General features: G+C 43.4%; 3 protein-coding genes across 3 annotated transcripts; 1 reads left to right on the top strand and 2 right to left on the bottom strand.

The window, feature by feature from the left end:
• Positions 1-25,104: 25,104 nt before the first annotated feature.
• On the bottom strand, positions 25,105-46,310 carry LOC123127695 (uncharacterized). The gene is made up of 18 exons (XM_044547483.1): positions 45,731-46,310; positions 44,813-45,218; positions 44,649-44,720; positions 44,497-44,559; positions 43,446-43,631; positions 41,262-41,634; positions 40,307-40,395; positions 34,938-35,672; positions 34,422-34,700; positions 33,521-33,676; positions 30,008-30,267; positions 29,491-29,920; positions 29,073-29,414; positions 27,552-28,356; positions 27,372-27,430; positions 26,069-26,530; positions 25,563-25,601; positions 25,105-25,454 (listed from the first exon to the last, which is right to left on the bottom strand). The coding sequence occupies exons 1-18, from the start codon at positions 46,111-46,113 to the stop codon at positions 25,272-25,274; spliced, it is 5,322 nt and encodes a 1,773-aa protein (XP_044403418.1). The 5' UTR covers positions 46,114-46,310; the 3' UTR covers positions 25,105-25,271.
• Positions 46,311-46,436: 126 nt separating this feature from the next.
• LOC123127696 (pentatricopeptide repeat-containing protein At4g36680, mitochondrial) lies at positions 46,437-48,246 on the top strand. Its single transcript, XM_044547484.1, has one exon. It carries the CDS (start codon positions 46,513-46,515, stop codon positions 47,899-47,901), a length of 1,389 nt encoding a protein of 462 aa, XP_044403419.1. The 5' UTR covers positions 46,437-46,512; the 3' UTR covers positions 47,902-48,246.
• Positions 48,247-68,842: 20,596 nt separating this feature from the next.
• On the bottom strand, positions 68,843-71,489 carry LOC123127694 (probable metal-nicotianamine transporter YSL12). Its single transcript, XM_044547482.1, has 4 exons — positions 71,062-71,489; positions 70,795-70,958; positions 70,606-70,703; positions 68,843-70,485 (listed from the first exon to the last, which is right to left on the bottom strand). Exons 1-4 carry the CDS (start codon positions 71,381-71,383, stop codon positions 69,048-69,050), a joined length of 2,022 nt encoding a protein of 673 aa, XP_044403417.1. The 5' UTR covers positions 71,384-71,489; the 3' UTR covers positions 68,843-69,047.
• Positions 71,490-72,089: the final 600 nt, after the last annotated feature.

Raw genomic sequence — 72,089 nt, 5'->3', positions numbered from 1 at the left:
ATTTGTCTCTTGTTTTCCTCTCCCCCACTTCACCCTTGCCATTTTATTCGCCCTCTCTTTCCCAATCTTCTTCTCCTTCTCCTCCCTCTCTTTTTCTATTTGCCTCTTTTCCCTCGCCATGTCAGAACCAAAAAGAGTTGGGGGTTCTCTCCCAAGTTCTAGTGCTTTAGACAATCCTGCTATCTTATCTAAACTCATAAATCAGAATGCTATGGAACAACTTGCCGGAGTTATCAATGAGAACCTTCGTAATTTTGATGAAGATGGTTCTGGAATTTTTCGTTACTTACTTTATGAATCTTTGAAAGATGCTTGGGATAGGCTGTTAAGGATCTGGGCTAGCTATGTACCCCAATATCAAATTGAGGTTTATTTAAAAAGCTTTTATGTTGGGCTACCCGCTTCGTTCAAACAAGTTTTAGATTCTATTTTTGAGGGACGTTTTCTTGAAGGGGACCCCATAGATACCTATGAGAGTATGAAAACTATATTTGGGCACCCCATTAACGAGAAAGCTGAAATCACATCTCTCTTGCTTTCTTACCAAAACGAATCTATTAAAGAGATAAAAGCTAGCCTAGATGCCAATTTCCGCAACATTCTTAATATTTATTCTACCATTAATGGACATGTACTTTATCAAAATAGAAATATTAATTCCATAGATAACAAGTTTGCTCTCTTCTAAAACCAAAGATGGCAATATCTAGATCTATCCTCGCTTTTATGCCTAGCTAGGGGCGTTAAACGATACCGCTTGTTGGGAGGCAACCCAATTTTATTTTTATTCCTTGCTTTTTGATCCTGTTTAGTAATAAATAATTTATTTAGCCTCTGTTTTGGTTGTGTTTTTTGTGTTTAATTAGTGTTTGTGCCAAGTAGAACCATTGGGAAGACTTGGGGAAAGTCTTGCTGAACTTGCTGTAAAAAGCAGAAACTTTAGCACTCACGAGAACTGCTGTCATTTTTATTTGGAAAGTGATATTTAGTTAATTCTTTTTGCAGATGATTAATAGATAAATTCCTAACGTCCAGAAATTTATTTTAGAATTTTTGGGGTTCCAGAAGTTTGCGTTAGTTACAGATTACTACAGACTGTTCTGTTTTTGACAGATTCTGTTTTTCGTGTGTTGTTTGCTTATTTTGATGAATCTATGGTTAGTAAAATAGTTTATAATCCATAGAGAAGTTGGAATACAGTAGGTTTAACACCAATATAAATAAAGAATGAGTTAATTACAGTACCTTGAAGTGGTCTTTTGTTTTCTTTCTCTAACGGAGCTCACGAGATTTCTATTGAGTTTTGTGTTGTGAAGTTTTCAAGTTTTGGGTGAATTCTTGTGATGGATTATGGAACAAGGAGTGGCAAGAGCCTAAGCTTGGGGATGCCCATGGCACCCCCAAGATAATCCAAGGACACCAAAAAGTCAAAGCTTGGGGATGCCTCGGAAGGCATCCCCTCTTTCATCCACTTCCATCGGTAATTTACTTGGAGCTATATTTTTATTCACCAACATGATATGTGTTTTGCTTGGAGCGTCTTCTATTATTTGTGTATTTGGTTGTTAGTGTGCCACAATCATCCTTTCTGTACACACCTTTTGAGAGATCCATACATGAATTAAAATTTGATAGAATACTCTATGTGCTTCACTTATATCTTTTGAGCTATGTAGTTTTGCTCTATGTGCTTCACTTATATCTTTTGAGCGTTATAATTTTGCTCTATGTGATTCACTTAGATCTTTTAAGAGCACGGTGGTGGATTTGTTTTAAAGAAACTATTGATCTCTCATGCTTCACTTAAATTATTTTGAGAGTCTCTTAATAGCATGGTAATTTGCTTAATAATAATATGCTTGGTATTCAAGATTTGTGAAACTTTCTTTTGAGTGCATTGAATACTAAGAAAAGATTGAAGCATGATAATTGTTTTGAGATATGGAGGTGACAATATTAGAGTCATGCTAGTTGAGTAGTTGTGAATTTAAAGAATACTTGTGTTAAAGTTTGTGATTCCCGTAGCATGCACGTATGGTGAACCGTTATGTGATGAAGTCGGAGCATGATTTATTTATTGATTGTCTTCCTTATGAGTGGCGGTCGGGGATGAGCGATGGTCTTTTCCTACCAATATATCCCCCTAGGAGCATGCGCTTAATACTTTGCTTTGATAACTTCTAGATTTTTGCAATAAGTATATGAGTTCTTTATGACTAATGTTGAGTCCATGGATTATATGCACTTTTTCCCATCCTTCCACCATTGCTAGCCTCTCTAATACCGCACACTTTTCGCCGGTATCATACACCTACCATATACCTTCCTCAAAACAGCCACCATACCTACCTATCATGGCATTTCCATAGCCATTCTGAGATATATTGCCATGCAACTTTCCACCGTTCCGTTTATTATGGCACGCTCCATCATTGTCATATTGCTAGCATGATCATGTAGTTGACATCGTATTTGTGGCAAAGCCACCGTTCATAATTCTTTCATACATGTCACTCTTGATTCATTGCACATCCCGGTACACCGCCGGAGGCATTCATATAGAGTCATATTTTGTTCTAAGTATCGAGTTGTTAAGTTGTAAGAAAAATAAAAGTGTGATGATCATCATTTTTAGAGCATTGTCCCAAGTGAGGAAAGAATGATGGAGACTATGATTCCCCCATAAGTCGGGATGAGACTCCGGACGAAAAATAAAAATAAAAAGAAAAAAGGCCATAAAAAAAGGAGAAAAGTCCCAAATAAAAAAAAGATAGAGAGAGAGAGAAAAAGAGAGAAGGGACAATGTTACTATCCTTTTACCACACTTGTGCTTCAAAGTAGCACCATGATCTTCATGATAGAGAGTCTCTCGTTATGTCACTTTCATATACTAGTGGGAATTTTACATTATAGAACTTGGCTTGTATATTCCAATGATGGGCTTCCTCAGAATGCCCTAGGTCTTCGTGAGCAAGAAAGTTGGATGCACACCCACTTAGTTTCTTTTGATGAGCTTTCATATATTTATAGCTCTAGTGCATCTGTTGCATGGCAATCCCTACTCACTCACATTGATATCTATTGATGGGCATCTCCATAGCCCGTTGATACGCCTAGTTGATGTGAGACTATCTTCCCCTCTTTTTGTCTTCTCCACAACCACCATTCTATTCCACATATAGTGCTATATCCATGGCTCACGCTCATGTATTGCGTGAAGATTGAAAAAGTTTTGAAAATTTTAGAGTATGAAACAATTGCTTGGCTTCTCATCGGGGTTGTGCATGATTTAAATACTTTATGTGGTGAAGATAGAGCATAGCCAGACTATATGATTTTGTAGGGATAACTTTCTTTGGCCATGTTATTTTGAGAAGACATAATTGCTTTGTTAGTATGCTTGAAGTATTATTATTTTATGTCAATATAAACTTTTGTCTTGAATCTTTCGAATCTGAATATTCATATCACAATTAAGAAGATTTGCATTGAAATTATGCCAAGTAGCACTCCGCATCAAAAATTCTCTTTTTATCATTTACCTACTCGAGGACGAGCAAGAATTAAGCTTGGGGATGCCTGATACGTCTCCAACATATCTATAATTTTTTATTGATCCATGCTATATTATCAACAGTTTTGGACTATATTGGGCTTTATTTTCCACTTTTATATTATTTTTGGGACTAACCTATTAACCGAAGGCCCAGCCCAGAATTGTTGTTTTTTGCCTATTTTAGTGTTTCGAAGAAACGGAATATCAAACGGAGTTCAAACATAATAAACCTTTCTGGAACGTGATTTTCTTCCCGAATATGACCCAGGAGACTTGGACCCTACGCCAAGGAAGCTTCGAGGTGGGCACGAGGTAGGGGGCGCGCCCTATACCCCCAGGCGCGCCCCCACCCTCGTGGGCCCACCGAAGCTCCACCGACGTACTTCTTCCTCCTATATATACCTACATACCCCCAAATGAACGGGGACGGAGCCAAAAACCTAATTCCACCGCCGCAACTTTCTGTATCCACGAGATCCCATCTTGGGGCCTGTTCCGGAGCTCCGTCGGAGAGGGCCGTCATCACGGAGGGCTTCTACATCACCATAGCCTCTCCGATGAAGTGTGAGTAGTTTACCTCAGACCTTCAGGTCCATAGTTATTAGCTAGATGACTTCTTCTCTCTTTTTGGATCTCAATACAAAGTTCTCCCCCTCTCTTGTGGAGATCTATTCGATGTAATCTTCTTCTTTTTGTGGTGTTTTTGTTGAGACCGATGAATTGTGGGTTTATGATCAAGTCTATCTATGAATAATATTTGAATCTTCTCTGAATTCTTTTATGTATGATTGGTTATCTTTGCAAGTCTCTTCGAATTATCCGTTTGGTTTAGCCAACTAGATTGGTAGTTCTTTCCATGGGAGAAGTGCTTAGCTTTGGGTTCGATCTTGCGGTGTCCTTTTCCAGTGACAGAAGGGGCAGCAAGGCACGTATTGCATCGTTGCCATCGAGGATAAGAAGATGGGGTTGATTTCATATTGCATGAATTTATCTCTCTACATCATGTCATCTTGCTTAAAGCGTTACTCTGTTTTTAACTTAATACTCTAGATGCATGCTGGATAGCGGTCGATGAGTGGAGTAATAGTAGTAGATGCAGAATCGTTTCGGTCTACTTGTCACGGATGTGATGCCTATATACATGATCATGCCTAGATATTATCATAACTATGCTCAATTCTGTCAATTGCTCAACAGTAATTTGTTCACCCACCGTAGAATACTTATGTTCTTGAGAGAAGCCACTAGTGAAACCTATGGCCCCCGGGTCTATTCTCATCATATCAATCTCCATCACTTTAATATTGCTTTGCTTTTTACTTTGCCTTTTACTTTTCACTTTGCATCTCTATACCAAAAATACCAAAAATATTATTGTTGGAAAACGTAGCAGAAATTCAAAATTTTCTACGCATCACCAAGATCAATCTATGGAGTAATCTAGCAACGAGGGGAAGGAGAGTGCATCTACATACCCTTGTAGATCGCTAAGCGGAAGTGTTGCAAGAACGCGGATGAAGGAGTCGTACTCGTAGCGATTCAGATCGCGGTTGATTCCGATCTAAGCGCCGAACAATGGCGCCTCCGCGTTCAACACACGTACAGCCCGGTGATGTCTCCCATGCCTTGATCCAGCAAGGGGAGAGGGAGAGGTTGGGGAAGACTCCGTCCAGCAGCAGCACGACGGCGTGGTGGTGGTGGAGGAGCGTGGCAATCCCGCAGGGCTTCGCCAAGCACCGCGGGAGAGGAGGAGGGAGAGAAGCAGGGCTGCGCCATGGAGAGGTCAAAACTCATGTGTTGGCAGCCCCAAAGTCCTCAAGTATATATAGGGGAGAGGGAGGGGGTGCGCCCCCTTTAGGGTTTCCACCCCAAGGGGTGCGGCAGCCCCAAACCCATCTAGGGTGGCGGCCAAGGGAAGGGAGAGGGGGAAACTTGCCCCCCAAGCTAGGTGGAGGCGCCCCCTCCCCAAACCCTAGGCGCCTTGGGCCCTTGTGGGGGGGCGCACCAGCCCACCTGGGGCTGGTCCCCTCCCACACTTGGCCCATGCAGCCCTCCAGGGCTGGTGGCCCCACTTGGTGGACCACCGGGACCCTCCCGGTGGTCCCGGTACATTACCGATAAAACCCGAAACTTTTCCGGTGACCAAAACAGGACTTCCCATATATAATTCTTTACCTCCGGACCATTCCGGAACTCCTCGTGATGTCCGAGATCTCATCCAGGACTCCGAACAACATTCGGTAACCACGCACATCTATTCCCTATAACCCTAGCGTCATCAAACCTTAAGTGTGTAGACCCTACGGGTTCGGGAGACATGTAGACATGACCGAGACACCTCTCCGGCCAATAACCAACAGCGGGATCTGAATACCCATGTTGGCTCCCACATGTTCCACGATGATCTCATCGGATGAACCACGATGTCAAGGATTCAATCAATCCCGTATACAATTCCCTTTGTCTTTCCGGTATAGTACTTGCCCGAGATTCGATCGTCGGTATTCCGATACCTTGTTCAATCTCGTTACCGGCAAGTCTCTTTACTCGTTCCATAACACATCATCCCGTGATCAACCCCTTGGTCACCTTGTGCACATTATGATGATGTCCTACCGAGTGGGCCCAGAGATACCTCTCCGTTTACACGGAGTGACAAATCCCAGTCTCGATTCGTGCCCAACCCAACAGACACTTTCGGAGATACCTGTAGTGTACCTTTATAGCCACCCAGTTACGTTGTGACGTTTGGCACACCCAAAGCACTCCTACGGTATCCGGGAGTTGCACAATCTCATGGTCTAAGGAAATGATACTTGACATTAGAAAAGCTTTAGCATACGAACTACACGATCTTTGTGCTAGGCTTAGGATTGGGTCTTGTCCATCACATCATTCTCCTAATGATGTGATCCCGTTATCAACGACATCCAATGTCCATGGTCAGGAAACCGTAACCATCTATTGATCAACGAGCTAGTCAACTAGAGGCTTACTAGGGACATGGTGTTGTCTATGTATCCACACATGTATCTGAGTTTCCTATCAATACAATTCTAGCATGGATAATAAACGATTATCATGAACAAGGAAATATAATAATAACCAATTTATTATTGCCTCTAGGGCATATTTCCAACAGTCTCCCACTTGCACTAGAGTCAATAATCTAGTTCACATCGCCATGTGATTAACACTCACAGGTCACATCGCCATGTGACCAACATCCAAGAGTTTACTAGAGTCACTAATCTAGTTCACATCACTATGTGATTAATACTCAATGAGTTATGGGTTTGATCATGTTATGCTTGTGAGAGAGGTTGTAGTCAACGGGTCTTGCCATATTCAGATCCATATGTATTTCGCAAAACTTTATATCGTAGATGCTGCTACCACGTTCCACTTGGAGCTATTCCAAATTATTGCTCCATTATACGTATCCGGTATCTCTACTCAGAGCTATCCGGATAGGTGTTAAGCTTGCATCGACGTAACTCTTTATGTCGAACTATTTATCACCTCCATAACCGAGAAACATTTCCTTATTCCTCTAAGGATAATTTTGACCGCTATCTGGTGATCTACTCCTAGATCACCTTTGTACCCTCTTGCCAGACATGTGGCAAGGCACACATCAGGTGTGGTACTCAGCATGGCATACCGTATAGAGCCTATGACAAAAGCATAGGGGACGACCTTCGTCCTTCCTCTTTCTTCTGCCGTGGTCAATCTTTGAGTCTTACTCAACTTCACACCTTACAACTCAGGTAAGAACCCCTTCTTTGACTGATCTATTTTGAACTCCTTCAAAAACATGTCAAGGTGTGCGTTCTTTGAAAGTATCATCAGGCGTCTTGATCTATCTCTATAGATCTTGATGCCCAATATGTAAGCAGCTTTATCCAGGTCTTCCTTTGAAAATCACTCTTCAAACAACCGTTTATGCTTTCCAGAAATTCCTACATTATTTCGGATCAACAATATGTCATCCACATATACTTATCAGAAATGTTGTAGTGCTCCCACTCACTTTCTTGTAAATACAAGTTTCTAACAAACATTGTATAAACCTAAAAGCTTTGATCACTCCATCAAAACATATATTCCGATTCCGAGATGCTTGCTCTAGTCCATAGAAGGATTGCTGGAGCCAGCATACCTTTTAGCATCCTTAGGATCGACAAAACCTTTATTGTATCACATACAACTTTTCTTACGAAAACTGGTAAGAAAACTTGTTTTGACATCCATCTGTAAGATTTCATAATCGAAAAATACAGCTAATGCTAACATGATTCCGACGGACTTAAGCATCGCTACGGGTGAGAAATTCTCATCGTAGTCAACTCCTTGAACTTGTGAAAAGACTCTTTCCCACAAGTCGAGCTTCATAGACGGTAACATTACCGCCCACGTCCGTCTTCTTCTTAAAGATCCATTTATCTCAATGGCTTGCCGATCATCGGGCAAGTCCACCAAAGTCCATACTTTGTTCTGATATATGGATCCTATCTCGGATTTCATGGCTTCTAACCATTTGTCGGAATACGGGCCCACCATCGCTTCTCCATAGCTCGTAGGTTCATTGTTGTCTAACAACATGATATCTAAGACAGGATTACCGTACCACTCAGGAGTAGTACATATCCTTGTCGACCTACGAGGTTCGATAGCAACTTGATCCGAAGCTTCATGATCACTATCATTAACTTCCTATTCAACAGACGTAGGCGCCACAGAAAACATCTTTCTGTGTTGCATCACTCTCTGGTTGAAGTAAAGGTTCGACAACCTCATCAAGTTCTATCTTCCTCCCACTCAATTCTTTCGAGAGAAACTCCTTCTCGAGAAAGGACCCGTTCTTAGCGACAAACAATTTGCCCTCGGATCTGAGATAGAAGGTATACCCTACTGTCACCTTTGGGTATCCTATGAAGATGTGTTTGTCCGCTTTGGGTTCGAGCTTCTCCGGCTGAAGCCTTAAGCATCGCAGCCCCAAACATTAAGAAACGACAACTTTGGTTTCTTGCCAAACCAATGTTCATACGACATCGTCTCAACGGACTTAGATGGTGTCCTATCTAAAGTGAATGCAGCTGTCTCTAACGCATAACCTCAAAATGAAAACGGTAGATTGGTAAGAGACATCATAGATCGCACCATATCTCATAGTGTTCGATTACGACGTCCGGACACACCATTACCTTGTGGTGTTCCAGGTGGCTTCAACTGTGAAACAATTCCACAATGTCTTAAGTGATTGCCAAACTCATAACTCAGAAAATCCCCTTTTGATCAGATCGTAGGAACATGATCTTATTGTTATGATGATTCTTAACTTCACTCTGAAATCGCTTGAACTTTTCAAATGTTTCAGACTTGTGCTTCATTAAGTAGATATACCTATATCTACCCAAATCGTTAGTGAAGATGAGAAAATAGCGATATCCACCGCACGCTTCAATTCTCATTGGATCACACACATCAGCATGCATGATTTCCAACAAGTCACTTGCCCGTTTCATTGTACCTGAAAACGGGGTCTTAGTCATCCTGCCCATGAGGCATGGCTCGCATGTGTCAAGTGATTCAAAATCAAGTGACTCCAAACATCCATCGACATGAAGTTTCTTCATGCATCTTACGCCAATATGACCTAAGCGGCAGTGCCACGAGAAAGTGGTACTATCATTATTAACTCTACATCTTTTGGCGTGAACATGTGTATCACCACGACCGAGATTCAATGAACCATTCACATAGGGTGCATGACCATGAAAGGTATCATTCATGTAAATAGAATAACCATTATTCTCTAACTTAAATGAATGACCGTATTGCACTGAACATGATCTAATCATATTCATGCTCAACGTATACACTTGATAACATTTATCTAGGTTCAATACTAATCCCGAAGGTAGATGGAGCGTGCGATGGTGATCTCATCAACTTTGGAAACACTTCCAACACACATCGTCACCTCGCCCTCAGCCAGTCTCCGTTTAGTCCATAGCTTTTGCTTCAAGTCACCAATAATAGCAATTGAACTGGTATCCAATACCTAGGTGCTACCAGGAGTACTGATGAGGTACACATTAATAACATGTATATACTTTGTTGAAGTTGCCAGCCTTCTTATCTACCAAGCATTTGGGGTAATTCCGCTACTAGTGACCGTTCCCCTTACAATAGAAGCACTTAGTCTCGGGTTTGGGTTCAACCTTGGGTTCCTTCACTGGAGCGGCAACTGGTTTGCCATCCATGAAGTTTCCCTTCTAGCCCTTGCCCTTCTTGAAACTAGTGGTCTTGTTAAACCATCAACACTTGATGCTCCTTCTTTGATTTCTACCTTTTGCGGTCTTAAGCACCGCGAACAGCTCCAGGATCAACTCCATCCCTTGCATGCCATAGTTCATCACGAAGATCTAGTAGCTTAGTGACACTGTCTAGAGAACTCTATCAATCACTATCTTGTCTGGAAGTTTAACTCCCACTTGATTTAAGTGATTGTAGCACCCAGACATTCTGAGCACATGCTCACTAGCTGAGCCATTCTCCTCCATCTTGTTGGCAAAAGAACTTGTCGGAGGTCTCATACCTCTCAACACGGGCATGAGCCTGAAATCTCAATTTCAGCTCTTGGAACATCTCATATGTTCTATGGTGTTCAAAACGTCATTGGAATCCCGATTCTAAGCCGTAAAGTATGGTGCACTAAACTATCAAGTAGTCATCAGGACATGTCTGTCAGGTGTTCACAACATCCACAAACGACGTTGTAGGGGATTGCACATCGAGTGGTACATCAAAGACGTAAGCCTTCTGTGTAGCAGTGAGGACACTCCTTGGACTACGGACCTAGTCCGCATCAATGCTTACAATATCTTTCAACTTAATCTTTCTCTAGGAACGTATTTGAAACAGGGAGCTACAACATGAGCTATTTATCTACAACATATTTGCAAAGACAATTTAGACTATGTTCATGATAATTGAGTTCATCTAATCAAAATTTTTAATGAACTCCCACTCAGATAGACATCCCTCTAGTCATCTAAGTGAAACATGATCCGAGTCAACTAGGCTGTGTCTGATCGTCACGTGAGACGGACTAGTCAACATCGGTGAACATCTTCATGTTGATCGTATCTTCTATACGACTCATGCTCGACCTTTCGGTCTTCCGTGTTCCGAGGCCATGTCTGTACATGCTAGGCTCATCAAGTCAACCTAAGTGTTTCGCATGTGTCCCGAGGCCATGTATGTACATGCTAGGCTCATCAACACCCGTTGTATTCGAACGTTAGAATCTATCACACCCGGTCATCACGTGGTGCTTCGAAACAACGAACCTTCGCAACGGTGCACAGTTAGGGGGAACACCTTTCTTGAAATTTTAGTGAGGGATCATCTTATTTAAGCTACCGTCGTTCTAAGCAAATAAGATGTAAAACATGATAAACATCACATGCAATCAAATAGTGACATGATATGGCCAGTATCATTTTGCTCCTCTTGATCTCCATCTTCGGGGCTCCATGATCATCGTTGTCACCAGCATGACACCATGATCTCCATCATCATGATCTCCATCATCGTGTCTTCTTGAAGATGTCTCGTCATCTATTACTTCTACTACTATGGCTAACGCATTAGCAATAAAGTAAAGTAATTACATGACGTTTATGTTGACACGCAGGTCATAAATAAATTAAGACAACTCCTATGGCTCCTGCCGGTTGTCATACTCATCGACATGCAAGTCGTGATTCCTATTACAAGAACATGATCAATCTCATACATCACATATATCATTCATCACATCCTTTTGGCCATATCACATCACAAGGCATATGCTGCAAAAACAAGTTAGACGTCCTCTAATTGTTGTTGCAAGTTTTTACGGGCTGCTATAGGTTTCTAGCAAGAACGTTTCTTACCTACGTGAAAAACCACAACGTGATATGCCAATTTCTATTTACCCTTCATAAGGACCCTTTTCATCGAATCCGATCCGACTAAAGTGGGAGAGACAGACACCCGCTAGCCACCTTATGCAACTAGTGCATGTCAGTCGGTGGAACCAGTCTCACGTAAGAGTACGTGTAAGGTCGGTCTGGGCCGCTTCATCCCACGATGCCGCCGAATCAAGATAAGACTAGTAACGGCAAGTAAATTGACAAAATCGACGCCCACAACTTGTGTTCTACTCGTGCATAGAAACTACGCATAGACCTAGCTCATGATGCCACTGTTGGAAAACGTAGCAGAAATTCAAAATTTTCTACGCATCACCAAGATCAATCTATGGAGTAATCTAGCAACGAGGGGAAGGAGAGTGCATCTACATACCCTTGTAGATCGCTAAGCGGAAGTGTTGCAAGAACGCGGATGAAGGAGTCGTACTCGTAGCGATTCAGATCGCGGTTGATTCCGATCTAAGCGCCAAACAACGGCGCCTCCGCGTTCAACACACGTACAGCCCCGTGACGTCTCCCATGCCTTGATCCAGCAAGGGGAGAGGGAGAGGTTGGGGAATACTCCGTCCAGCAGCAGCACGACGGTGTGGTGGTGGTGGAGGAGCGTGGCAATCCTGCAGGGCTTCGCCAAGCACCGTGGGAGAGGAGGAGGGAGAGAAGCAGGGCTGCGCCATGGAGAGGTCAAAACTCATGTGTTGGCAGCCCCAAAGTCCTCAAGTATATATAGGGGAGAGGGAGGGGGTGCGCCCCCTTTAGGGTTTCCACCCCAAGGGGTACGGCAGCCCCAAACTCATCTAGGGTGGCGGCCAAGGGGAGGGAGAGGGGGAAACTTGCCCCCCAATCTAGGTGGAGGCGCCCCCTCCCCAAACCCTTGGCGCCTTGGGCCCTTGTGGGGGGGCGCACCAGCCCACCTGGGGCTGGTCCCCTCCCACACTTGGCCCATGCAGCCCTCCGGGGCTGGTGGCCCCACTTGGTGGACCACCGGGACCCTCCCAGTGGTCCCGGTACATTACCGATAAAACCCGAAACTTTTCCGGTGACCAAACCAGGACTTCCCATATATAATTCTTTACCTCCGGACCATTCCGGAACTCCTTGTGATGTCCGAGATCTCATCCAGGACTCCGAACAACATTCGGTAACCATGCACATCTATTCCCTATAACGCTAGCGTCATCAAACCTTAAGTGTGTAGACCCTACGGGTTCGGGAGACATGTAGACATGACCGAGACACCTCTCCGGCCAATAACCAACAGCGGGATCTGAATACCCATGTTGGCTCCCACATGTTCCACGATGATCTCATCGGATGAACCACAATGTCAAGGATTCAATCAATCCCGTATACAATTCCCTTTGTCTTTCCGGTATAGTACTTGCCCGAGATTCGATCGTCGGTATTCCGATACCTTGTTCAATCTCGTTACCGGCAAGTCTCTTTACTCGTTCCGTAACACATCATCCCGTGATCAACCCCTTGGTCACCTTGTGCACATTATGATGATGTCCTACCGAGTGGGCCCAGAGATACATCTCCATTTACACGGAGTGACAAATCCCAGTCTCGATTCGTGCCAACACAATAGACACTTTCGGAGATACCTGTAGTGTACCTTTATAGCCACCCAGTTACATTGTAACGTTTGGCACACCCAAAGCACTCCTACGGTATACGGGAGTTGCACAATCTCATGGTCTAAGGAAATGATACTTGACGTTTGAAAAAGCTTTAGCATACGAACTACACGATCTATGTGCTAGGCTTAGGATTGGGTCTTGTCCATCACATTATTATCCTAATGATGTGATCCCGTTATCAACGACATCTAATGTCCATGGTCAGGAAACCATAACCATCTATTGATCGACGAGCTAGTCAACTAGAGGCTTACTAGGGACATGGTGTTTTCTATGTATCCACACATGTATCTGAGTTTCCTATTAATACAATTCTAGCATGGATAATAAACGATTATCATGAACAAGGAAATATAATAATAACCAATTTATTATTTCCTCTAGGGCATATTTCCAACAATTATATCTATCAGATCTCACTCTCATAAGTGACCGTGAAGGGATTGACAACCCCTAATTGCGTTGGTTGCGAGTAGCTATCGTTTTGTGCAGGTACGAGGGACTTGAGCGTGGCCTCCTACTGGATTGATACCTTGGTTCTCAAAAACTGAGGGAAATACTTACGCTACTCTGCTGCATCATCCTTTCCTCTTCGGGGGAATCCAACGCAAGCTCAAGAGGTAGCACTCGTCGTAAACGGTTACATCGATGCAAGCTTTGACACTGATCCGGATGACTCTAAGTCACAAACCGGATACGTATTTTTATTAAATGGTGGAGCTATCAGTTGGTGCAGTTCCAAGCAGAGCGTCGTGGCGGGATCTACATGTGAAGCGAAGTACATAGCTGCTTCGGAAGCAACAAATGAAGGATTATGTATGAAGGAGTTCATATCCGATCTAGGTGTCATACCTAGTGCATCAGGTCCAATGAAAATCTTTTGTGACAATACTGGTGCAATTACCTTGGCAAAGGAATCCAGATTTCACAAGAGAACCAAGCGCGTCAAGAGACGCTTCAATTCCATCCGCGATCAAGTCAAGGAGGGAGACATAGAGTTTTGCAAGATACATACGGATCTGAATGTTACAGACCCGTTGACTAAGCCTCTCTCACGAGCAAAACATGATCAGCACCAAGACTCCATGGGTGTTAGAATCATCACAATGTAATCTAGATTATTGTCTCTAGTGCAAGTGGGAGACTGAAGGAAATATGCCCTAGAGGCAATAATAAAATTGTTGTTTATATTTCCTTATATCATGATAAATGTTTATTATTCATGCTAGAATTGTACTAACCGGAAACTTGGTAGATGTGTGAATACATAGACAAACCGAGTGTCACGAGTATGCCTCTACTTGACTAGCTCGTTAATCAAAGATGGTTAAGTTTCATAGCCATGGACAAAGAGTTGTCATTTGATGAACGGAATCACATCATTAGGGAATGATGCAATTGACTTGACCCATCCGTTAGCTTAGCACGATGAACGTTTAGTTTACTGCTATTGCTTTCTTCATAACTTATACATGTTCCTATGACTATGAGATTATGCAACTCCCGAATATCGGAGGAACACTTAGTGTGCTATAAAACATCACAACGTAACTAGGTGACTATAAAGATGCTCTACAGCTGTCTCCGATGGTGTTTGTTGAGTTGGCATAGATCGAGATTAGGATTTGTCACTCCGTGTATCGGAGAGGTATCTCTGGGCCCTCTCGGTAATGCACATCACTATAAGCCTTGCAAGCAATGTGACTAATAAGTTAGTTACGGGATGTTGCATTACGGAACGAGTAAAGAGACTTGCCGACAATGAGATTGAACTAGGTATTGAGATACCGACGATCGAATCTCGGGCAAGTAACATACCGATGACAAAGGGAACGACGTATGTTGTTATGCGGTTTGACCGATAAAGATCTCCGTAGAATATGTAGGAACCAATATGAGCATCCAGGTTCCGCTATTGTTTATTGACCGGAGATGAGTCTCGGTCATGTCTACATAGTTCTCGAACCCGTAGGGTCCGCACGCTTAACGTTCGGTGACGATCGATATTATGAGTTTATGTGTTTTGATGTACCGAAGTTTGTTCGGAGTCCCGGATGTGATCACGGGCATGACGAGGAGTCTCGAAATGGTTGAGACATAAAGATTGATATATTGGAATCCTATGTTTGGACATCGGAATGGTTCCGGGTGAGTTCGGGAATATACTGGAGTACCAGGAGGTTACCAGAACCCCCGGGAAGTATATGGGCCTTATTGGGCCTTAGTGGGAGAGAGGAGAAGGAAGCCTAGGAGGGGGCGTGCCCCCCAAGCCCAATACGAATTGGGTGGGGGCCGGCCCCCCTTTCCTTCCTCCTTCCTCCCCCTTCCTTCCTCTCCTAGTCCAACTAGGGAAGGGGGGAAATCCTACTCCCTGTGGGAGTAGGACTCCTCCAGGGCGCGCCATAGAGGGCCAGCCCTCCCCCTCCTCCACTCCTTTATATACGGGGGAGGGGGCACCCCATGGACACACAAGTTGACAATTGTCTTAGCCGTGTGCGGTGCCCCCCTCCACCATAATCCACCTCGGTCATATCGTTGCAGTGCTTAGGCGAAGCCTTGTTCTGGTAGCTTCATCATCACCGCCATCATGCCGTCGTGCTGACAAAGCTCTCCCTCGACACTCAGCTGGATCAAGAGTTCGTGGGACGTCACCGAACCGAACGTGTGCAGATCGCGGAGGTGCCGTACTTTAGATGCTAGGATCGGTCGGATCATGAAGACGTTCGACTACATCAACCGCATTGTCATAACGCTTCCGCTTACGGTCTACGAGGGTACGTTGATAACACTCTTCCCCTCTCGTTTCTATGCATCACCATGATAGATCTTGCATGTGCGTAGGAAATTTTTTGAAATTATTGCGTTCCCCAACACTAGGGACCTTTTCCGGCACCCTGCGGAGGGGGATTCAATCACGGAGGGCTTCTACATCAACTCTATTGCCCTTCCGATGAAGCGTGAGTAGTTTACCATAGGCCTACGGGTCCATAGCTAGTAGCTAGATGGCTTCTTCTCTCTCTTTGATTCTCAATACCATGTTCTCCTCGATGTTCTAGGAGATCTATTCGATGTAATACTTTTTTTGCAGTGTGTTTGCGGCGTGTTTGCCGAGATCCGATGAATTGTGGATTTCTTATCAGCTTATCTATGAATATTATTTGAATCTTCTCTGAATTCTTTTATGCATGATTTGATATCTTTGTCATTCTCTTCGAACTATCGGTTTGGTTTGGCCAACTAGATTGGTTTTTCTTGCAATGGGAGAAGTGCTTAGCTTTGGGTTCAATCTTGTAGTGTCCTTTCCCAGTGACAGTAGGGGCAGCAAGGCACATATTGTATTGTTTCCATCAAGGATAAAAAGATGGGGTTTTGATCATATTGCTTGAGTTAATTCCTCTACATCATGTCATCTTACTTAATGCGTTACTCTGTTCTTCATGAACTTAATACTCTAGATGCAGGCAGGAGTCGATCGATGTGTGGAGTAATAGTAGTAGATGCAGAATCGTTTCGGTCTACTTGACATGGACGTGATGCCTATATTCATGATCATTGCCTTAGATATCGTCATAACCTTGCGCTTTTCTATCAATAGCTCGGCGGTAATTTGTTCACCCACCGTATTATTTGCTATCTTGAGAGAAGCCTCTGGTGAAACCTATGGCCCCCGAGTCTATTTTCCATCATATAAGTTTCTATTTTCCATATTACAAGTTTCCGATCTACAATATTAGTCTCCGATCTACTATTTTTGCAATCTTTTACTTTCTGATCAATAAACCAAAAAATACCAAAAATATTTACTTTATCGTTTATTTATCTCTATCAGATCTCACTTTTGCAAGTAACCATGACGGGATTGATAACCCCTTTATCGCGTTGGGTGCAAGTTGTTTGATTGTTTGTGCAGGTATTCGGTGATTTGTGCGTTGTCTCCTACTGGATTGATACCTTGGTTCTCAAACTGAGGGAAAAACTTATCTCTACTTTGCTGCATCACCCTTTCCTCTTCAAGGGAAAAACCAACGCAAGGTCAAGAAGTAGCAGGAAGAATTTCTGGCGCCGTTGCCAGGGAGATCTATGCCATGTCAAGACATACCAAGTACCCATCATAAACTCTCATCTCTTGCATTACATTATTCACCATTTGCCTCTCGTTTTCCTCTCCCCCACTTCTAAAACAATTTTCGAAAAGATTTTCCCTTTTCTTCGCCCTTCTTTCGTTCGATCTTATGTTTTCTTGTGTTGCCATGTGCCTTTTATTTGCTTGCATCTTCGCTTGCTAAAAAATCTATTGATATGGATCCCCATCCACTTGCTAATCTTTTTCGAAGATCCAATTATGATGAATAAATAATTCATGTAGTCTCTGGTTAGATGTGGTTTTTTTTGTTTTAATTAGTGTTTGTGCCAAGTAAGACCTTTAGGATGGCTTACGGTTATAGTTGATTTGATCTTGTTGAAAGACAGAAACTTTTGCACTCAGGAAAACAATTATCATTTTTAACAGAAGCGTGATAAAATAATGATTATTTTTGAAGAATATTAATAAAAAAATTCTTAGGTTTTCCTAATTTGTCAGAATTTTTGGAGTTACAGAAGTATTCGAGAGTTACAGATTACTGCAGATTGTTCTGTTTTTGACAGATTCTGTTTTCTATGTGTTGTTTGCTTATTTTGATGATTCTATGAGTAGTATCGGGGGGTATGAACCATGGAAAAGTTGGAATACAATAGATATTACACCAATATAAAGAAATAATGAGTTCCAACAGTACCAAAAGTGGTGATTTATTTTCTTATACTAACGGAGCTTATGAGATTTTCTGTTGAGTTTTGTGTTGTGAAGTTTTCAAGTTTTGGGTAAGGATTTGATGGACTATGGAATAAGGAGTGGCAAGAGCCTAAGCTTGGGGATGCCCAAGGCACCCCAAGTTAATATTCAAGGACAACGAAGAGACTAAGCTTGGGGATGCCCCGGAAGGCATCCCCTCTTTCGTCTTCGTATATCGGTAACTTTACTTGAGGCTATATTTTTATTCACCACATGATATGTGTTTTGCTTGGAGCGTCTTGTATGATATGAGTATTTGCTTTTTAGTTTGCCACAATCATCCTTGATGTACACACCTTTTGAGAGGGACACGCATGAATCGTGATTTATTACAATACTCTATGTGCTTCACTTATATCTTTTGAGCTAGGCAATTTTGCTCTAGTGCTTCACTTATATCTTTTTAGAGCACGGCGATGGTTTTATTTTATAGAAATTATTGAACTCTCATGCTTCACTTATATTATTTTGAGAGTCTTAAAACAACATGGTAATTTGCTTTGGCTATAAATTTAGTCCTAATATGATATGCATCCAAGAGGGATATAATAAAAACTTTCATATAAAGTGCATTGAATACTATGAGAAGTTTGATTCCTTATGATTGTTTTGATATATAAAGGTGGTGATATTAGAGTCATGCTAGTGAGTAATTGTGAATTTGAGAAATACTTGTGTTAAATATTGTGATTCCCGTAGCATGCACGCATGGTGAACCGTTATGTGATAAAGTCGGAGCATGATTTATTTATTGATTGTCTTCCTTATGAGTGGCGGTCGGGGATGAGAGATGGTCTTTTCCTACCAATCTATCCCTTAGGAGCATGCGTGTAGTGCTTCGTTTCGATAACTAATAGATTTTTGCAATAAGTATGTGAGTTCTTTATGACTAATGTTGAGTCCATGGATTATACGCACTCTCACCCTTCCACCATTGCTAGCCTCTCTAGTGCTGCGCAACTTTTGCCGGTACCTTAAACCCACCATATACCTTCCTCAAAACATCCACCATACCTACCTATTATGGCATTTCCATAGCCATTCTGAGATATATTACCATGCAACTTTCCACCGTTTCGTTTATTATGACACACTTCATCATTGTCATATTGCTTCGCATGATCATGTAGTTGACATCGTATTTTTGGCAAAGCCACCTTTCATCATTTTTTATACATGTTGCTCCTGATTCATTGCACATCCCGGAACACTGTCGGAGGCATTCATATAGAGTCATATTTTGTTCTAAGTATCGAGTTGTAATTCTTGAGTTGTAAGTAAATAAAAGTGTGATGATCTTCATTATTAGAGCATTGCCCCATGTGAGGAAAAGGATGATGGAGACTATGATTCCCCCACAAGTCGGGATGAGACTCCGGGCGAAAAATAAAAAAAGGCCAGAAAATGAGAGAAGGCCCAAATTTAAAAAATGAGAGAAAAGAGAGAAGGGACAATGTTACTATCCTTTTACCACACTTGTGCTTCAAAGTAGCACCATGATCTTCATGATAGAGAGTCTCCTATGTTGTCACTTTCATATACTAGTGGGAATTTTTCATTATAGAACTTGGCTTGTATATTCCAATGATGGGCTTCCTCAAATTTCCCTAGGTCTTCGGGAGCATGCGAGTTGGATGCACACCCACTTAGTTTCTTTTGAGCTTTCATAAACTTATAGCTCTAGTGCATTTGTTGCATGGTAATCCTACTCACTCACATTGATATCTATTGATGGGCATCTCCATAGCCCGTTGATACACCTAGTTGATGTGAGACTATCTCCCTATTTTTGTCTTCTCCACAACCTCCATGTATATTCTATTCCACCTATAGTGCTATGTCCATGGCTCACGATTATGTATTGCGTGAAAGTTGAAAAAGTTTGAGAACATCAAAAGTATGAAACAATTGCTTGGCTTGTCATCGGGTTTGTGCATGATTTAAATATTTTGTGTGATGAAGATGGAGCATAGCCAGACTATATGATTTTGTAGGCATAAGCTTTCTTTGGCCATGTTAGTTTGAGAAGACATAATTGCCTTGTTAGTATGCTTGAAGTATTATTGTTTTTATGTCAATATTAAACTTTTGTTTTGAATCTTATCGATATGAACATTCATGCCACAATAAAGAAAATTACACGAATAAATATGTTAGATAGAATTCCACATCAAAAATTCTGTTTTTATCATTTACCTACTCGAGGGCGAGCAGGAATTAAGCTTGGGGATGCTTGATACGTCTCTAATGTATCTATAATTTTTGATTGTTCCATGCTATTATATTATCTATTTTGGATGTTTTATATGCATTAATATGCTATTTTATATTATTTTCGGGACTAACCTATTAACCTAGGGCCCAGTGCCAATTCCTGTTTTTTCCTTGTTTTCGAGTTTCGCAAAAAAGGAATACCAAGCAGAATAAAACCTTCGCGATGATTTTTCTTGGACCAGAAGACACCAAGAGATTTGCAGATGAAGTCGGAGGAGCCACGAGGCGGCCACAAGGATGGACGGCGCCCCCACCCTTGTGGGCCCCCCGTGACCCTCCTGGCCTAATTCTTTCGCCTATATATTCCCAAATATCCCCAAACCACTAGAGGCATCCACGAAAACACTTCTCCACCGCCGCAACCTTCTATACCCGTGGTATACCATCTAGGGACCTTTTCCGGCACCATGCCGGAGGGGGATTCGATCATGGAGGGCTCCTACATCAACTCTATTGCCCTTCCGATGAAGTGTGAGTAGTTTAGCATAGACCTACGGGTCCATAGCTAGTATCTAGATGGTTTTTTCTCTCTCTTTGATTCTCAATACCATGTTCTCCTCGATGTTCTTGGAGATATATCCGATGCCTTAGCAGACTAAGGCATAGCCTAGTGGTCGGAAGGGGCTGATGCCTTCCCACCCACCCAGGTTCAAGGCATGGCACTTGCAATTTGGGTTTGTTGCACCAATTATACTGTAGGGGGTTCCTTACAGTCTTTCTGTCAAAAAAAGATATATTCAATGTAATACTTTTTTGCGGTGTGTTTGCCGAGATCCGATGAATTGTGGATTTATGATCAGCTTATCTATGGATATTATTTGAATCTTCTCTGAATTCTTTTATGCATGATTTTATATATTTGTATTTCTCTTCGAACTATCGGTTTGGTTTGGCCAACTAGATTGGTTTTTCTTGCAATGGGAGAAGTGCTTAGCTTTGGGTTCAATCTTACGGTGTCCTTTCCCAGTGACAATAGGGGCAGCAAGGCACATATTGTATTGTTGCCATCGAGGATAAAAAGATGGGGTTTTGATCATATTGCTTGAGTTAATTCCACTACATCATGTCATCTTACTTAATGCTTTACTCTATTCTTCATGAACTTAATACTCTAGATGCAGGCAGGAGTCGGTCGATGTGTGGAGTAATAGTAGTAGATGCATAATCGTTTCGGTCTACTTGACACGTATGTGATGCCTATATTCATGATCATTGCCTTAGATATCGTCATAACTTTGCACTTTTCTATCAATTGCTCGGCAGTAATTTGTTCACCCACCGTATTATTTGCTATCTTGAGAGAAGCCTCTAGTGAAACCTATGGCCCCCGAGTCTATTTTCCATCATATAAGTTTCTATTTTCCATCTTACAAGTTTCCGATCTACAATATTAGTTTCAGATCTACTATTTTTTCAATCTTTTACTTTCCGATCTATGAACCAAAAATACCAAAAATATTTACTTTACCATTTATCTATCTCTATCAGATCTCACTTTTTCAAGTAATCGTGAAGGGATTGACAACCCCTTTATCGTGTTGGGTGCAAGTTGTTTGATTGTTGTGCAGGTATTCGATGATTTGTGCATTGTCTCCTACTGGATTGATACATTGGTTCTCAAACTGAGGGAAATACTTATCTCTACTTTGTTGTATCACCCTTTCCTCTTCAAGGAAAAAGCCAACGCAAGCTCAAGAAGTAGCAATATACTACAGGATTTCCATCTTATGGACACGCAAATTTTGGAGCCTCCTCTAGTTGATCTAGTGCACATTCTAGTTGGTTCCAGGTGACTAATTAGAGCGATCCCTAGCCACCTCTAATCCTCATAATTAGAAGCCATGTGTGGTTCTAATCCCCTCCCTCTAATTCTCCAGCGACGATTAGCTTTGGACGGCAAAGCGCTGCTGGATCGTGAAGACCGTACGCTTGCAACCAAGTAGAGAGGTCGTGCTTTCGGTCTTCCATTCGAGGGATCATTCGTGGGTGGTTCATGGGATCATCATCAACGTTTGAGGGACTTCAAGTACGATCTACACCGACTCGTCTACTTCCACTGCATTCCTAGAGTCGGTAACGATCCCTGATCACAACCCGTTATGCATCTTCATATTGTTCCTGGGTGATCGTAGGGCGATTTTTTTTGTTTTCTACTACGTTTCCCAACATTGACATCATGAGTGGTTCTATGAGTAGATGCAGGTTGTGATCTAGATTACATGTGGATGTGAGGGTGATGTTCTTGCTACACTTCTGTCGAGTGTTGCTTCGGTTCAGTTCATTGACGGCATGGTGTCACTTTCTACAAGGTTCTGACAATCGCTCGGCTTTGGTTGTCGACGATATGCTAACAGTTCCTTGGGCTTCACCATAGTCAAGAATAGTGAACTGTCGCGTACGCAAGACGAGATGAAGATGGATGATCTTCTAGGGGGTCACGTGTATTAGATGAAGTTTAGTGTGGGGGAACAAGATTTTTAATTAAGTCTCTTCTTTCACACACCCCGAAAGTTAATCTAGCAATAAGGATTATCACTTTATGGTGTGCATGTAGGTAGCTAGGTTTATCCATAAACCCTAGAAGACATTAAAAGTTGCCAAACCGATTAGAGGGCGTCTAACTTGGTTTTGCAGGGGTTGCATATGATGTGGTACAACCTTCGTCATGATAATGAGTTTATGTATGAGATGGTTATATGTTGTAATGTTAAGTGGCCTACGCGTCACGGCATGATGGCTGGAGCCATGAGATTGCGACCTTAATGTAAATATCATAGAGATAGGTTACAGGTGACGGTGGCAAGACGTACACAGAGGACCCCGACAAGGAGAAGGTGTACCAAGGCGCGGGACGAGGAGTTATAATTTCGTGCCACGGCAGAATTTCAGATTTTGGTGCCATGGAAACGTTTTCTGAAACGGTTGCCACGGTAATGTTTTTGAAACGGTTGCCATGACAATGAAATATTGGCTGTCACGTTGCTTCAACTTAAGATTGAAGACGATCATAGAACTCCCCGCGCCAATGGCTTTACCATGTCATGCTTTTATGAATTGCCTGAGATGTTTATCCCTTTATTGTTTGCACCCTTTGGTTGCGCAGTAGTCAATTATTAGGATGATCTCTCACAGTAAATATCAAGTTAAAAGGTGCTCTTCCCAGTGTTGCAACCGTCTATAACACGTAGCGTTCCAGTGTGCGTCATGTCCGCATGAGTACAAACGGGATGCGAGGTGTAAGACGGGGATGATCTGACCATGTATGCAGATAACACTTTGTCTTGAAGTTCTAGCAGACTCGTTCTAAGCTCGGAGCACAAAGCATCGAAAGATGAACAAGAGTCATATGGAGATATGATCGGCAAAAGTTTGCCCACCAGTCAAAATTCTCGTCATCAATGATGTTCACATCAATGTCTGAGAACTAGACTTGGATCTTGAATCACTCACTATTAATTATGAGAGATATTAATTTGAGTGGGAGTGCACTTTAATATTAAAATTTGTTTTAATAAATTAGTGCAATATTAATTATGAATTATGTCTAAAAACTTATTTGTGTTTATCATTGTAGATTAAATGGCTTGCAATATGTTCAACTTATCCCCTATGCCTAAGAAAGAAAAGTTGGCTGCAAATAGTGGAAACTATGCGGATTGGATCCACAACCTGAGATTTGTTCTCAGGAATGGTAAGGAGTACGTGCTGGATCAGCCCCTAGGTGATGCTCCCTCAAAGGACGTACCACCAAAAGAAGTTGCTACTTATACTACTTGTAGTGATGACTATGAGGCAGTCCACTGTCTCATGTTAACTTGCATGGATCCTGAACTACAAAAGCGTTTTGAACGATCTACCACTCAATTTATAATTGGGTCACTAGAAGTTCTATACAAGAAACAGGCAAAGACCAAACGGTTTGAATTAACCAAGGCCCTGATCAAATGCAAGATGAAAGAGGGTTCCTCGTTGAGTGAGCATATAGTGAAGCTTGTTGGCTATGTTGATAGACTTGCTTCACTGGAATTTGGAGGTGGGCGAGGTCATGGCCGAGCGATTGCGGGAGGTGGGTGGCCTTTTCATTTTATTTGATTTCTGCATCCATTTTTCTGTTTTTCTTTTCTATCTTGTTCAGTCTTTTCAAATGATTCTGAATTTGATTTTCTTCCAATAAAGAATATGTCCTAAATTCCAAACGGAATATTTGGGAATGTTTGAATATTTTGTTTGGGCAATTTGGACTTATATTTATTACACTTATATTTTTCCCTTTTGAATTTGAATTTGGTTTCAAAACCAAATATGTTTCAAATTTATTTTAGAAAATAGGAAGAGGGTCAAGAATATTATTTGGACTTATGAAATTCATCTTCCTGCTACATAAAATGCAAAGCCATTTTTGAATAATTCCTTTTGGTCCTGAATTGACTCAAATGAATCCAACTCAATTCTTTTGGGAGAATCATCACGACTTGAATACTACTTGGGACTTATTGTAAAATAAATACTTTTGCCCAAACAATATTTTCAAAATAGCTTGGGTTCCTACTAAGGCTTCCTATGGTTTCACTAGTTGCATTTGGATTTTCATTCTTCTAGGCAAACAATCAAACAATTCAAAGTCAATCATAATGAAATCCTAGGCAAACATGGGTGTTTCCTAAAAAAAATCCTGTGAAAATTTTAACATACCAGATTTGGGAAAAATCTAGGATGTGACAGAAGGTCTACAACATCCACAAGCGTTTGATTCATTTCCCACAGGATTGGACCCCCGGCATTGGCAGGGAGAGACAACGAGTCCTCACAGGAGGATGAAGTGCAACTCAGAAGCTCTTAGTGAACATATTTCGAGTATATTTAAGTCCAGTGACCAAAAAGAATATATGCCTCAAATTCAGTGACCGCGGATGTAGTTTACAATTCCACACAAGCAGACAAGGCAACGCTTTTCAAAACTTCGCACACAAACCAAGTTCCTCTTATAACATGAATGTGCTCGTTGAGTTAGAGAAGTAACGCCTTCTACGCTTGCATGGTTGTGTACAGGTGTCCCGACTGAAAAGACTCTGCAATATGGTGGGAGCCGTAGGCACAGGTTCTTCGAACACCCGAACATAGAGGTGTTTATCAAGTGTCAGCTTCTCCAACAAGGTCCTGCATGTCTGCGAAAACAGCAAGACAATGTACGAGGCAAAGCGTACATCATTGTCATTAAACAGCAATCGTTTGAATATAGATGATACTGGCACAAATAGACAAAGGTAATATACCTGAGGATTCAATACATCCATCTTGTGGATAACATCCTCCTAACATAACAGCAAAGCATACGATCAGAACTTCTAACATAACCATGTTGACAACGATAGGTTAAACATAACGCAATTTCGAAGACCATACGAATAGGAAGACCTGAGATTTTTCTTGTAAATGTGTGAAGTGTCACCTTTCCTCAAAAAGTAAGGACACAAACATAATAAGTTTGGTTCTCGTGTATAAGGAATATGTTTGTTTTACAAAGCAACGGTGCATTCTTTTCGAACTACGACTTGAAAGCTGCAATTCTCTCAGTATAGGTTTCACATGTTAAGTTGTTTGGAATGCGTGAAGTAAAACAAGTTTTCCTACGATCTTAATAACAGGATGCTTGGTCAAAATCATGACAAAATACACTATCATTATGAATTAGGGCTGATTCAAGAGTTCACAATTAGTGGTACACAAAATTTTCCAAATACATAAAAAGCAGATATAAATGATAAAAATAGATACGCACCTCTACTGTTCCTGGATATTGCATCACATAGCCAATAATTCGACGAGTTAAACCTTCATAGACGGTACTATTGATGCTGCCATCACCATTTATCCATGGCAATATAGGGTGATAAATATGCCTTCCACAAGCATGGCAGCAATCACTCTCCATGTTGTCTTGTGATGGAGTAGACAGTATTTCCTTATCTCCACAATTTTGATTGCACATATGAGATGAACTTGACTTGCTTTCACCACTAATAATTGTGACTGTGTGCCCATCACCAAGTTTTTTTACAGTTCCCTGCTTACTAGACATGGCATGCTTCTCTTTCAATACATTTTCTGTGCCTCCAGTCTTCATTATTTGCGAACCTGGAGTTTGTGAACAGCTGCAATGGCTGTATTCTGCAAGTGTGGTTATATGATACTTTGACTTATGTAATGAGTCAACGATCTGGAAACCATCGTACGCATTGACCTATAAAGCAATTGAGCACACATGGTGACTCCAATATATGAATAAATAGGGATGAAATACAATTGAGCAGACATGGTGACTCCCATATATGAATAAATAGGGATGAAATAACAGAAGCCGTGGATAGCTTCGAATTTTAAAAGTAATGCATTGCTCTAACAACTCAAGGCTTCATCTCAAAAAGGAAAGAAAACAGGCAAGACAGCTAGCATCCTTAAAAAAGGTGAACACCACAGGATTGAAGAATGCCACATGATCTGTACTTGGTTTTCTCCATCTTACCACAGTTAAAGTGCCTAGTATGTACGTACTTCCCACAAAAAAAGAAGTGCCTAGTATGTACAAGGTGCTACATTCTCTCACATCTATGAAGCATATATATACTCCTCTGCTCTTTTTTATTTGTTGTTTGATAGATCTGCAAGGTCTCCAATACACATGCTTGAAAAATATGAAAACCGATTTCATTTTAAAATTAAAATGCTTTATGTATAGTAAAAAAATTGAAGAATTTTGAGTGTACACATTCGACTTTGTTTTTCATGTTTTCTCTGTTATTCCACTGGCATGACCAAAAGTTTGTAGCAGAATCCTACAGATGTACATTTTTAGCTATGTTACCCTCTACAGATTTCTATAAATATGAAGAAAGAAAGTGTATGTTGGTAATAAATCTGTTAGTTGAATTTTATAGACAACTGATAACAAACCAGAACACAGTGGAAATAGTCACAACTAGGTGTTGAATGAAGTGAATTGAATGACCTCTTGCTAAACAGTGATAAATATGTAGATAAACAAGTACACAACTAGTCTATTATACAAAAGTTTATAGATTTACCTCCATGGCCAGATGAAATCTCTTGAGTGTATGAACAATCACATCAACTAACTGTGTGCCTGCATTGGATAAGATCAAAACAAAAATGAACTATACCTACCAAAAAAAAAGACTGTACCTTATGCAACAAGTAAGTTATAAAAAACTACGCAAATGATTATTCATGAGAACAGCAAGTACCTAATGGATGCAGTTCCCGTGACAATTCTCTCAAATTAACTCCTCCTTCGCCACCTTGATAAATAACATAAAATGCATTTCTGAACAGATCAGAAGACAATATGGACGATTCATTTTGATTACAAGATAATGATGGTAACTGGTCCGCATATATTTTCATAGCATCCCAAGGCCATCCATTATAAGAGCTTTCCAAATGAGATTCAGACAGCATATGTCGACATGAACTGGAGTTGTTTAAATACAGTAACGTGTTGGGGCTTTCAACCTGTGAATCAACATCCTTCATGCTCATTTCCTGAGCTAAACTAAAAATAAGGCACTCTTTATCATGTAACTCTTGAGTGAGATAGCTTGTTTCAATTCTCTCCTGATTCAGAGCAACTTGGATACCAGGGAAACCTTTCTCACGGCGGTAACAAAGCTTGTTTTTCTTAGCCGCACTGCTTTCCTGTTCCACCGTATCAGCCTTGCGTTTGTGAGTACCATCATTTAGTCCACTGGTATCTTCAACCAAAGGATTGGAACTATTAGGCCCATCAGCATCACCAACTCCTTCGCTTGGCAAGGAAGGTGAAATGAACAACTCTCCAGACGAAACCAGCGAAAAGAGATAAACAATTTCTCCACATTCTACATCTGGATACAAATAAATTCTATTGTCTGCAGTGTTCCTTTGCTGCCCTATAAGCCAGTTGGAAAATTCAGAAGCCTTTTTTCCAGAACCAAATGGGAAGGGTGAATGAGAAGCCTTGAAGAAGAATTTTCTAGAAAGGGTGTATGGCTTTGTTCCATGTCCACTAACCTGCAAAATGCAGTGAGAAGTAAGAATAGCGGTACAAATTAACTGTTGTCTTATATCACATATTAGACTTAAATCAAACTGTCTGCTCCAGCTCATTACAGAACTGAAGGAACTCTATGATTCCTGGCATGATTACAGGCAGGATAACAGTGAAGATGCTGAACAGACTAATCATCCTTTACAGCACATGCTAAGAATAAAGATTATCAGCATAGCTCCACTGCAAACTCAGGTGCTTATAACATGGGGAAAGTAAAGGCTGTGATAACACGGGCATAAACATAAGTGCATGCAGCATTGATCACCACATTCATAAATCCAGACAACGTTAGCCAGGCAAGCACATCGTGTTTAGATTCCGGCTTCATAATGAATTTCCAGTTATCAACATCAGAACCCAACATCTACGTTCATGCTATTCCCCCACCACAAGCTTATATTTGTACATGTTAGTTCTATATCGAGTTACTTTCTGAATGGTGATTTGTGATGGACTGATAGGACCATGCTTCAGATGAAGTATAATTTTTGTGATCACAAACCATGGTTAAATATCTAGGTTTCACAAGCAATGAAGCTAAATGTTGCACTTTGCAAGCAAGTGGAGTTAATATGGTTCAAAAGACCTGAGCTGGGCTGAGCATACTGAACAATAGCAGAGACTGGATATTCAATGTTCAATGGGAACTTAACTGCATAAGTCCGCAAATACTAACCGTGAACTTCTTCTCACTAAGAAAGGAAAAGGCAGCCACAATTTCGCTCTGTGAATAAAGCTGGAGGGTTGTAGCTAATGAAGCTTGTACTTCTGATCCTGATGATGTGCTGAGAAAAACCAACTTCAGAAGCTCTATCGCATTGGCAACTGCTAAAGATTTGCATCCATATCTTCTAGTAGTTTCATCTTTGTTGACCTTAATGATGTTTTCATCAGATGCACAGGGACCGTCCACGCTGTTACTAGCATGGGGTGCATTTGATTGTCTAGGCAATTCTGCAAGCTCACATGATCCAGTTTCTGGAACTGCAGCGCTTGTACTGGTAACACCTTGCATAACCTGATTAATTCAAGGTGAAAGATCGGTATTAACCAAAACATAGGTTGGAAGTTGAGGTTAAATGACAATTACTTACCTGCTCTTTCTGCCCACTTGGAATTTCCTCATTGGCATTATTATCATTGTTGCACTTTGAATTATTAGGCTCAACTTCCCTGGTCTGGTTCACGTTTTCTACTCGGATGAATTCAAGGACTTCATCAAGTGCATTTTTTATTTCTGGATCTTCAAAATAATCCCAATTGAATATCTCAGAATCTGAATCCACACAGTTCTCATGACTAGAATTTGACATATGGGAATGGAATTCCCTCTCTTTCGATCTCCTTTCCTCTCTGAGAAGGCTACAGATTCGGACGACAGCTTTTCTTATGTTTATGTTTTTATTTAAATATGCCATCCTTCTACGACATGTAGGTGGTGCAGCTGGAAGACCAGAGAGAGTGTTCCATTGACATTTGGGTCCGCGTGCTGCACAAAATCTAGTGTAGATCATCAGCAGTTTTCTGCAGATAATAATAACCGATCAGGCTCCAAAACATTTTTTTAGCTCCAGTAGTAAGGTCTGTAGTAGGTGCAAAATGAAACTATACCTGTCAGATTCATATGTCCACATGAACTTTTTACCAGTGGATGATGCATAAATGCTCCCTGGTAATCCCTCATCCAGGGTAGACTGGGTTGATGCCTTTCCAGAGGATCCACTGGCTTCAACTTTTTGTTTAATAAACCGTAGGGTAACCTTATTAGCAGATCTTTTCCTTTTCTGACAGATCGATCCAGAACTAGCTCGTTGCTGCTTTTGTGTAGGAAAGCTGAGCTGTCTATTCTGAGAGTACGAAACACAAAGCACCTACATTAATAGAAAAAATCCTGCCAGTCAGTAATACTGAATAGGAACTAATGGACAAAACAAATCAGATATAAACAATATTTTAACTAGGATAATGAAACAATCATAACTTAAGAAACAAGCAGGCAGTGACTGCTGACAGGATAAGCAATTAAGGACACTATTACTAACTGAAACTGAAGAAAAAATGCAAGAAAATGCCTTCCTGACCATATAATTTTTACACCTTATGAGTAGCCTATCTACACATATCAGACAATTAGCAGTTGTATATTTTTATTGTACCAACACAATGGAAAAAAAGTCCTGCGTGTTGTGCTAATTAAGATATGGCTGCTTGAAAAAATCATGGCCATATGTGAAGAAAGCCATAAAAAGGAAATAAAGGTGGACCTGTGTTGGAGATATGCTACAATTGCTCCATGATTTTTCATGGTTCATTAGTATCAACAAATCATATGCTATGAATGTTGTATCTTCTCTAAGTGTGGTCCTATACATTAAATCCTGTGCCCTAATATTACCAGGCCTCCACCACGAACAGCAGCAGCCGCCACAACAAGCAGCAGGGCAGAGAGCAGCAGCAGATGCAGATGCAAGGTAGGAAGGACCAGACAAGTGGAAGCTGTTGGGGTATGCCATCAGGCTTAAGTACTCTCTCGAGTTCCCTAATTCCCTTTCTGTACTGTGGGTAAGATGCGAAAAATAAAGGTACAATGACTGGCAGCAGCAGTCAGGGTTTGCAATATGGCCTAAATCCCCTCCCTGCCTACCTCCCACTGGGGCACTGGGCTCAGATTTGTTGTTCAATTCCATTTATAGTATCATACCATGAGCTAGTTAACTGGCCAATCACTGGCTGATAGCATCCTCAGCAAAGCTGATCTCCGGAAACTAGCAGAAACAAAGGATCTTCTGACTTTGCCATTGTATGCCAGAGCTCCTTAAATACTAGCCCCTCACCCCTAGTTTCCTTTCTGTTTTGGTTAGCTAGGCAGTTTAGTTTTTATTTGTTTCATACCTCTAGTTTTGGTTTTTAGGACAGCCACTTTTGGTGGTTTTGTATACTTTTGCCGCCTTCTTGACGGTTTCTTCTAATACAAAATAGCATGCATTTAAGTACATGTTCGGAAAAAAAATGTGCCACATAAACTTCGAAGAGCACACGCATGTGCATGGCAGAAAATAAGTCAAATGAAGATTCACTAGGATAGGCTTAAAGAGGCCATCTGCCCGTTCATCCCACAGTGCAGAGTGTAACAAGCAAGCCTGCCTAGTTATGAATTTCGTGACGCGGAGTCAAACTTTAACCTTGACAAATCAAAAGAGACAGACTGCACATTTTTGTTATGTTAGCTTGTCAAAATTATACTCTTAGTTATATGAGGTCAGCCATATTGTATTACACCCTGCTTGGATGTTGGAACTAGACTTGGAATTCAGGAACTCAAATCGAGTCTTCTGAATATCGGCTGTTCAAATGCTATTAGGATCTGGAAGCGGAATTTTTTTTGGGGGGGGGGGGGGGGGGGGGGGGGGGGGTGGGAGGGAAGGCCTTGCAAAGTACTGAGCAATAACACTCTGAATTCTTTAGAATTGAATGCAAGATCTGCTTGCTCGAAGGCCGCCCCTACTTCCTCTCATATCCGATGCCGTGCCTTTGTCAACCTCCGCCACCGGCCACCAGTCAGCCCGTGTCCCCTTGACCTCCACAGGCCCCCTGCCTCCATCTACCTCTACAGTCGCTCGCCTCATCTTCTTGCTTCTTCCCTTCCTTCCATCAGGATCTGGTACAGCATCTCCATCCTCCACCTCTGGCCGCCTCCTTTATTCTCCCCTCTGACAATGGTTGCTTCTTCCTCCACCTTTGAGTTATTAGGTGGGGATAACGCTCAGATGGCAGCCTGTGGCACTGACAGCAACCAGCGAGATCTCAAGTACATCCGACATCATGAACTGTTTCTTCCTCATCCCTGTCTTCGGCTCGGGTGGCAACAGCCCACAGCCTCCGTCGCCAACCAGCTCCCACCACCTCTTCTGCTGCCACCGGGGAGCATTCACGGCGAAGCCACTCGACCACTTGTGTGATTCCATTTCTCCGGCAGCCAAATATGATTTGGTTTTGGGTGGTGACCTATATGTTATCTGTGGATTCTTTAGCACAACCAAACAGAAAGTTGAATTGTAAGCCCAATTCCATTTCAACTTGGAAACACATTGGGCCTCCATTTTTACAAACTCAATTCAACTGTGGTAGCTAAACCCAAGCAGACATTTAGTAATTCAATTTTCTACTCCAATAAGAAGAAAATTTGAATTAAATTTCCTCCAGAAGTCCAAATACAAAACTACAGTTCTTGTTATCCTTTGGAATTTACACACCATGCCCCTTAGATATTTGGATCAAGTTATTACTGCCTTTGGTTTTCTATATGTCTCTAAAAACATTTAGCGGGTCTTATTAAAGTTATTCCTTCAACAGTTCATGATGTTCCTTTGTATGAGCAGTTGCACACATTTGGACTTGTTCCTGAAATGCTTTCTACTCTCTCAGGTGGTACTAGAGCAGCGCCCACCTTCCCGTGCTCAGCATTCGTCGCATGCCCAATTTCCATGACAAAGGGGGCACATGATGGAACTTACTACCGTGTGGTCAACTTCCATCTTGATTACAGTATGTAAGAAGGGTGTAGACCATAGGATTGCCTCAGCAACAAACTACTACCTTCACTCCATAATGTAGTGCATATAGATTTTTTTTTCAGAAGTCAAACTTTGACCAAGTTTATAGAGAAAATTATCTATATCTGCAATACCAAATATATAAAATATGTAACTACATCTTATGATGAATGTAATGATATATGTTTGGCATTCTAGATGCAAACATTTTTTCTCCACAAACTTGGTCAAAGTTTGCGAGGTTTGACTTTTCAAAAATTCTATATGCACTACATTATGGAACGGAGGGAGTATGTAATTGCTGAGGCATTAGGTGGTTCCTACTTAATCTGATGTTCAATTTATCTGGTTTTGTGCTGACCCTTCATTTTAATTTTTCCGTTGGATTTAACTAATTCGAAATATATATTTTCTCCCTTCCTCAATATGGAATGCCCGAAAACACAAAGTTGTAGAAAAGCACTAGCATATAAGTTCAATGGTAGTGCAAAACCAAGTCAAATACTATTCAGACTAATGCTGCAAATAAATTGCCCTCACATGAAGATGGAGGGAAATTACAAGCTCATACCTGCTCTAGAGAGAGATTCAACTCTTTTGCGATTACAAGACAATCTTTGAAAGGAATTCTCCCCTCCTCACTGATTTTTCTAATACGCTTTTGTAACTCCCGCCGTTGTTCAATAGTCATTACTCTACGAGAACTCCATGAACGAGGATGAGAAACCTGCATGAAACATGGTACGATATAAAGCTTGATAAACTAGAACTGCCAATGCCAGAAAATATTGTTTCCAGATTATATAACAAAAAATGGCAATTGGCAAAATGCTTGCAGTTGGCAACATTTATGATAAAAGAAGAGCATATTAGCAAGGAACTAAAAAGCACATATCAGTATGACAATATCGAGATCCTGCCGACACTGTTGACTAGATTTGGGCAGCAGCAGCCAGCAATGCAACACCAAATCATGAATATTGATGGAGCAGTTAACAGCATCAGCAGCCAAATACGATACTGAGATATATTCAGAAGGTAAAATTGGAAGGCCGTGAATTTATAAAACAGACCAGCATTGCACGTTCAAATGAGCAGGAACATTTTAGCTGAAAGGGTCTTACAGGCAAAACCATTTACCACAACCAGAAAGGACAATGAAATGCAAGACGTGTAGAGAATGAAACATAAGTTAGTGTAAACAGAACTATACAGTTAAGTCAATGATGCAGCAGTCAAATTTTGACAAATATATATACACATATTATTTTCGAAGTACATAACGGGATAAGAAAGCAAGTGAGCATTTAAAGATGGTAACAGGTAAACCAACAGTAAAATATTACTCCCTCCGATCCATAATAAGTGTCGTGGTTTTGGTTCAAATTTGAACTAAAACAACACTAATTATAGATCGGAGGGAGTACTATTTTGAGATAATATTGCAACAATGCACATCAATGATAACCAACCTCAGGTACAGAACAGCCAGGGAAAGCACTTAACGGCTCAGTCAAGCCAGCTGTCAGATAGCAGTACTCTAATGTTTCCCAGTAAGCATCAACAAACTCCTGCTTTGAAAGCACAAAATCATGCCGAATTTTTGGGCGATGATTCAAATTAACATGGGATGATGGAAGAATTCTTCTTATTGGTTCTTCAATGTAAGGCCTGAGCTCCATTGAATGTGTAGGCGCAGCATCTGATGGTACACCTGACTCATCTACAAGTTCATTTGCAAGTTGGAGCAACTAGCAAACAAAGCCACAGAAGTGCAGAACTGGGTCATTACAAGTCCGCTGTGCCCTAGTGAATTAAGATACCATGGAAGTTGAATCGCAATAAACATGAAGTTGACTTTGCTAAATAAGAATATGCATCAGGCAAATATCAACATAAAAGAACTTCAGGTTTGTATTCTTAGTTTTTTCCTTTAAAAACGCCTAATTTTCTAGATTCTCGCAAACATCGAAGACAAGGAACATTACCTTGAGCTTATCTAAAATATTTATTAAGCGTGAGAGTCGTCCCTTAGCATGAGTGTCCATGAGCTGGTTGTATTCCTCAGTAGGAAGTTCTGAAAGCACCTTAGTTATCATGTTATCGATTTTCTTGGCTGATCCCACAACTTGTAGAAAGAGTTCGACAGGCATTTCATTTATAGCCGCTGCCATCGAAAATAACGGAGATGATTGATTAAGGTCCTTGGCATGCTGCCCTTCTTCGGCATAACCAGCTGGTATGCAGCAACCTGGCAAACAACTGACATATGCCCACAGAAATTTATGGAACAGCTTCACCCGGATCATTTTTGCACCTATAAATCCATTGGCATGCATAGCTTCTATTATTAACGGTTTGTTATCCTTAATTCTGCGTGAAATCCTCAGACCAGGTATGGCTGTCTTATGTTGATTTTGCTTCAGTTTAGCTGCTGCACCAGAACGAGTTTCAGTGTCAAAGTTCCGTTGCCTCATCCTAATTTGATCAACAAGTTCTGGTGATAAGTCCCCAACAGAAGAATGCAGTATTACATCAATGAGACGATTGCGGGTGTAGTTTGTAACCAAAGGGACACTGACTTTGATACATTTACAGCTGCCCTCTTGCTGAAGCTTATTCAACGTGCGAGCCAATGTTTTCCTATCCATCATTTTGCCATTTTCCTTTTCAAGTCTCTCTAACCATTTATGTAACTCCACCTTTAGCACAAATTTCTTTTTCTGCAAAGGAAGAAAAGGTGCAAAACAATGAAATGCAAGAAGACATTCAAGGGTGCATGAACATGCATGGACATGACCATGTGTACACAAATGAACAAAAAATGATGTTACTTCTTGTAAGTCCAACTAAGATAACTATGAAGTGCTTTCATTTATTACAAATAAAAAAATGAAGAGGAATAAATAAATGATAAACATGAAACATTAAAAAAGAAAGAAGGATGATAGTCTTGTACTGGTACCATAGAGCTGTACTTCCCAGATAGAAGCATGCTGGTATAAGGAATATTGAGGCCAGAAATCCACAGGCAGACATAGTTTTACATGGGATAATGTAGCCTCCTATAAGCCATTCTAGTTTATTAGCATCACCAGTAAGCATTTTACCATAGATATACCCACCTACCTGTTCATTTTTACAATTTATCGTGAAATTCTGGTGGTTTTTATTGAAGCATGACATACTAGAGGCCATGCAACCATCCCAATGTCACATGACACATGGGATACACAGGGACACAGCCATATCAGTCTCACCTACAGCGACGCCACAGTGAGGAAAGAGGGAAGCTACTGTTAAGAAAGACGGAGAGAAACCAGACGAGGCTGTCTGCTCGATCCCATTCGTCTGTGGCTGCTGACGTGTCACGAATTCAAGAGAAATTCGTGAGAAAATGAGATAAATGAACCCTCCAAGAGTGTCTTAAGATGGTAGAATGATTTATAGATGAGTCAATGGACCCGAATAACTTAATAGGGTGGTAAGTGACAAAAGGAGTGACTACTAGGGAAGGGGGTTGGGTTTTTTTTTCACTAAAAGAACTCTTAATGAACACATTTCAGCAGTTTCAAATGATTGGTGCACGAAGTGAACAGATAATTGAAGTCCTATTAAAAAGGGTAAAATGAGAAGGGGATTTTGTGGCTTATGATACAATTGCCGAAAACAACATATTGCACAAAGTAACACTTACAATTAAATTAGTTTAATTGTAATTACTAGTGTTTAAACTCCGCCTATGTTGTCTCAACATAGCCGGTCCCAAGCCCGGGTAAAGGAGGAGGGTTGTGATAGGCTTGGCGAGCCAACGTAAAAACTCAGCCACTCTTATGGAGATGAAACCCAAAAGATTTTCGTTGGGGCGTAACCCTCTCAGCGACGCGCCACATCGGAACCCGGGTGTGGTGGAAAGTGGGCAAGGGCCGGGCCGTCACCCCCCAAGTGGCGCGCCGTATCTTGATCCGGATACGGTGGCAAGTGAGCGAGGATCGGGTCGTCGCATCCTTAGTGGCGCGCTACATCGGCGCCCGGGTGTAGTGGAAAATGAGCAAGGGTCTTCGCATTTGACTCGACGGGTGCGAAGGGTAAGGAAGCTAGCCGAGCCTAGGAGGATTCGCTTAGGTAGCTGGAACGTAGGGTCTCTGACAGGGAAGCTTCGGGAGCTAGTTGATGCAGCGGTGAGGAGAGGTGTTGATATCCTTTGCGTCCAAGAAACCAAATGGAGAGGACAGAAGGCGAAGGAGGTGGAGGATACCGGCTTCAAGCTGTGGTACACGGGGACGGCTGCAAACAGAAATGGCGTAGGCATCTTGATCAACAAGAGCCTCAAGTATGGAGTGGTAGACGTCAAGAGACGTGGGGACCGGATTATCCTGGTCAAGCTGGTAGTTGAGGACTTGGTTCTCAATGTTATCAGCGCGTATGCCCCGCAAGTAGGCCACAATGAGAACACCAAGAGGGAGTTCTGGGAAGGCCTGGAAGACATGGTTAGGAGTGTACCGATTGGTGAGAAGCTCTTCATAGGAGGAGACCTCAATGGCCACGTGGGTACATCTAACACAGGTTTTGAAGGGGCGCATGGGGGCTTTGGCTATGGCATCAGGAATCAAGAAGGAGAAGATGTCTTAAGCTTTGCTCTAGCCTACAACATGATTGTAGCTAACACCCTCTTTAGAAAGAGAGAATCACATCTGGTGACTTTTAGTAGTGGCCAACACTCTAGCCAGATTGATTTCATCCTCTCGAGAAGAGAAGATAGGCGTGCGTGCCTAGACTGTAAGGTGATACCTGGAGAGAGTGTTGTACCCCAGCATAAGCTGGTGGTTGCTGACTTCCGCTTTCGGATTCGTGTCCAGCGGGATAAGCGTGCCAAAGTCGCTAGAACGAAGTGGTGGAAGCTCAAGGGGGAGGTAGCTCAGGTGTTCAAGGAGAGGGTCATTAAGGAGGGCCCTTGGGAGGAAGGAGGGGATGCGGACAATGTGTGGATGAAGATGGCGACTTGCATTCGTAAGGTGGCCTCGGAGGAGTTTGGAGTGTCCAGGGGAAGGAGAAGCGAAGATAAGGATACCTGGTGGTGGAATGATGATGTCCAGAAGGCGATTAAAGAGAAGAAAGATTGCTTCAGACGCCTATACCTGGATAGGAGTGCAGACAACATAGAGAAGTACAAGATGGCGAAGAAGGCCGCAAAGCGAGCTGTTGGTGAAGCAAGGGGTCGGGCATATGAGGACCTCTACCAACGGTTAGGCACGAAGGAAGGTGAAAGGGACATCTATAAGATGGCCAAGATCCGAGAGAGGAAGACGAGGGATATTGGCCAAGTCAAATGCATCAAGGACGGAGCAGGCCAACTCTTGGTGAAGGACGAGGAGATTAAGCATAGATGGCGGGAGTACTTCGACAAGCTGTTCAATGGGGAGAATGAGAGTTCTACCATTGAACTGGACGACTCCTTTGATGAGACCAGCATGCGTTTTGTGCGGCGAATCCAGGAGTCTGAGGTGAAGGAGGCTTTAAAAAGGATGAAAGGAGGCAAGGCGATGGGCCCTGATTGTATCCCCATTGAGGTGTGGAAAGGTCTCGGGGACATAGCGATAGTATGGCTAACCAAGCTTTTCAACCTCATTTTTCGGGCAAACAAGATGCCAGAAGAATGGAGACGGAGTATATTAGTACCAATCTTCAAGAACAAGGGGGATGTTCAGAGTTGTACTAATTACCGTGGAATTAAGCTGATGAGCCATACAATGAAGCTATGGGAGAGAGTCATTGAGCACCGCTTAAGAAGAATGACAAGCGTGACCAAAAATCAGTTTGGTTTCATGCCTGGGAGGTCGACCATGGAAGCCATTTTCTTGGTACGACAACTTATGGAGAGATATAGGGAGCAAAAGAAGGACTTGCATATGGTGTTCATTGACTTGGAGAAGGCCTATGATAAGATACCGCGGAATGTCATGTGGTGGGCCTTGGAGAAACACAAAGTCCCAGCAAAGTACATTACCCTCATCAAGGACATGTACGATAATGTTGTGACAAGTGTTCGAACAAGTGATGTCGACACCGATGACTTCCCGATTAAGATAGGACTGCATCAGGGGTCAGCTTTGAGCCCTTATCTTTTTGCATTGGTGATGGATGAGGTCACAAGGGATATACAAGGAGATATCCCATGGTGTATGCTCTTTGCGGATGATGTGGTGCTAGTTGACGATAGTCGGACGGGGGTAAATAGGAAGTTAGAGTTATGGAGACAAACCTTGGAATCGAAAGGGTTTAGGCTTAGTAGAACTAAAACCGAGTACATGATGTGCGGTTTCAGTACTACTAGGTGTGAGGAGGAGGAGGTTAGCCTTGATGGCCAGGTGGTACCTCGGAAGGACACCTTTCGGTATTTGGGGTCAATGTTGCAGGAGGATGGGGGTATTGATGAAGATGTGAACCATCGAATCAAAGCCGGATGGATGAAGTGGCGCCAAGCTTCTGGCATTCTCTGTGACAAGAGAGTGCCACAAAAGCTAAAAGGCAAGTTCTACAGGACGGCGGTTCGACCCGCAATGTTGTATGGCGCGGAGTGTTGGCCGACTAAAAGGCGACATGTTCAACAGTTAGGTGTGGCGGAGATGCGTATGTTGAGATGGATGTGTGGCCACACGAGGAAGGATCGAGTCCGGAATGATGATATACGAGATAGAGTTGGGGTAGCACCAATTGAGGAGAAGCTTGTCCAACATCGTCTGAGATGGTTTGGGCATATTCAGCGCAGGCCTCCAGAAGCTCCAGTGCATAGCGGACGGCTAAAGCGTGCGGAGAATGTCAAGAGAGGGCGGGGTAGACCGAATTTGACATGGGAGGAGTCCGTTAAGAGAGACCTGAAGGATTGGAGTATCACCAAAGAGCTAGCTATGGACAGGGGTGCGTGGAAGCTTGCTATCCATGTGCCAGAGCCATGAGTTGGTTGCGAGATCTTATGGGTTTCACCTCTAGCCTACCCCAACTTGTTTGGGACTAAAGGCTTTGTTGTTGTTGTTGTTGTTGTTGTTGTTGTTGTAATTACTAGTGTTTACAGAAAGCTTAGACCATGTCATGTTCCTGTAAATTGTAAAAAAAAGTGCACGAAAATGGTTACAATACATAAACTGAGCTCATGTTTGCAAAGCAATGCAACTAAAGGTATGCAAGTAGGACACAGGCGATGTTAATGTCCTTGTGAACTTGTGAAGTGCATCAGTCAAGAGCAAGCGTTACTTCATGCCACAGATCAAGCACGGTAAAAGTGGTAATTTAGGGCACATTTGTATTTGAACAGATGGTTCATATGAAAAAAACTGATTGATGAATACTTAGCAAGCACCTTCAACATGTGTAGAATCCTTCTCTGTCGTCGATCATCAGAAGTTGAAGGGGGGCACCGATGCTTCTTCCGACCCAAAGCAAGTTTATCTAAAAGAGAAGAGAAAACATGTGATTATCTGCATTTAACTGGCCAGTATTTCCTCTCTACAACCCATATGACCTAAACATGTGGTTTTGTGCAATCTACACATTTTAATAATGCATCCATGTATTTTGAGGTTCATTTTTTGTAATTTTCTACCAACATTTATTCAGAATGGAAATAATATATAGGTTGGCTGGCACCAAAATGGTACCGGTAGATTTGCATTTCAAAGTCCTTTTTACGATCATGATTTTGCCATTACTAAAAAAATGTTCTGTGAAATAAATTAAATGGTCAGGATTAAAGAAGACCATAGACCATTCTAAGTCAAACTGTGTCTTAGAGAAACAATGGAGAGGCTGAGAGGGTACATACAAAAAGGGCAACAGATAAATAAAAATAGGAAATATTTTGTACACTCAAGGTTGCTGCAATACTTATTGATTGCAGACATATTAGGTAAGAATTCCCTAAATGTTGCAAATGTGTGAAAATCATAAAAGAAGTTTTGAACTATCTGAAAAATTTAGGGTAGAGGGTGTTTGAAATTTCATAGTATTCAGTGAATATAGATTGCATAGTGTTCACAGAGTATGTCTTTTTCATATCACACAAATACAATGTATTGTGGTCTTGAAATTTTGCATGTTTGTACAATATACCCTTCCATATGTGATAATTTTGGGAACTCATGCACATGATTTTGTTGGATAGTGGTCATAACTCAAATCTGTGGAAGCCAATGATATTTAAAATTTTGTGGACAAATAGTCAAGTACCATAAGCATTTACAGCAGCTTGCAGTTCACAAACAAATGTAAAGCGCAGAGAGAATACACAGTTAGCGACAGGAATTTAGATACTGTACCTTGTTTAACTAGTTGGGAAACTCCAACACAAGCTTCATGACTGCTTTGGAGAGAATGTCCAACTGGCTCATCATGGCATTCCGCTTCATACAAGAGTTCATTATTGTTGCCATGAGAGCTATGAGAATCCAATCCGCTAGATGGAACTAGTGACCACGAATCGGAACGATTGACATGATCACCTGGGAGCGCCTCAAAACTTTGCAGAGCAGTACCAGATTTGTAGTGCAAAAAGTCTTTTGAAGTCCAAACTCGGTACTGAGATGTCTTATCTGAAACTTCAGCATCCCAAGTCAAATTGAATTTTTGGCGCATGGATGACACTCTTTTATGAAGCCTTCTAGAATTCTTATGCCCAAGACGTTTGCCAAGCTGGTTGTATATAATATGAGAACACAAGTTACTAATTTCAGGAAATACAAAGAACTAATATGCCACATTAGATGAGATAAACAACACCAATGTGTATTACATAATGATGTGCACTAAAGATGCCTTGTATATTCACCACCAACAACACATTGTTGGGTTCATAGTGCAAGGACGTTTTGTGGCATGCAGCTAATTTTTCATTAGAAACCACAATCAGAAGGCTATTGTATTGGCAAGAATATTCTATATCTATATCTATATCTATATCTATATCTATACCTACTATTAAAGAGAGTAGGTATTCTTGGTTTGGTTCAGTCCAACTATTAAAAGGAATATATATTCTTGGTTTGGTTCAGTCCTTTTCATTTCGATGGGCCTTTTATGGGCTTCATAGAGTCCGCGAAAAATAATTAGGTCAAAATAAATTAACATTGTGGGAATTTAAACACGACCTCCTATCTGGATCTTTGATGCAACGCACTCTAAATATATGAGTGACAGTCCTCATGTTTAAGCAAATGAGCTAATTAAAGAAAATAAAATATTTAAACGGATATGGCTAATTAAAAAAAGGATTATGGGTAATTCATTTAAACGGATGTGGCTAATTAAAAAAAGGATTCTGGGTAAACCGGTGGAATAATTAAAAGAAAGATTGTGGTCTTAATAAATATAATTTTCAAATAGATGAGGCTAATTAAAGGAAGGACTTGAGGTAAAAAGGTAGGATAGTTAAAAGGAAGGATCTGTATGCTTCAACGTCTTGGGGATAATAAATTAGAAAAGGAAGGATTTGATTCCCGACTAAAACGGGTGAGGACGTCACGGTAACTAAAGGAAGGATTATACTTAGATGGAATCAGTGGGAGATTATGCCCAACAAAGAAAATATGAACACGGCTAAATTGCATCGTATTTTTTATGTTCATTTTGTAGGAGCGTTGCAACATTTTTTTCATAGTGAATCCAATGCCGTGGGACATTATACTTGCACAAAACATCAATTTTTCCCGTTGCAACGCACGGGCATATGTGCGAGTATGCCATAAAGAAAAGATCATATGTCATTTTTAAGTTGGGCAGTAAATGAAATTTCAATAAATAAATTCGTTAAGGCCATGCAGTTAGAAGCAAGCAAAAAAAAAGTACTGCTAAATATGAGCTAGGTACAAGCACAAATACGCCTGCTAATAAAACATTAAGACACATGTTTATGTCCAAGTATAACCAGAATTCTGCCAGTAGTGCCGTATGACACTACGACTAAAACTTTTTAACAGCTGTGGGTAGCAAACTAGTCTGCAGGCCACTATACACGTCGTATTCCTGATAGTGCAGATGTTGAACTACAGCTATGATTATTAACATTGGAAGTCCTTTCGAACTGGACAATGGAAATTCTCACATCCTTGAATATGGATTATGGGGATTTGTCATAACGATAATGCAGACCATATAGGTACTGAGAAAGATATTTAAGTGGATGAACACTATCCAATCTGTTGTAGCACATCAAAAAATTAAGTTTAGAACCAAAGTAAGCTGTAAAAGTTTGTTTTCAGGAGCTTGTCCTATCTTGACGTGGGAATTATTGATGTCCTCCAAGTTGCTAAATTAACTAAGAAGTTGCTAAAACAACCAAATCTGTCAACATTTCATCTGGTTTTGACTCGTAACTAGATTCAAGTATTCAACTACCAGAGAAAAGCAGTACTCCTGGAAATGAAGCAGAATACCACTGCAATGTGTCAATGCTATGAGGGAATGTAGCGCACTGTGCGGTACTGTTGAAAGGGTCAGAGAAGTACCTCGACAAGGGTTATACCTTTTGACCCTTCAGCTTTGATCATATCATATATACAGTTCTCTAATGGAAGCTCCATAACTTGATCATTTGCCTGGCGTTTCTCGCCAATTTTGTAGTCTTGGGTTGTACTTTTCGACTGGAACTCAACTGGATCAAATTTCTTCAACAAGCGTAAACAGCGAACAACCTGAAAAGGGTCTAGCTAGTTCATTAACAAAGTATGCAGAAATATAACAAAGTAATAGAGTACAGCAGGGCAGAGCATTGCAGTTGAATATTCTGCAGTCTTATGCCAAATAAATTGTGTTCTTGCAGCTCTGAAAGAAGCATTGCAGTTGGAGAATGCCCGGAAGGTGGATGAAACTGCTTGAATTAATAAGGCAGTTCATAATCACTAAGGCCATTCATAAGCTGTCTATCCATGGTTTTATTGTTGTTACATATGTATGAGTTCAAGGGCAGGCCTGGCGCAGTGGTGAAGTCCTCCCCATTTGTGCCAAGAGGCCCTGGGTTCTAACCAGCCTCTCTGCATTGCACTTTGCAGGGGTAAGTCTAGGTTCCTATGATCCCTCTCCAGACCCCACCTTGTGTGGGAGCTTCTATGCACTGGGTCTGTCCTTACATATGTATGAGTTCATAGCTGTCTATCCATGACTGTATCTGTCATGGTGGTGTCTCTAGTCTGACCTTTCCTGTCTTTAAATTGGATGGTACTCTCTGGGCTCTAGAGTCACCTTATGTGTTCAGCTTCTGTTTATTTGATGAAATATGGACCTGGGGCTTGGGGCGAATTGAATCTTCGATCTAAAAGAATATGCAAGTTTCCAGCAGGAACTGAACAAGGGAATTGAATGATGCTAGTAACAGTAACTAGTGCCGCCTAGCACTCTAGCATTATTGGAGATCCCAGGAAGAACAGACTTCCAACAGATAGATGGTTTGCTAATTAGAGATTCATGGGCAACCACAAGAATGAACCCTAAAAAATATGAAATAATGGCATAAATAATAACTGAAAATAACAATGAAACAGGAGGAAACATTGACATCACCTTATCATCAACTTTGGCATCGAATTCTTCAACAAGCTGTGCATCTCTTAGCCTATGCAATACCTGAAGAAAAAGGAATCTTTGAACACTCCATAAGGAAGGAAATAGGGAAATAGAGAACATCTGCAGTAACCAATAATAAACAAACCTACATTTCTCCATGCTCTGTGTCCATATGCCATCTTATAATCCAGATCAACTTTTATATCTGACACAACGAGAGCCTACAGCGAAATAATTGCCCCAGGTTAGCAAACGTGCAAATCAGAAACAAATAAAACAGAGTATCAAATGGAAAAAGAAGGGAACAATTAACCTTTCCACTGGCATTTTCAAGTTTTTCACATATGGCTTCCATTGCTGGAAGATAATCATGAACAGATATGTCATTCTTCAAATTTACAGCCAGAGCTCCATCTTCTTGCAAAGCAATGTTGGTCTCTTCATTGCTCCCCAGTAGTTCTGGTTTTGTAATCTCAATTCTTTGTTGTGAATTCATATTCATGTCTTTGGCATATCGGGACAGATATAATGAGTTGGTGTTAATAACCTGCTTATTATGTGAAACCTCTTCCCCCTCAGCCCCATTGTCTTTCACCTTTATGAGAGCTGATTGTCTAACTATCAGCCGCTGTGATACAAGGCTTTTTACAATAAAATGGAAGTTGTTTCCTTTCATGTGAAATTTTTTGCATAGATCATTCTGTGTTACACCAACAGTCCTATTATGACAACAGGTAAACAAATATCGCAGGTGTTATTACCGAAGTCATGATATCTTGTTGCCAATTTGCAAATTCATATATTATGGCGAAGACAGATAGGTCAAAAAAAAGCAGTAGCAATTGTGTTGGAGAATGTGGTTAAATTTGAGAAATGAATTTTATGCTACCTAAACTTGGTAAGTGAGAGAAAGTAGTCCTGAAACTTTTAGCGGCCAAAGGGAGATGCCATATCAACTTTTACCAAATCAAATCTATCAGTTGACTTGGTTAAACTTAAGAAACAGGCTTTAAACCCCTTAAAACGTGTCAAAGGGAGCCAATGTCGGCCTGGAACTTATTTGACTGGCAAAGCAAGATAGCCCAAAGAATTACAAGATCACAGGTAAGTCGGCATAAATAAATGTACAAAAACGAAGGGGGCCAGAAATTCGGCACAGATAAATAGGAAAAGAAGGGGAGATAGTAAGCAACCAATATGATACTTTGCTCAAATGTACATCGGAGCGCACCTGCTTGCCCCGACAAGCTCTAGCGCGGCCTTCTGGACGGCACTCAGCTCCGATTTGGCGAACCTGTGGTCATACATCCCAAGGAAGTTGTCCCTGAGCGGCGCGCTCGACACCAGCCGCACGCCCCGCCGCTCGGCCTCCTCCACGTCCTTCTCCGCAGGGTCGCCGGGCGCGACGGGCGATCCATCCCCGTCGCCCACCACGAGGCTGATGACGGGGAGCGCGAGAAGGCGAGCCCACAGGACGCGCTTGACGGCGGGGCTGAGCGGGAGGCCGGCCGCCTCGAGCGCCCCGCGTAGCGCCGGCCAGAGGTCGGTGACGGGGATTCCGTAGGAGAGGCGGGCGCACACCTCCTCGAGCGCCGCCGAGATGAGCGCGTCCATGCCGGCAGCTCGAGTAGGAGGCAGCTGTTTCGAGGGGTTAGGGTTTTGGCTCTAGCCGCATCGGTTCCGACACACGATGGGGACTGGGGAGTGTGAGGTCGGGGGAGAGGAAGCTTAAGCGCTACGACGAGTCGAGGGCGTTCGCCGGTAGCCGCGCCGGCGCAGTGACGGCGAAGGCCGGTGAGAACGTGGTGATGGTATAGGAGTTGGACCGTCGATACGTTCTGGGCTTAGGATTTCGGCTTAGCGAAGAAAATTGGTACAGTACGGCCCAGGTAGGCCCAACACTGGCCATTTCCATAGCAAGACTCCTCTTGTTCTGTACTCTGTGCTCTGTGTGCTCTGTCGCCCAAAACCTAAAACCCCAAACCTTGCTGTGATCCAATTCCACCCCCGAAAATGGCAGCCCTCGCCTCCCTTCTCCGCCGCCGCAGCGGCCGCCGCGCCGACGTCCTCCTCCGCACGCTCTGCGCCACCGCCACTGCGCCCCCCCTCACGTCCTCGGCCGCCAAGACTCGCCTCCGCCGCGAGTACGACGCCGACCGCGCCGTCTCCCTCCTCGAGGCCATCGACACCGCCTCCCTCTCCGCCGGCTCTACTCGCCATGCGCTCTCCCTTGCCGCACGCCGCCTCACCCGCGCCGGACGGCATGCTGATGCCGAGGCGCTCCTCTCGTCCCACATCCCAGCTTCCCCAACCGAGCCGCATCTCTCGGCCATCCTCTGCTCATACGCCTCCGCCGGCCTCCCCGAGAAGGCCCTCGAAGCCTTCCGCTCCGCCGCGCCGTCCCTCCCGTCCCCCATCTCGCCGATGCCCTTCAACGCCCTCCTATCGGCCTTCGTCCGGTGCCGCCGCCACCGCCGCGTCCCGGTCCTCTTCGAGGAGCTCTCCAAGGAGTTCTCCATCACCCCCAACGCCATCTCCTACGCCATACTGGTGAAGGCTCACTGTATGGTCCGCCATGACGCCAAGGCACACGAAGTGATAGCTCGGATGCGTGAGGAAGGTATCTCGCCGACCACCACCATCTACACCACAATGATTGATTCCATGTATAAGCAGAAGAAGGTAGAGGAGGCCCAGACTTTGTGGAAGCAGATGCTGGAGAGCGGGTGCAAGCCGGACCATGCAACATATAATGTGAAGGCCATGCACCACGGACTCAATGGCAAGCCCGAAGGTGTTCTCCAGGTGATGGCGGAAATGGAGGCCGCTGGAGTAAAGCCAGACACCATCACCTACAATTTCCTCATGACTGCCTATTGCAAAGATGGAAAGATGGAGGATGCCAAGGCGCTGTACCGTTCGCTAGGTGACAAAGGGTGCTCAGCGAATGCAGCCACATATAAGCACATGCTTGCAGCGCTGTTTGCTCATGGCGATTTTGATACTGCCTTGGAGATCTTCAGGGAAAGCATGAGCAAGCACAAGGTGCCAGACTTCAAGACAATGAAAGGATTTGTTGAAGGATTGGCGAAGGGAGGCAGGGTGGCTGAGGCGAAGGAGGTTATTTACGTGGTGATGAAGAAGTTCCCTGATACTATGCTGTCCGGATGGAAGAAGCTGGAAAAGGAGCTTGGGTTCTGCTCAGATAACGGAGATACAACCCCTCATGCAGAATGTACAGCTGAAGAACCAGTCTCTGAGGCTGAGCCTGCTACCACCGAGGCACTTGAACTCAAAGATTCTGCTGCTGAGGAAACAGGCGTGTCTGAAGAATCTGATGATGATGAAACGCCCTCACCTGAGACATCCACTGATGAGGAAGTGCCGAGGGGTCCTGCTTAATTGAAGAGTACTTTGTTTCAGTTTGGTTAGAATGTTTGAATTGAGCTCATTCTCAATATTGAAGAATTGTTAATGCTGCTTTGGGGAGAGGTAAACACTAAGGTGTTGCCGTTTTTTATAAGGGCTCGTGGGATGCTAACGTGAATAAGTTATAGGATTATGTCACTTCGGAATTAAGAGTCGGCTGTTACTGTGAGCAGTGTGCGTGATGTTAGGCGATATTGTTCCGGTGATGCTTGTCTTCAATTAAAATCATTGGGCATTGCCATTTTTATTGTTATTATGGTTTTGTGTATCCAAGTTTACTTTGTATCAATAGTACTATGGATGTCTGAATTATTATTAGCAGCAAGGGTGTGCAGTGAAACCAGCAGCACTGCAAGTGAGTGAAGTGACTGCTTCACCATTAACAGTGTTGGTGCTGGTACTTTGTCTTCTCTATCGCGAATTAAGAAGAGTTTGGTTCCTGCTTTGCTTCCATGAACTACCTGTGGTAATAAAAAAAAACTGCATTTTAGATGTTCTAATGTTTTGGAGTTGTGTGTAGTAATTTATTTCAGGAGTCTGCAGCTGCCAGGTTTGCCAAATCATGCTGCTGTAAATACCTTGTGATCAAAGAGCCCAAGAGATATTGTCATGCACATTCTCCATGCAACTCTTGTCTTGCGATGGCATTGCATAATTAGAAGAAGAGTAAAATGGGAATAACTTGGTAATTTGGGTAGTCAGCATTTAAATTTTAAGCAACTAAATATTATACCAAATACTTCCTGGAAGATCAGCAAGACATTAGGGACAGAAAGTGATGAATCCAGATATCCTACTTCACAAGGGAATTGATACAATCACTGATTCACCGTTCATGATACTGGTGTTAGTTTTACTTTGGTAATGTAGGAGATGGTATGCCTTTAGGTCTGGTTAGTGGTAATCTATTTGTGTTTTTTTCCTTAATACAGTGTTAGCTCTATGTTAACCTTCTTTTAGGTATTTCCTGCTTCAGGATTTTCTTTGTACCAAACCCCAAAAATATAAATAGGTGTATTTGCCCAGTATGTTGCTCTGGTTTAGTCCAAATATTTTAAGTTGCATGGTATCCTAGAATATGGCCTGTCTTATAGATTTTACTCCCATTTATTTACCTGTATTGTTCTTCCATAATAACAGAATTGATGTCGGTTAGACTTTGTGTTTGTTGTAATTTAAAGGTTTTCCGTGGAATATGAAATTCGAGTACGACAGCTGTTGAACTGAAAACAATCTGTTAGAAAAAAAGCTGAAGTAGAGAAGCAGTGGGGAGCTGGGGCTGAACACAGGGTACTGTTTTTCTGAAGCTGTGACTTGTATTGCTGCTCGAATATATATAGTACTCCCTCCATTGAGAGTTTGAGACACTTACAGCATTACTAGTAGAGCCTTCAAACCCTCAAACCCCTAAAAATAACCGCTTTTTTACAGTTTTCGCCAAAAAAACGCCGTAGACTAGAACCTCTAAACCCTCAAACCCGTAAAAAAATTTAGAGGTCTAACCCTCAAACCACTTTGCAATATGTAGAAGTAAGGGTTGAGGGGAAAATCGCCCCCCAACCCGCACTCCTCCTCCTTGCTCGCGCGGGAGCAAACCGCCTCCTCCTCCCGGCCTCCTCCTCCCGCCGCCTCCTGCCGCGCCGGCCATGGAGGGCCCCGCCCCCGCCCGCCGCGCCCGCCCCCGCCCACCCGACCGTGGCCGACGTGGTGGCGGCGACCCACGTCGGGGCCAAGTGGCGGCGGGCGGGCCTCGCACCTCCTCCTGCCGCCCCGACCACCGTCACCGCCTCGACGCCCGCCCTCGCCACCTCCCCGCCGCCCGCCCCGGCCACCAAGAAGAGCCGGCCGAAGGCGGCCTCTCATGGGCCGCGAGGAGCGGCCTCCAAGGTCGCCGGCTCGTCCCCGGCCGTGACCAAGCCGCGGAAGAAGCCCGCGGCGGCCGCCGTCACCAAACCTCCTCCCGCCGCGCACGAGGTGTTTGAGGAAATGGCAACCCCATCCTCGTTCATGGACCTCCTCCAAAACGCGGAGGTGGACCTCAGAGCTCCGCCTCTAGACCCCTTTAGGGCTGGTAGCGACTTGGAGGAAAAGGAGGAAGATGAGGAGGATGAAGGGGATGACGAGGAGGAGGTGGCCGAGATAGGGGAGGAGGCATTCACCGCCGCTTCCCGCCCACACGCGCGGTCGACAAACTACACCGAGGCGGAAGATGTCCTCTTGGTTCGTGCTTGGGCAGCTGTAGGAATGGATGCAACCACCGGCACCGATCAAACCGGTAAACGATATTGGCAAAGGATCGAGGACGTCTATTGTAGGATCAAGCCGAAGAATAGTGGGTTCATCCATCGCACTTTCCGGTCGCTTCAAGGCCGGTGGGAGTTGATCAAGCCCGCTTGTTCTTGTTGGAGTGCGGCCATGGACCAAGTGATAGATGCACCACCTAGTGGAACCGTGGAGAGTGACTATGTGAGTACATATTTCTTCACTATTTTGATTATATGTGTGCACTATGCTATTGGTGGGTTCTTATGTGATTTATGTGTGGTTGATAGGAGACAATTGCCGGCATGAGGTACAAGGAGATGGCCGCTTCCAAGGGCAAGCCATTCCCATTTAAGCATGTTTGGTCAATTCTTCAAACCTTTGACAAGTGGAAGTTGAGGGATCAAGAGACCGCACCCAGGAAGTCGGCAATGCTAAGGATGGATGATAGTGAAGATGAGGAGGAGAGGAACTTGGGCAAGCCCGAGGGAACCAAGAAGGGCAAGCTCAGGGTGAAGATGGAAGAAGAGGCGTCAAGCCTAAGGGAGAAGATGGACCACATGATGAAGGCAAGAGAGAAATTGACAACGAAGACATTGGAGACGAAGCTTCTTATCACCAGAAGAAGAAAGAGGTCAAGCTTGCACAAGTTGAAGCAAAGCGTGAAGAAGCAAAGCGCAAGGCCGAGTTGGAGGAGAGGATGATCAAGCTCAAAGAGGCAAATGTATGGAACGAACTCATGGTGGAAGAGAAAGAGCACATGACGATGTCCAAGAAGGACATGGATGAAGACCAATTGCAATGGTGGAAGGACTACAAGGAGGACATCGCGGAGAGGAAGAGGATGTTCCGTGTTGCGTCCTCTACTTTTCGAGGTGACACTCCGATAAGTAGTTGTGGTGATGGCGGTGTGTACAACTCCACCGGTGCCGATGGAGATGCTTGATGGAGCCCGCTTGTGGTCTAGGAGATGGCGCCGAGGTGCAGCTTTTTGGTGATGGTGCCGATGAGAGGAGGAAGATGATGATTTTGTGATGTAAACTATTAAACCATGCATCAATGATTGTCATTTGATAGTTTGTTTGGAAGTTGATTGTGTTCTTGTTGCTATAAATTGTGAGATGTCAAATGATAGATTTAAAGGTTGGTGTCGAGGCAAAGACTAGAACCCTCAAATCAAATCCTGAAAGCAGTTTAAGGGTTGGGTTTGAGGGTTCTAGTATTTGCCCCTGTTTTTCAACCCTTAAAAGTGTCAAAAAGTGGCACTTCTCAATCCTTAAAACTGCTTTAAGAATTTGAGGGTTTGAGGATTCTATTAGTAATGCTCTTATTCTGGCATGGAGGGAGTACAGAGCAAGTCGTTTGCTAAACTGAACCGACCAAGCAGCTCTAGTAACGAAAATTCGAATCTGAGCCTGAGCTTATCTGCACCTGCGCTCACGAAAAAAATCAAAATAAATACTATAAAAATTCAAAAAATTCCAAAAAAATTAGGGTGGTAGACAATTTGATGCGTGAGGTACGCTCCAATTTTCAAAACATTTGGACTTTTGTGCAGCTCTCAGCAAAAAAGACAAATCAGAGGTCTGTAAAAATGTGTACTGTTCATATACTGTTCTGGTCTGATTTGTCTTTTTTGCTGAGAGCTGCACAGAAGTTCAAATGTTTTGAAAATTGGAGCGTACCTCACGCATCAAATTGTCTACCATCCTAATTTTTTTTAAATTTTTTTGAATTTTTCTAAAAAATTTATGAATTTTTTTTGACCGGGTGCAGATGCACCCGGGCACCGAAACGCGGCTCTCCTCTAGTAACTGCTTCTATCATTCGCCGACCTATTTCTCTGCTAGCTTTTTTCTCCTAATGCCAGGAACTTTGTCCTGGTGCCTTTTTTTTGTGTGTGTGTTCTAATAATAGTATGTTGGCTAGCTATGCTTCTCAAGTATGCGTCAATACAAATTATTTGGGACATTGTTGCACTGTGCTGCAGGTAGTTTTTGGTGCAGTTTACCATTTTCTGTTTCACATACACATTGTTGTTGCCTAATATCCTAGGATTAGAAGTTCTTATGATGATGCCTTCATGAAATTATTTTAAAATATTAGATCATTAAAGTATTTGTATCTTTTATCTTGCCAGAATTACTTGGCTGCATTTTTTTCTACTCTGATGTCATTTTTTTCTTTGTTCTTCATTTCCTGTTATCAATGAATTTAATACAGGGGTTTGCCGCTTTTTACTCTTAGTTCTGCCGTCGAAAGATTAGCTTGGTTTTGCCGCTTTTTAGACAGCTAGCTAGAAATTCGGGTATGTTGTGTGCCTTCAGGTTGTAATTGTAATACAAGGTCTCTCTGGTTCCGAGAGTTTAGCCACTCCATACATCTCTTTGACAGTATCCTTTTTCCCTTTGCTGAATAATATATAAGAGCATGCACAAACAAATAGCACAGAGATGAAATTTCATAGTTTATAGCATGGGCTATTATCAACATATAAGTTTCACAATACTAGCAATGTATCCGTGCGTTGCAACAGATCCGAAGTAATATCAAACTTGAAAGAAAACACTCTAGTTTTGATATACATATATCACTAAAAATATATTATGTTTCACTCAAAAAAATATTCTTCAGACAGTTTTGATGAGGTGAGGAAGGGATGTCGTTGGTTTCAAGATACTAGGGGGTTTCTGTAAATTGTAGAAAAGAAGTGGCTATTGTTACAAAAAGGCCACAACTTACCTCACAGTCGTTAGATGCTGATCTAATGATCAGAAATGACGGATGACAGACATACCATCATCACCAATCGAATCTTTTATAGGAATAGAGATGTACATGCCACCAGTTAAACTATAGTTTCTAGTCATGAATTAGTCACATAATGTTCATCTAGTATGCAAGTAAAATTGGTATTAATATAAACAATAACCACAAAAGATCGTGCCGTCAAATTTAACGAATGAGAAAGAAGGCTACAAAGCACACCTTTAAATTGATTTGGGTCGATTTTTCTATAATATAGGATATATAAACCTTCGACAAATGTGACTGAATATTGCAACTAAAAATAGCGTAAATGACTTGGTTTTCTATTTATGATACATAAAAACTGATTTGGACGGAAAAAAATCCAATCACATGGTTTGATTTTTATTTGTAGTCAACAACATACAAAGATCATTTGCAAAAAAAACATATAAAGATGAATGAAGTGGGATAAAATATACAAACTATTATCTTGTTGTATCTTCTTATGTAGTAGACCAAATGAAAAAAAAAAGTCAAGGCCGGTCAGCCGGCTGTCCACTCGCGCAGTTGTTGAGGGTCATGAGCGTCGTAAGAGCATGTCTAGTAGAACTCTCAAACCCTTAAAGCAGTTTTAAGGGTTGAGAAGTGCCAGTTTTTAGCATTTTTAAGGGTTGAAAAACAGGGGCAAAGACTAGAGCCCTCAAACCCAACCCTTAAAACAGCTTTAAGGGTTGGGTTTGAGGGTTCTAGTCTTTGCCTCAACCCCAACATTTAAATCTACCATTTGACATCTCACAAATTATGACTATAAGAACACAATCAACCTCTAAACAAACTACCAAATGACAATCATTGATGCATGGTTTAATAGTTTACATCACAAAATCATCATCTTCCCCCTCTCATCGGCACCATCACCAAAAAGTTGCACCTCGGCGCCATCTCCTAGACCACATGCGGGCTCCATCAAGCATCTCCATAGGTGCTAGTGGAGTCATCCGCACCGCCATCGCCACAACTACTCATCGGAGTGTCACCTCGAAAAATAGAGGACGCACCACGGAACATCCTCTTCCTCTTCGCGATGTCCTTCTTGTAGTCCTTACACCATTGCAATTGGTCTTCATCCATGTCTCTTGGACATCTTCATGTGCTCCTTCTCTTCCACCATGAGTTCTTTCCATACCTTTGCCTCTTTGAGCTTGATCATCCTCTCCTCCAAGTCGGCCTTGCGCTTTGCATCTTCACGCTTTGCTTCAACTTATGCAAGCTTGACCTCTTTCTTCTTCTCGGTGATAAGAAGCTTCGTCTCCAATGTCTTTGTTGTCAATTCCTCTCTTGCCTTCATCATGTGCTCCATCTTCTCCCTTAGGCCTGACGCCTCTCCTTCCATCTTCACCCTTAGCTTGCCCTTCTTGGTTCCCACGGGCTTACCCAAGTTCCTCTCCTCCTCATCTTCACTATCATCCATCCTAAGCATTGCCGACTTCTTGGGGTGCGGTCTCTTGATCCCTCTGAAGGAAATATGCCCTAGAGGCAATAATAAAGTTATTATTTATTTCCTTATAATCATGATAAATGTTTATTATTCATGCTAGAATTGTATTAACCGGAAACATAATACATGTGTGAATACATAGACAAACAAAGTGTCACTAGTATGCCTCTACTTGACTAGCTCGTTAATCAAAGATGGTTATGTTTCCTGACCATGAACAATGAGTTGTTATTTGATTAACGAGGTCACATCATTAGTTGAATGATCTGATTGACATGACCCATTCCATTAGCTTAGCACCCGATCGTTTAGTATGTTGCTATTGCTTTCTTCATGACTTATACATGTTCCTATGACTATGAGATTATGCAACTCCCGTTTACCGGAGGAACACTTTGGGTGCTACCAAACGTCACAACGTAACTGGGTGATTATAAAGGAGCATTACAGGTGTCTCCAAAGGTAGATGTTGGGTTGGCGTATTTCGAGATTAGGATTTGTCACTCCGATTGTCGGAGAGGTATCTCTGGGCCCTCTCGGTAATACACATCACATAAGCCTTGCAAGCATTACAACTAATATGTTAGTTGTGAGATGATGTATTACGGAACGAGTAAAGAGACTTGCCGGTAACGAGATTGAACTAGGTATTGGATACCGACGATCAAATCTCGGGCAAGTAACATACCGATGACAAAGGGAACAACGTATGTTGTTATGCGGTCTGACCGATAAAGATCTTCGTAGAATATGTAGGAGTCAATATGGACATCCAGGTCCCGCTATTGGTTATTGACCAGAGACGTGTCTCGGTCATGTCTACATTGTTCTCGAACCCGTAGGGTCCGCACGCTTAAGGTTACGATGACAGTTATATTATGAGTTTATGCATTTTGATGTACCGAAGGTTGTTCGGAGTCCCGAATGTGATCACGGACATGACGAGGATTCTCGAAATGGTCGAGACGTAAAGATTGATATATTGGAAGCCTATATTTGGATATCGGAAGTGTTCCGGGTGAAATCGGGATTTTACCGGAGTACCGGGAGGGTTACCGGAACCCCCCGGGAGCTATATGGGCCATAGTGGGCCTTAGTGGAAAAGAGAAGGGGCTGCCCTAGATGGGCTGCGCGCCTCCCCCCTTCCCCTAGTCCTATTAGGACTAGGAGAGGTGGCCGGCCCCCTCCTCCTCTTTTCCCCCTCCGCGAATCCTATTCCAACTAGGATTGGGGGGGGGGGAATCCTACTCCCAGAGGGAGTAGGACTCTCCTGGCGCACCAAGCTTGGCCGGCCAGCCTCCCCCCTCTACTCCTTTATATACGGAGGCAGGGGGCACCTCTAGACACACAAGTTGATCCACGTGATCTATTCCTTAGCCGTGTGCGGTGCCCCCTGCCACCATATTCCTCGATAATACTGTAGCGGAGTTTAGGCGAAGCCCTGCTGCTGTAGTTCATCAAGATCGTCACCACGCCGTCGTGCTGACGAAACTCTTCCCCGACACTTTGCTGGATCGGAGTCCGGGGATCGTCATCGAGCTGAACGTGTGCTCGAACTCGGAGGTGCCGTAGTTTCGGTGCTTGATCGGTTGGATCGTGAAGACGTACGACTACTTCCTCTACGTCGTGTCATCGCTTCCGCAGTCGGTCTGCGTTGGGTACGTAGACAACACTCTCCCCCTCGTTGCTATGCATCTCATGATCTTGCGTGTGCGTAGGAATTTTTTTGAAATTACTACGAAACCCAACAGTGGCATCCGAGCCTAGGTTATTTATGTTGATGTTATATGCACGAGTAGAACACAAGTGAGTTGTGGACGATACAAGTCATACTGCCTACCAGCATGTCATACTTTGGTTCGGCGGTATTGTTGGACGAGACGACCCGGACCAACCTTACGCGTACGCTTACGCGAGACCGGTTCCCTCGACGTGCTTTGCACATAGATGGCTTGCGGGCGACTGTCTCTCCAACTTTAGTTGAACCAAGTATGGCTACGCCCGGTCCTTGCGAAGGTTAAAACGGAGTCTATTTGACAAACTATCGTTGTGGTTTTGATGCGTAGGTGAGATTGGTTCTTACTTAAGCCCGTAGCAGCCACGTAAAACTTGCAACAACAAAGTAGAGGACGTCTAACTTGTTTTTGCAGGGCATGTTGTGATGTGATATGGTCAAGGCATGATGCTGAATTTTATTGTATGAGATGATCATGTTTTGTAACCGAGTTATCGGCAACTGGCAGGAGCCATATGGTTGTCGCTTTATTGTATGCAATGCAATCGCGATGTAATGCTTTACTTTATTACTAAACGGTAGTGATAGTCGTGGAAGCATAAGATTGGCGAGACGACAACGATGCTACGATGGAGATCAAGGTGTCGCGCCGGTGACGATGGTGATCATGACGGTGCTTCGGAGATGGAGATCACAAGCACAAGATGATGATGGCCATATCATATCACTTATATTGATTGCATGTGATGTTTATCTTTTTATGCATCTTATCTTGCTTTGATTGACGGTAGCATTATAAGATGATCTCTCACTAAATTATCAAGAAGTGTTCTCCCTGAGTATGCACCGTTGCCAAAGTTCGTCGTGCCCAGACACCACGTGATGATCGGGTGTGATAAGCTCTACGTCCATCTACAACGGGTGCAAGCCAGTTTTGCACACGCAGAATACTCAGGTTAAACTTGACGAGCCTAGCATATGCAGATATGGCCTCGGAACACGGAGACCGAAAGGTCGAGCGTGAATCATATAGTAGATATGATCAACATAAACGATGTTCACCATTGAAAACTACTCCATCTCACGTGATGATCGGTTATGGTTTAGTTGATTTGGATCACGTAATCACTTAGAAGATTAGAGGGATGTCTATCTAAGTGGGAGTTCTTAAGTAATATGATTAATTGAACTTAAATTTATCATGAACTTAGTACCTGATAGTATCTTGCTTGTTTATGTTGATTGTAGATAGATGGCTCGTGCTGTTGTTCCGTTGAATTTTAATGCGTTCCTTGAGAAAGCAAAGTTGAAAGATGATGGTAGCAATTACACGGACTGGGTCCGTAACTTGAGGATTATCCTCATTGCTGCACAGAAGAATTACGTCCTGGAAGCACCGCTGGGTGCCAGGCCTGCTGCTGGAGCAACACCAGATGTTATGAACGTCTGGCAGAGCAAAGCTGATGACTACTCGATAGTTCAGTGTGCCATGCTTTACGGCTTAGAATCGGGACTTCAACGACGTTTTGAACGTCATGGAGCATATGAGATGTTCCAGGAGTTGAAGTTAATATTTCAAGCAAATGCCCGAATTGAGAGATATGAAGTCTCCAATAAGTTCTATAGCTGCAAGATGGAGGAGAACAGTTCTGTTAGTGAGCATATACTCAAAATGTCTGGGTATAATAATCACTTGATTCAATTGGGAGTTAATCTTCCGGATGATTGCGTCATTGACAGAATTCTCCAATCACTGCCACCAAGCTACAAGAGCTTCGTGATGAACTATAATATGCAAGGGATGAACAAGACTATTCCCGAGCTCTTCGCAATGCTGAAAGCTGCGGAGGTAGAAATCAAGAAGGAGCATCAAGTGTTGATGGTTAACAAGACCACTAGTTTCAAGAAAAAGGGCAAAGGGAAGAAGAAGGGGAACTTCAAAAAGAACGGCAAGCAAGTTGCTACTCAAGAGAAGAAACCCAAGTCTGGACCTAAGCCTGAAACTGAGTGCTTCTACTGCAAGCAGACTGGTCACTGGAAGCGGAACTGCCCCAAGTATTTGGCGGATAAGAAGGATGGCAAGGTGAACAAAGGTATATGTGATATACATGTTATTGATGTGTACCTTACTAGAGCTCGCAGTAGCACCTGGGTATTTGATACTGGTTCTGTTGCTAATATTTGCAACTCGAAACAGGGACTACGGAATAAGCGGGCACTGGCAAAGGACGAGGTGACGATGCGCGTGGGAAACGGTTCCAAAGTCGATGTGATCGCGGTCGGCACGCTACCTCTACATCTACCTTCGGGATTAATATTAGACCTAAATAATTGTTATTTGGTGCCAGCGTTGAGCATGAACATTATATCTGGATCTTGTTTAATGCGAGACGGTTATTCATTTAAATCAGAGAATAATGGTTGTTCTATTTATATGAGTAATATCTTTTATGGTCATGCACCCTTGAAGAGTGGTCTATTCTTATTGAATCTCGATAGTAGTAATACACATATTCATAATGTTGAAGCCAAAAGATGCAGAGTTGATAATGAAAGTGCAACTTATTTGTGGCACTGTCGTTTAGGTCATATCGGTATAAAGCGCATGAAGAAACTCCATACTGATGGACTTTTGGAACCACTTGATTATGAATCACTTGGTACTTGCGAACCGTGCCTCATGGGCAAGATGACTAAAACACCGTTCTCCGGTACTATGGAGAGAGCAACAGATTTGTTGGAAATCATACATACCGATGTATGTGGTCCGATGAATATTGAGGCTCGTGGCGGATATCGTTATTTTCTCACCTTCACAGATGATTTAAGCAGATATGGGTATATCTACTTAATGAAACATAAATCTGAAACATTTGAAAAGTTCAAAGAATTTCAGAGTGAAGTTGAAAATCATCGTAACAAGAAAATAAAGTTTCTACGATCTGATCGTGGAGGAGAATATTTGAGTTACGAGTTTGGTGTACATTTGAAAAACTGTGGAATAGTTTCGCAACTCACGCCACCCGGAACACCACAGCGTAATGGTGTGTCCGAACGTCGTAATCGTACTTTACTAGATATGGTGCGATCTATGATGTCTCTTACTGATTTACCGCTATCATTTTGGGGTTATGCTTTAGAGACGGCCGCATTCACGTTAAATAGGGCACCATCAAAATCCGTTGAGACGACGCCTTATGAACTGTGGTTTGGCAAGAAACCAAAGTTGTCGTTTCTTAAAGTTTGGGGCTGCGATGCTTATGTGAAAAAGCTTCAACCTGATAAGCTCGAACCCAAATCGGAGAAATGTGTCTTCATAGGATACCCAAAGGAGACTGTTGGGTACACCTTCTATCACAGATCCGAAGGCAAGACATTCGTTGCTAAGAATGGATCCTTTCTAGAGAAGGAGTTTCTCTCGAAAGAAGTGAGTGGGAGGAAAGTAGAACTTGATGAGGTAACTGTACCTGCTCCCTTACTGGAAAGTAGTACATCACAGAAAACTGTTTCAGTGACACCTACACCAGTTAGTGAGGAAGCCAATGATAATGATCATGAAACTTCAGATCAAGATACTACTGAACCTCGTAGATCAACCAGAGTAAGATCCGCACCAGAGTGGTACGGTAATCCTGTTCTGCAAGTCATGCTACTAGATCATGATGAACCTACGAACTATGAAGAAGCGATGGTGAGCCCAGATTCCGCAAAGTGGCTTGAAGCCATGAAATCTGAGATGGGATCCATGTATGAAAACAAAGTATGGACTTTGGTTGACTTGCCCGATGATCGGCAAGCAATTGAAAATAAATGGATCTTTAAGAAGAAGACTGACGCTGATGGTAATGTTACTGTCTACAAAGCTCGACTTGTCGCAAAAGGTTTTCGGCAAGTTCAAGGGATTGACTACGATGAGACCTTCTCACCCGTAGCGATGCTTAAGTCCGTCCGAATCATGTTAGCGATTGCCGCATTTTATGATTATGAAATTTGGCAGATGGATGTCAAAACTGCATTCCTGAATGGATTTCTGGAAGAAGAGTTGTATATGATGCAACCGGAAGGTTTTGTCGATCCAAAGGGAGCTAACAAAGTGTGCAAGCTCCAGCGATCCATTTATGGACTGGTGCAAGCCTCTCGGAGTTGGAATAAACGTTTTGATAGTGTGATCAAAGCATTTGGTTTTATACAGACTTTCGGAGAAGCCTGTATTTACAAGAAAGTGAGTGGGAGCTCTGTAGCATTTCTGATATTATATGTGGATGACATATTGCTGATTGGAAATGATATAGAATTTCTGGATAGCATAAAGGGATACTTGAATAAAAGTTTTTCAATGAAAGACCTCGGTGAAGCTGCTTACATATTAGGCATTAAGATCTATAGAGATAGATCAAGACGCTTAATTGGACTTTCACAAAGCACATACCTTGACAAAATTTTGAAGAAGTTCAAAATGGATCAAGCAAAGAAAGGGTTCTTGCCTGTGTTACAAGGTGTGAAGTTGAGTAAGACTCAATGCCCGACCACTGCAGAAGGTAGAGAGAATATGAAAGATGTTCCCTATGCATCAGCCATAGGATCTATCATGTATGCAATGCTGTGTACCAGACCTGATGTGTGCCTTGCTATAAGTTTAGCAGGGAGGTACCAAAGTAATCCAGGAGTGGATCACTGGACAGCGGTCAAGAACATCCTGAAATACCTGAAAAGGACTAAGGATATGTTTCTCGTATATGGAGGTGACAAAGAGCTCACCGTAAAAGGTTACGTTGATGCAAGCTTTGACACTGATCCGGACGATTCTAAATCGCAAACCGGATACGTGTTTACATTAAACGGTGGAGCTGTCAGTTGGTGCAGTTCTAAACAAAGCGTCGTAGCGGGATCTACATGTGAAGCGGAGTACATAGCTGCTTCGGAAGCAGCGAACGAAGGAGTCTGGATGAAGGAGTTCATATCCGATCTAGGTGTTATACCTAATGCATCGGGTCCAATGAAAATCTTTTGTGACAATACTGGTGCAATTGCCTTGGCAAAGGAATCCAGATTTCACAAAAGGACCAAACACATCAAGAGACGCTTCAACTCCATCCGGGATCTAGTCCAGGTGGGAGACATAGAGATTTGCAAGATACATACGGATCTGAATGTTGCAGACCCGTTGACTAAGCCTCTTCCACGAGCAAAACATGATCAGCACCAAGGCTCCATGGGTGTTAGAATCATTACAGTGTAATCTAGATTATTGACTCTAGTGCAAGTGGGAGACTGAAGGAAATATGCCCTAGAGGCAATAATAAAGTTATTATTTATTTCCTTATATCATGATAAATGTTTATTATTCATGCTAGAATTGTATTAACCGGAAACATAATACATGTGTGAATACATAGACAAACAAAGTGTCACTAGTATGCCTCTACTTGACTAGCTCGTTAATCAAAGATGGTTATGTTTCCTGACCATGAACAATGAGTTGTTATTTGATTAACGAGGTCACATCATTAGTTGAATGATCTGATTGACATGACCCATTCCATTAGCTTAGCACCCGATCGTTTAGTATGTTGCTATTGCTTTCTTCATGACTTATACATGTTCCTATGACTATGAGATTATGCAACTCCCGTTTACCGGAGGAACACTTTGGGTGCTACCAAACGTCACAACGTAACTGGGTGATTATAAAGGAGCATTACAGGTGTCTCCAAAGGTAGATGTTGGGTTGGCGTATTTCGAGATTAGGATTTGTCACTCCGATTGTCGGAGAGGTATCTCTGGGCCCTCTCGGTAATACACATCACATAAGCCTTGCAAGCATTACAACTAATATGTTAGTTGTGAGATGATGTATTACAGAACGAGTAAAGAGACTTGCCGGTAACGAGATTGAACTAGGTATTGGATACCGACGATCAAATCTCGGGCAAGTAACATACCGATGACAAAGGGAACAACGTATGTTGTTATGCGGTCTGACCGATAAAGATCTTCGTAGAATATGTAGGAGCCAATATGGGCATCCAGGTCCCGCTATTGGTTATTGACCGGAGACGTGTCTCGGTCATGTCTACATTGTTCTCGAACCCGTAGGGTCCGCACGCTTAAGGTTACGATGACAGTTATATTATGAGTTTATGCATTTTGATGTACCGAAGGTTGTTCGGAGTCCCGGATGTGATCACGGACATGACGAGGAGTCTCGAAATGGTCGAGACGTAAAGATTGATATATTGGAAGCCTATATTTGGATATCGGAAGTGTTCCGGGTGAAATCGGGATTTTACCGGAGTACCGGGAGGGTTACCGGAACCCCCCGGGAGCTATATGGGCCATAGTGGGCCTTAGTGGAAAAGAGAAGGGGCTGCCCTAGATGGGCTGCGCGCCTCCCCCTTCCCCTAGTCCTATTAGGACTAGGAGAGGTGGCCGGCCCCCTCCTCCTCTTTTCCCCCTCCGCGAATCCTATTCCAACTAGGATTGGGGGGGGGGAATCCTACTCCCAGAGGGAGTAGGACTCTCCTGGCGCACCAAGCTTGGCCGGCCAGCCTCCCCCCTCTACTCCTTTATATACGGAGGCAGGGGGCACCTCTAGACACACAAGTTGATCCACGTGATCTATTCCTTAGCCGTGTGCGGTGCCCCCTGCCACCATATTCCTCGATAATACTGTAGCGGAGTTTAGGCGAAGCCCTGCTGCTGTAGTTCATCAAGATCGTCACCACGCCGTCGTGCTGACGAAACTCTTCCCCGACACTTTGCTGGATCGGAGTCCGGGGATCGTCATCGAGCTGAACGTGTGCTCGAACTCGGAGGTGCCGTAGTTTCGGTGCTTGATCGGTTGGATCGTGAAGACGTACGACTACTTCCTCTACGATGTGTCATCGCTTTCGCAGTCGGTCTGCGTTGGGTACGTAGACAACACTCTCCCCCTCGTTGCTATGCATCACATGATCTTGCGTGTGCGTAGGAATTTTTTTTGAAATTACTACGAAACCCAACAGTGGCATCCGAGCCTAGGTTATTTATGTTGATGTTATATGCATGAGTAGAACACAAGTGAGTTGTGGACGATACAAGTCATACTGCCTACCAGCATGTCATACTTTGGTTCGGCGGTATTGTTGGACGAGACGACCCGGACCAACCTTACGCGTACGCTTACGCGAGACCGGTTCCCTCGACGTGCTTTGCACATAGATGGCTTGCGGGCGACTGTCTCTCCAACTTTAGTTGAACCAAGTATGGCTACGCCCGGTCCTTGCGAAGGTTAAAACGGAGTCTATTTGACAAACTATCATTGTGGTTTTGATGCGTAGGTGAGATTGGTTCTTACTTAAGCCCGTAGCAGCCACGTAAAACTTGCAACAACAAAGTAGAGGACGTCTAACTTGTTTTTGCAGGGCATGTTGTGATGTGACATGGCCGCACTCCAACGAGCACAAGCGGGCTTCATCAACTCCCACCGGCCTTGAAGCGACCGGTAAGTGCGAGAGATGAACCCACTATTCTTTGGCTTGATCCTACAATAGTTGTCCTCGATCCTTTACCAATATCGTTTACCGGTTTGATCGGTGCCGGTGGTTGCATCCATCCCCACAGCTGCCCAAGCACGAACCAAGAGGATATCTTCCGCCTCCGTGTAGTTTGTCGACCGCGCGTGTGGGCGGGAAGCGGCGGTGAATGTCTCCTCCCCTATCTTGGCCACCTCCTCCTCGTCACCCCCTTCATCCTCCTCATCTTCCTCCAAGTCGTCACCAACCGTAAAGGGTTTTAGAGGCGGAGCCCCGAGGTCCACCTCCGCGTCTTGGAGGAGGTCCATGAACGAGGATGGGGTTGCCATTTCCTCGAACACCTCGTGCGCGGTGGGAGGAGGTTCGGCGACAGTGGCAGGCGGGGCTGCGGGCTTCTTCCGTGGCTTTTTCACGGCCGGGGACGAGCCGACGACCTTGGAGGAAGCCCCTCGCGGCCCACGGGAGGCCGCCTTCGACCGGCTCTTCTTGGGGGCAGGCGCCGGGGCGGCGATGGGGGCCGGGGCGGGAGCCGGGGAGGCGGGAGGAGGCGGTGCGAGGCCCTCCCGCCGCCGCTTGGCCCCGACGTGGGTCGCCGCCACCACGTCGGCCACGGGCGGGTGCGGGGGCGGGGGCGAGGGCGGGGCCCGAGTCGGGCGGGGCGGGCGTGGCAGGCGTGGTGGCGGGCGAGGGCGCGGCGGCGGCCTCCATGGCCGGCGCGGGGCGAGGCGGCGGGAGGAGCCGGGGAGGCGGGGATGAAATTTCCCTCCCGCGCGAGAGGAAAGAGGAGTGCGGGTTGGGGGAGTTTTTCCTCCCAACCCTCACTTCTACAGGTTGGGAAACAGTTTGAGAGTTGGACCTCTAATTTCTTTTACGAATTTGAGGATTTAGAGGTTCTAGTCTACGGTTTTTTTTCGATAAAAACTGTAAAAAAAAAGCAGTTATTTTTAGGGGTTTGAGGATGTAAAGACTCTACTAGACTTGCTCTAAAGAGCTGGGCACGAGGAGTGAGCAGCACAAGAAAATGTCAAAAGGAGTCAACCGCATGCAACAGCTAAATCTACAAGTATTCTGACTGTAGCGTGGCATGAACAACAGAGATGGGGCAGTTAAGAATTTTGTAGCATGTCACCCGCAAAAAAAAGAATTTTATAGCATGTGAGGAGCAAAAGAGATGGACAGGAAGCGCAAGAGAATGAGAATCAGAAAAAACGATCGCTTGGCTTTCGGAATCAGACGATCGCATCAATTAAAGGTATAAATAAAGTAATATACTGAAATAATAAAAGATAAATTCCGGAGAGAAAACTCCGGGAAGATACAATAAATTAAGATTAAGTGGTGTCAATCAATTAGGGAGCCAGAGACTCAACTAATATTAAGAACTTTTCATACTGGCGGAGTATTCATAGGGGGTATTGCTGGCCTTGTAAATAAAATCCTAGATAGGAAGTGGGTTGGTCTCAAAATAAATGAGTTATTAGTTGTAGAATATTACTCTCGTCAGACTTGATGTCACAAGTATAACCAAATGGTTGTTGGATTTCTGGAGTGAATCAGATGACTTCAAGACATATACAAATACTCCCTCCGTACGAATTACTTGTCACAAGTATGGATGTATCTAGATGTATTTTAGTTATAGATACATCCATTTCTGTGACGAGTAATTTGGAACAGAGGGAGTAGTACTTAAAAGAAACTTAAGATACAACCTCCGTTTCGGTTTACAAGTCCTACGCATATATTTAGGTTGTCAATGTTATCACTTTAATATAAACTATATAACACAAAAATTATACGGTTTGAAAATAGAACATCTGAAGTTTATATTGGTATATTTTTTATAATATATAACTTGTATTAGGTTGGTCAAATTGACGACCTAAGGGCACGCGCACACCCTATAAACTAAGGGAGAGGTAGTAAAGTGCTTGAGAGTGTATGAAAAAAATAATTAATGGTTATTTATGGCAGGTGATAGCATGTGGACGAAGAGTTAGGCTAGCCATAGTGGGGGTAACTTAAGTAGTAACTTAACACACCCCAGGATAATTTTGCTTATGTGGCAAGTATTTAATAAGGAGAGAGGTGTTTGGAGTAACATAATATGTTACTATAACGTAGCGCTTCCCTAGGTAAAATGAGTCTATAAAGCAATAAATGAAACAATCTATGACACTACTACTAAGATACTTTGCATTATGGAGGTAGTAATTTAGACTAGTGTCATATGCATGACACTAATATAAGTTACAGTTTTGCTAAAGCACATCTAGATGTGCCATAAGTATTGTACATCTAATTCATATGTCATTGATCTTACATTAAGATTCGTGTGAATATTTTTTTTCTTTTTTTTTCTCTTTATGCTTGATTCACTCATTTAGATGTGCAATAAATAGAGCACATCTAGATGTACCCTAGACACACCCTATAAGTTACTTCCCACTATGACCAGCCTTAGTTGGACAGCGTTTTTACATGGTGAGCCTACTTGATGACGTGGATAGACTGCATTGTCAAGGTAAATAAGATAGTAGAGATGAATCTATTAGGTATATATGTGCATGCATTTTTTTAAGAGAACACCATGTTTTCTTTTTATATTTAAAAACTATATTTAATTTTAAAGAATTGCCTTTGATTTTTTTGGACAAAATGGAAAAGTATTTTTTAAACACGAAATGGAATAGTATAACTACCATCGGACTTGAATATTTAGTATGTTTGTTTTGAGGTCTACATCTCAAAGAAAAGGACGCGTCTACACAGCGGCCGACTGCTCCCTGACGTTCCAGAGCAGCCGGCAAAAATAAAAAAAACTTTGATCTTTTTTGGCAAGTATTTGTCTCCTCCATCTGATTAGAAAAGATTTTATTGTCTTAAATGACTAAACAAAAACAACCCATTAACAGGGCATTAAATGATTCACATGCATGTATTCGGTTGTTGGCTTTTTCCTGCATGGCGTGGGTGGATGACTTTCTAGCATTTAATTCATGATTTATGAATTTTTGAAAAGCCATAACTTTTAAATCACGAATCCGAATTAAGATCCGTTTTCACCTTTGAAATCCTTGCGGCGTGCTCTTCGAAACTAGATCCCGCATGGGTATGTTTCTATGAAATATTTTTTGTGCAATTTTAGTACATATTTTGTGCAACCATCTAGCAGTCAATGTGCAACTAACCATAATGGATGTGCAACTTCGCACCTACCATGTGGACGTGCAGTTTTTACTAATGGCGCCTCCACCCCCAAAAGTACCCACTTGGAGTGAGATGTGCAACTTCGTCTCTTGTCGAGGCCAACTGTCTAGTAGTTGACGTGCAACTTTTCTCCTACCCGTGGATGTGCTTTCACTATTTACTGCATCGGCCAACTGCCTAGCAGTAGATGTGCAACTTCATATGCTACGATGGCCAACTATCTAACAATGTGTGCAATTTTCTCTTCTATCACTCGTGGATGTGCAACTTCGTGTGTTGCCCCGGCCAACTGCCTAGCAGACTATGTGCAACTCCGTCTATTGCTCCCGCCAACTAAAACTAATATGTATCCACAAGTTGGTAGGGGAAGGAGTTGCACATCGACTAATAGGCAGTTGGCGTAAACAACAGACTAAGTTGCACAAACCATTGGTAGGGAAAGTGGGGAAGGGTTACATATCGACCACTACATAGTTGGCCGAGGTAGTAGACTAGTTGCACGACATAAAAAGTTGGTTGTCATGGTTTCTTTGTTGCAATATCAAAAGAATTGGATCATGCAGCTGCAAACTTGGTTTTCAAAAAAGTTGCACAATTCGGTACTAAAGTTGCACCATGTGGTAATAGAGTTGCACAATATAGTGTCAAAGTTGGCATCAAAAAAATTTCGTCAAAACATACCCATGCGGGATCTAGTTTCAAAGATCTCGTCGAGAGGATTTCAATAGTGAAAACGGATCTAAATTCCAAAGCACGGTTTAAAAGATATGACTTTTTAAAAATTTGAAAACCCGGATAAATGGACATGCGCATCCATGCAATAATGCGATGTCTTGCACATATGACCATCCTAGTAGTACATGCCACGTCACGAATAAAGACGAAATTTAGACTATAAAACTACATGCATGCGTGTGTAAGACCGGCCGCTCGTTTCTTCTAATTAGTGCGTAAGCACTTTTTAGAATTTAGGCAAAGAAAAAGCTTAGACTAGTTACTCCCTCCATTTTGTCATGTAAGTAGTATTATTTTCGGCATGATGACTAAGACACATAATTATAGACAATCTAGAACGAAATTACCCTTGGCTAATTAGTTTATTATCGGCAAGTAAATCATTTAGCCTAAAAAGGAAAGAAATATACGTAATCAAGAGAGAGATACTTTCCTTTTCTTTTTTACAAGGAGATATACATGCAATTAGGGGAGAGATACTATCCTTTTTTTAAAGGGCTAAAAATAAAATTATGAGAAATTAGAAGAAATACACCTTATATTAAAAAATATTATAAAAAACAAATACACCTTATATAAAGAAACAGAGGAAGTATTATACAAGGAGTTAATGGAATTCCTAAATAATTTCAAAAACCGTCTAGCATGCTGCACTAAAATTCGTGTGACCAAAGAGGCCAAGAAATAACTCTTGTTTTTCAATGAGATTGTATAATTAGAAAAAAAAAACATTTAAGCCCTGTTTGGGACTACTCCGCTACACCAAAATCAGCTTTCACACTATCAAATCCATTTTAAAGCAATTTCACTTAGGAGTTGCAGCTCCAGCAAATAACAGTTTATCATGTTTAGCTTTCAGCTAACTTCAGCTTCAACAATGATTTTTTTTGTGAGAAAGGTCTATTTGGTTGGATTATGTGGGAAAACAAAGAAAGGGTATTCATTTACCGGTGGTAATGATGGGTAATTTCTCTCCAACTCCATAAGGACTATTTAACTAGAGTTTCTGGAGCACCTTAACGAAAAACAGGGAGTTGTATCTCACATTCTAATTTTCTTTGGAGCAGAATATTATGGAGCTACCCCATCTAACTTGTGTTTTTTAGAGCGGAGCTAAATTTTAGAGAGCAACAATGTAGGTAAGCTAGTTGTTATCGACGAGTTGGTTAGTCATCAATTATTTTGTGTAGATATACCAAATACTTCATGGAAGATCAGCAAACATTAGGGACAGTCAGTTGGACATACCAAGATATATGAATTCAGGACATTGGATCTTGCCATTTAGATGAAGCTTCTATAAAAAATCGCAGACAAACCAGCAGCACAAACTAAATCAATTAAAGCGATATAATGTTGCACGATCACGAAGCTGAGTAGTACTACTAGTTGGGTAAACGAGAATGCATGGATGCTATGTCTTGGACGAGAGGGTTTGGATGAAGGCATCCACTCTAGCATTCGTGGATCTGGACAGGAACTTCATGCAGATCGGAGGCTGCACCTTGGCCAGAGCCAGCACCGACTGCGGCATGCTCCAGATCCCCTCGCCACAGATCAAGCCCGAAGCAACCGAGCGCGCGAACATGTCCGCCCCGGCCTTATCCACCCTCTCCCACACGAACAGTATCGCGCTGCCGACGCACATGTCGATCGCGAAGTACGACCCGAGGTAGAACGGTATCGCCATGGCCATGGGGACGGGCATGAACCTCGACACCTTCTCTGGCGCCAGGTCTCGCGCAAGGTTGATGACGACCGCCGCGGCGAACACCACGCAGCACAGGGTGAGGCAGTGCTTGGGCAGGGAGGAGAAGCCCTGGACGCCGAAGATGGCCATGTTGCGGTACACGACGGCGTAGGGCGCCGGGTAGTCGCTGCCGCTCAGCCCGACGTTGTCGAACGCCCTGTAGAAGAGCCAGAAGACGCAGGGCCCGATGACGCAGCCCATGGCCGTGCCTATGACCTGGCTGATGAACATGGACCTCGGCGACGCCAGGGTCATGTACCCGGTCTTGAAGTCCTGCATGAGGTCGGCGGCGGTGGCGACGATGGTCATCATGACGCCGCACGCGGCCAGCCCCGCGATGACGCCGCCGTGCGAGGCGCCGGCCCACGCGCCGAAGACGAAGATGCCGAGCTTCCCGTAGGTCGTGGCGAGGGACCAGTCGGTGAGGCCCATCCCGTAGGCGTTGCAGAAGGCCAGCACCGGCGCCATGCCGTAGACGGCCAGGATGTAGTACCATTTCAGCTGCGGGAATATCTTGGGGACGACGCCGACGGAGACGGCTGCCACGGCGACGTACCCAGCCAGCGCCACGCCCATCGGGATCTGGTCCCTGAGGAAGTACTCGGTGCGACGCAAGTCATCGTCGTCCAGGGACCTCGCCGGGCCATCACCGGAACCGGACACCGGGAGTGTGCTCTTCCTCCTGGCTGCTGCCATGAATGCCGTGGACATCCTCAGGCTGACTTTGACGAAGTTGTAGAAGCCGTCACCAAGAATCATGGCGATGGATATGAAGACCTTGTAGCCTTGCAGCCCATGGAGGTCGGAGCGCTTGGCGGTGGCCGGGTACCAGCTCCCCTTCTTCTTCTCTATCAGGGGCCACATCAGTCCCCACGAAAGGATGCCGCCGAGGAGAATGGAGACGTTTATGATGTAGGGGCAGATCATCCCGACCCCGACGTAGATCGGAGAGAAGCTGAAGTAGAACTTCCTCTCGTACGCCTCGAGGCCCAGCGAGGGGAAGCTCTCGAAGCCGCAGTCGTCGCCGGCGGTGTAGAACCACTTGAAGAAGCCCCAGAGGAAGCTGAAGAGGGAGTACCTGCCAAGAGTCTTCACCTGCTCCCTGGAACAAAGCAACACAAGAAATTTCTGATCCAGTGGTACAACAATACAATACAATGTCCTACACTATCTCTATGTCAGTCGAAATGTACAGAACAAAGATCGCACTGACTGCACGCACTTTGCGTCCTTGGCGCCCTGAGGAGTGTGGAATCCGTTGATGAGGGTCGCCGTCGCGGTGCCGCTCGGATAGCTCAGCCCGTAGTCGATGATCATGACCTGCACGCGCAACGCAATCCATTCAGATTTACACCTTCCCTTATGGAGAATTAATGGCACAAATTAGCGGAGAGCCCCTGATTTGATTTACCTTTCTCAGGGGCACCAGAGCGAAGAGGCCGACGAAGCAAACGAGGAAGAGGAACCCGATCATCCACCCCAAGCTGGGGTCCTTGACGTTCATGGCGTCATTCGCCTCCGTCGCCTGGCCGGCGATCCTGCTGCTCATGGCAAACATGTAGGAGCCGAATCCACCTGCACGCGCGCGCCTCTTGCGCACCGGTCAGCAGAGCACACGAAACGGAGAGGAACGGGTAATTGAAAACAGTCGGCAAAGAAAACGGCCGCGCGCGCTTACCGCTGAAGGCGATGCCGTAGGCGGCGACGACGCAGGTCTGGATGACGGTGTTCTCCTGCCGCGTGAAGGGGCGGCGGGGCAGGCCCAGCCTGGCCTCGGCGGCCGCCCAGAGACGGGCGAAGAAGAAGCCAAGCAGCCCCGCGGAGATGTTGAGCGAGGGGATGATCCCCGCCGTGAGGCTCAGCTTCATGACGATGACGCTGAAGAGCACGGCCAGGAGCGCGCTCACCACGAAGGCCCGGACCGTCAGCTGCTCGCGCCACGACGGCACCATCTCCGCCGACTCCGCGCCGCGCTCCCTCGCCTCCTCGCCCGTCGCCATGCCGGCTGGGGAAGCGCCGGCGGCGGATTGGGGTTTTGTAGCACAGGGAGGGGAGGATGCACCGGTGGTGGATTTAGCTGGACGCAATGAATGTATGCATTGGTACCATCTGCTGTCACTCCATTTACTACGGGATTTTGCAAGGGTCAAGGCTCTTGGATAATAACATTGCGAGGGTCTCCAATATTGGAAAGAAATAAATGCTCAATTCTGCCATTTAGGAAAAATGTATGCTGTCCAAATATTTTTGGGAGGTGATAACTGCCACACGTGTGGCGTGGAGGGCGACCCGCCCGCACGCATCGTGTGGCATGGACGGGAACCGCCCCACACGACCCCGTCCGCGCGCACAAAAGCGCGCCCGCACGTCCGGTGCGTGGCAACCCCGCCCGCACTGTCTCGTCCGGGCCAGACGAGCCGCTGCCTGCACGACCCAGCCGTTCCCGGCCTCCAATCCGTCCCCTTCTCTCGTCTGCGCCCTCGCCCCTCGCCTGTCGAACCCCGACCTCCGTCGCCGGCCATCTCTGGTTGCCATGGCAACCAGGGAGGATCTGTAGGGCGCTCCCACCGCAAACCACACCCCTTATCTCCCCCCACCCCATCCCACCCCCCCCAACCCCCACTCCAACAACGCCCTCCAGAGCCGACCAGCTAAAAGCAGGTGAATCTCCCGATCTCCCTACTGTTTCTCATCCTCCTTCTGGGC

Source organism: Triticum aestivum, chromosome 6A (assembly GCF_018294505.1).
Source record: "Triticum aestivum cultivar Chinese Spring chromosome 6A, IWGSC CS RefSeq v2.1, whole genome shotgun sequence".
In the NCBI taxonomy this organism is placed as follows: domain Eukaryota; kingdom Viridiplantae; phylum Streptophyta; class Magnoliopsida; order Poales; family Poaceae; genus Triticum; species Triticum aestivum.
The sequence above is the reverse complement of the archived record's forward strand: the minus strand, read 5'-3'. Positions and strand labels throughout refer to the sequence as shown.

Excerpts from the sequence above, each read along its gene's own strand:
- LOC123127695 (XM_044547483.1), bottom strand. The coding sequence starts at position 46,113 with ATGGACGCGCTCATCTCGGCGGCGCTCGAGGAGGTGTGCGCCCGCCTC. Across the intron at positions 28,357-29,072 it reads TTAGTGAGAAGAAGTTCACG|GTTAGTGGACATGGAACAAA; the intron begins GTTAGTATTTGC and ends TGCATTTTGCAG. Across the intron at positions 25,455-25,562 it reads TGGATGTATTGAATCCTCAG|ACATGCAGGACCTTGTTGGA; the intron begins GTATATTACCTT and ends CTGTTTTCGCAG.
- LOC123127694 (XM_044547482.1), bottom strand. The coding sequence starts at position 71,383 with ATGGCGACGGGCGAGGAGGCGAGGGAGCGCGGCGCGGAGTCGGCGGAG. Across the intron at positions 70,959-71,061 it reads CTACGGCATCGCCTTCAGCG|GTGGATTCGGCTCCTACATG; the intron begins GTAAGCGCGCGC and ends GCGCGCGTGCAG. Across the intron at positions 70,704-70,794 it reads CTCTGGTGCCCCTGAGAAAG|GTCATGATCATCGACTACGG; the intron begins GTAAATCAAATC and ends TTGCGCGTGCAG.
- LOC123127696 (XM_044547484.1), top strand. The coding sequence starts at position 46,513 with ATGGCAGCCCTCGCCTCCCTTCTCCGCCGCCGCAGCGGCCGCCGCGCC.